Below are 70,988 nucleotides of genomic sequence, written 5' to 3' on the forward strand. Positions count from 1 at the left end.
TATTGGAGAGGGTCCAGTGGAGGCCACAAAGATGATGAGGGGTCTGGAGCATCTCTAATGAGGAGAGACTGTGGGAGCTGGGCCTGGGAAGGCTGAGAAGGGATTTCATTGACTTCTACGAATACATCCAAGGTGGGTGCGAAGAGGATGGTGCCAGATTCTTCTTAGCAACAGGATGCGGAGGAGCAATGGCCATAAACCAAAACACAAGAAGTTCTACCTCAACACGAGGAAAAACTTCTTTCCATGGAGGTGGCAGACCCTGGAACAGCTGCTCAGGCTGGGTGTGGAATCTCCCTCTCTAGAGACATTCCAACCCCTCCTGGACATGTTCCTGTGTTACCTGCTCCAGGTGACCCTTCCTGGGTAGGGGGGTTGGACTGGGTGATCTCCAGAGGTCCCTTCCACGCCCAACTATTCTGTGATTCTGTGACGCCAAGGGGCAGCGGGGGTGGCGGGCGGAGCGCCGGCTCCCTTCTTCCCTCCCTCCTTCTCCCTGACTCCCTCCCTCTCCCTGTCTCCCTCCCTCCCGCCGTCTCCTGCGACGCCCGGGACGCGGCGGCAGCGCCGGTCCGCCCGCCATGAGCGCCCCGCAGCCCGGTGAGTGGGCGGGGGCGCGGGGGCGCGGGGTCCGCGGGGCCGTGCGGTCCCGGGCCCGGGCAGCTCCGGGTGCGCCCGCAGTCGCGTCTCGGCCTGTCAGCTCTGCGGGGAATAGTGACAGGGCCGGGGCCACCAGCGGCGCATCCCTGCAGCCCGCGCCGGCCGTGGGCTGGGGGTAAGGGGGTGTGGATGCCCCGACCTGCCCCACACACCCTGGGGTCCCGGAGCGAGCGCCCGGGCCCCCGACTGTGCCGTCCAGGTAACGCCTCCCCCAGCGCAGGGGTGATGGAGCCGCGGGAGCCGCGCCGGGGGCTGCAGGTCATTCCCTCGTTGGCCGGCTCCAGACCTGCAGGTCGCGAGTTCGGAGAATCCAGACTTGCCCGAGCTGATATCAAGGACAAATAGTGAGAAATGGAGAATCTCTGCAGGTCTCCATGACAAAATTTGGCACATCCTGGTGTATTGGGCAATGCTCTGAGTAAAGAAGCAATGATAGAACTTGCTCATGTCCACACAAGAAATCAGTAGCAGAACAGGTGTCCCTTTGCTCCGAGTTCCATGTCTGGTTGTGTGGCTGGGCTTCCTTAGGGAGGGAATGGCAGACAGGTGCCAGGTAGAGAGCACAGAGACCACGATCCCCTGTGACTCTGCTAATCAATAACTGATGCCTTGGTCCTCTCTCAGATCATTTATTTGGTGATTTAATTGCACTGTGAAATATTAACTGTGAAGATTTGCTTTGCAAAACATGTAGGATGCCTGCTGTGGCTTTGCCTTCTTATCCTTCCAACCAAGGAATAGTGGTCTTAAAAATCGTTGTGACACACAGTGCTTCGGGTAAGATGCCAGCTGAGAACAAAGATACTGTTAATAATAATAATAATGGCAATGATCATAGCATCATAGAATTCTAAATAACTGTAAATATAAAATTACTGACCTGACAGTGACATGTTGTCACTGGCTGTGATGCCAGACAAACAAACGTGACACTCATCTTGAGAAGAGCTTCAGATCTACTCATGGAAACTACAGATCAGTCAGTCTAGGTTCTGTGCCAGGAAAATTGCCTGTAATTCTAATAAAACCCCAGCATTTTGAAGAGAAGAATGGACTGGATAAATGGGCAGAGAAAAAGGAGTCTCAGGAGTACCCAGAAAAGGGATGTGATGGCTGTGACACACAGGCTGTATAGAGCTGGCTAAGGCTGGTGCTTTCCCTTTGCTGTGTGTTTTCTTAAAATGGATTTTGTCAGTTCTGCACTTCTGCCTGCTGGAGAGGTTTTAGAGGTGACATTTTTGTGTGGTTCTTAAATATTGGAGTCTGGGAGAAAACTGCTCAGACAAGAACTTTTGTTCCCCTTTTGTTGATACCACATGCAGAAAGCAGAGACCAAATGGGACAAGTGTTCGTTTTGCTGGAGTGTCCCTGCCTGTTCCTGAGGCGCTGTCTGTGATGGTGTTTGTGGCCACAGAGGGTTCTGGGGCTGGTGCGAAGGCTCCTCCAGGCAGCATGGCATGGCCAAACCCTAGTGAATCCACTTGCGTTCTTTCCAGTGCTTTAATTGGCTTTGGTTCAGGCCCAACATATTTCCTTATTTCTCCAATGCCCCTTTTGAACTCTGAATTTAATTCAGCATTTTTGAGGACCAGCCTGTTTATAATTCAAATGAGAAAATACCTGTACAGAGACATCTGTGCAACAGAAGCTGCCGCATCACTGTGCTCAGGTGGGAGCTGCATTTTAACTTAGTTGTATGGTCCAGGAATTCTTAGATGCAAGGCAGTGAATGCAAAGGAATTGGACTGAGTTTCTCTTCTGCCTTGACATGCAGTTGCTGGGTGATACCACAAATCGGTACTTGTCACAATTGGTGGAATCTGGTGGTTTCAAATGCAAACTCTGGATTAAAAAAGTAACATAGAACAGTTGCTATAGTACCAGTGCTTAATCAACAGGCATAACAGGATAAGCTACATTGCTTGTTTGTTTAAAGTTTAATTTACTGTTGGCAGCTACCTGCGAGGTTGTTGTGAAACCCCACATAAAGTTCCTATAAATGCATGATCTCTTTAAAAAAAAAATTGTTCTTTCTTTCCTTGAGTATGTTTTTGTGTGTGGCAGCTCAGCCTGGCAATAGACATTTGACTGAATTATCCAACTGAAAGGGATATAATAGAGGTACAGTGGCATTTAAATCTACAGCTAAAGAAAACAAAAGATATTAGTCTCTTGTTGTGTAACTAAAGCACAACCTGCCCAGAGAGCCCAAAGGTCAGGCTGAATGTATTATGCAAGATAAACCTGAGTGTGTAAATTGTACAAATGTAAATGGACTTAGAGTATTATGAACTGCAGCCTACTGTCACTGACTTCGTTATTTGTCCTGTTTTACTGAGGGGAAAGTAAGATACAGTTGTGTTAAGAACTGTTTAAAAATATATCTGTTAATTATGGATGCTTCAGTTTCTGTGTTCAGCTCTCACATCTGACGTTCAGTTTTTGGAAAGTTTGATCTTTGGTAGCTGTGATGATTGTGGTGAGGCCCTGGCACAGGTTGCCCAGAGAAGCTGTGGCTGCCCCATCCCTGGAAGTGTCCAAGGCCAGGTTGGAAGGACCTTGGAGCAACTTGGTCTATGGAAAGTGTCCCTGCCACCAACAGGGCATCAGGCAGAGTGGCTGGGGAGCTGGGTCTGTGCAGCTGGAATCCAGCTCCAGGTACTGTGTGGAACTGCCATGCCCAAGGTCAGGGTGTATCATCCCAGGGGGCTGCTGTGGGAGCTGGGGGTGGTGGAGGCTCTCTGGGCTGGGCCTGTCAGCCTGTGAGTGGTTCCACACTGAGCTTCTTGGCCTTACGTAAAACTCACTTGTTTCTGACACGAATTTTCTGGAGACCAAAAGATGTTGCTTTCACATAATCTAATGGACATTTATCTTACCAAATAGGGCATAATTCGCCAAGGCAGGATTTTGTGCAGCAAATTATTGACTAGTTCTGTTTAACTTAAACTGTAATAATTTGTCAGCCAAGGGGATTATAAATATCTGTATTGATTTTATTGCAGATTTCTTGCAACCTACAACAGCCTTACAGACAAACACCTGGTTGGATATTTCAGCAATGCCAGGATAAGACAACACCTTCAGAGATCAGGACTGGTGATACTGAAAATTTTCCCTGAATTCAACATTTAATTCAGAATGTTTTAATCCTTTTGTTCCATATTTATTTTTGCTCATTGGAGTTTCCCTCTGCAAAATCTTTCAGTTTGCAAAAATACAGCATCATGTTGATTCACTCAGGGCTTTCACACTGAAATATCTTTGACTTGACTGGTTGTTTAAATAGCTTCAGTGTTATTTTTCAAAAGTGTTTAATGGAAAACTGAAGGATTTGCTAAAGATGAATGTGCTGAACATTTTAAAAAACGCCAGTGCGCTCCTAGGTGAGACTGCTTCACGCAGAAAGGCAGGTGCAGCCCTTAGCAGTAGGAAGGTGAGTGTTTAACTCCCTGTACCCCCTTGGGCAGTGGCCCATGAGAAGTAAGGCTGAGCCCTTGTCTATTAGAAATGTGGCTGCTGCTCCCTCCGTTTGGCTACTGGGGCCCATGGGATCAAAGTCCTGTGACCATGCCAGGGGCAGAGGTGGTAGCTAAGCAGGAGGAGAAAGTGGTCTTCCTGGGAAATTGCACTGTTTCAAAACATACTTTATTCCATCTTCTCCTTTTCAGTAACATTACATTTGTGTATGGCAGATCTCAAGAAGTGGAAGAATAACACCTGAGAAAGAATACCGGCTCAATGCCATGAGGAGGGACCACCAGAGATACGTCCAGGAGTGCCTGGCTCATGCCATATTTCATAAGGTCCTTGACATGGAGGTATGCCCTTACTGGGGGTGTGTGAGCCTTCTCAGGTGCTTCCCCGCTGACAACCAGGGGCTGTTAACTTGTACTGAACTGTTTTCCATATGTGCCCTCATGCTCCCCTGGAAGGCTCTCTTCTACTGGGAAAAGGGACAGTCTCTGCTTGACATTCTCTACAGAATTACCTACACAGGCCTCTCGTTGTCAAACCCTGCTGTCACGAGAGCAGGCACTGTCTTGGCTCCCTCACTGCTCTTTGGTAGCCCTCGGATTATGGGATGATATCACAGGACTAGTTTACTTAAAAAAATCCTAATAAAACCAAAACTGTTTGAATACATTTATATTTATCATCTGAGTACAAAATTTGGGCACATTTCTATGGCATATCAAGAGTGGAGTTGGTCCCTACAACTTTACCAACTTTAGCAGTGCTCAGTTGTTCCCTTGGCTGTGTGTATATACACAGGTGAAATGCAAATGGATTCAATCCATAGTAGTTTTATTACCAGGCTCAACGAGGGTAACAGCCAGGGAGAAGGCACAGGACAAGCAGGACAGAACCAAATGTTGTTGCATTCACTGACATCTCATAATGCCCATTAATGGGAATTCTCTTCCTCTTACATTGATAGCGTCATCATCAGCTGGAAATAAAACGGAAACTTGAATATTCTGCAAAGAAGGAGAGGGTGCGGAAAATCAAGGTAAGGCTTGAGTGCTGCTGGGTGCTGATGGCTCCTGGCAGCTTTGCCTGGCAAGTAACAGCCACAAGCCTGGCCAGAGATTCTTTGAGCCAAGTGCTCTTTCTCTGACATTTATGGAAAAGATAAGAAACAGGCAAGTAGAGGGTGATCCTGCCCCAGGTTACATCTACTTCTTCCTCTGTCTAGAAGTTCAGGAACTTCCATTCATGCATCTAATTCCTTCTGAATCTAGTTATTCTTCTGGTTCTACAGTGTTCTTCTTCATGGGGGGATTTAATAATGAGTTGTGTGATATGGTACCTCCTTGCATTTCTGCACAGTAATTAATGCTGTCTGATATCTCAGTTTGATGCTCCATTGGCCTTGGTATGAAAAAGTTAATAACTGTTCTCTATTTCCAAAGCATCTGTAGTTTTACACACCTTCTTTGTATTTCTTCTCAGTTTTCCAAGCTGAAGACCCTCAGTCTGAATCTTTCTTAGCTGAGCCATTCCAAGCTTCTCACTACCGTTGCTATTGTTTTACTTTTTCTAGTTCTACTATTTCTGTTTTGAAATAGGGAACCAGAACAGGATGAATAATTCAAGACCTGTTCTCCTCACAGTAATTCTAGACCCTCTGTGCTTTTGGCTGCTGCTGAGCACTGAGCTCATGTGTTCAGTCGTTTGCCTCTCCACAGGATTTGGGCAGAACTGGCATCTAAGTAATGAAAAGAGGTTTCAGGAGCCCTCACTTTGCTGTCATGTAGGTTGAGCTTGATTCTGTAGTTAGAGTCATGGAAATCCCACAGAAGTCAATGGTTCTCCCCATGAAGTCACTTGGATTCATATGGGAAAAGTTGTTCGGCAGAAACTTGCTCTGCCTTTTTTTTTTCTGTATTAGGAGCCAGAATGCTTTGAGGAGAGTGCCATGAGAAGCTGGCTGCTGCTTTGAGCAGCTGGGGAACATTGTCATATCTGTTAAATTGTAAATAATACATCTATAGGCAGCTCTTCAGGTAAAGAAAGGAGATTTTCCTAAAAGATACTGGTCACTATGGGAATTGAAGAGGCGTTGTTTGCTGACAAAACTCCTGTGGTAGGAAGTCACTCTGTGAAAGCAGCAACTTCAGCACCCTATGAGGGATCCTGGGCTTGGGTAATTTTGAAACATATACCAGAACTGCTTCCTTCAGCAAGACACCTGCAGATACCTGATCTGTATGTGCTGTGCTGGGCTGCAGGAGCCTGGCTGGAGCCAGTGGTGTAACTTAATTCTCACCTCATATGTTCAGTGAATTCGACCAAGTTGCTCATCTGAAAGGAAAGGAGGAAGGCAGATTCCTGAGCGAGGGAGGCTGAGATACAGAGCTGTCTGTTTCCAGTGGGACAGTTATCCCCAGTGGAGGGTTGGTGAGGAGAGAAAGGGGAGATGGGCCGCAGTCAGAGCAGGGAAGAGGCAGGTGCACTCAAATTTAAAGAGACCTTCAAAAAACCAGGAACTGGGAGATACACAGAAATAGGCAGATGAATTGAATCTGGGGGGGTGAGCAGCTGGAGACAGCTGCAGGAGAATGAATCAGAGCTGGTGACAAGTCTTTTCACTTGTCTTTTCACATTCTCCCATGATTTCCTTTCCTTCCTTAACTAGGTGTTCCATCAGGTCCAGATGAGCTGATAATCACAGCTGTCCAGTGAAAGAGATGTAATGAGGCTCAGGCATCACCATTGGAATATTTGGTGCCTCAGAGACATATATTTCTGTTCTTTTAGGAGGAACAATTCAGAAGATCAGTGGAAGATGCGATCCCCATGCATTCTCCACATCCACCACTTTGTCCAAGGAACCATGATGGGCTTCATCCTTTAGTGACTGGAGATCGAGCTGGTCGCTCACAATGGGTGAGTTTTGACAACTTCTCCATTGCCTATCATGGAAGCATGGATAGCTGGAAGTGTGCACATGGACCTGTGACATCTGTACTTAGGACAGAGCACTGACTACCTGGATCATTCTGGATTAGGGCCTCATCCTGTTTGCAGAGTCCTGTCATTAAAGAGGAATCTTCAGAAGACACTGTTGCAGCAATGGCACGTCAGAACTTAGAAAAAAACCAAACAAAACCTTTGCTCTCTGATAAATCTGCTTCAGTCTTTCCCTTTTAGCTGCCTCATGAGATGAGTTGGTATCAGTGCTTTGAGCATTGTCAGTGAATGCCAGAGCTGTAGAAGGGGTTACACATGTTGTGAAGTCCTGAAAGCAGTGGAGGTCTTTTAGAAAACAGAGTTGAAAGAGAGCTCTGAAATGAGTTCTGGAGCTCTGGCTCTTACTCTCTGTTAACAGCAAAGAAACAATGTTATACCCTGGAAATATAATGATAGTAAAGCCTAAGGTCAAAGGCCAAATATATAGTTCAGTTTTAATTAGTTCTCTACAACAATAATGATAATTGGTACAGATGGAAGAGAGACTTTCAAGTCCTGAATGACCTTCTCTCCATACAGAGGGCACCTGGTCTTGTAGTTGATTATGGTGGTGGACATTCTTCCCATCAGCATCGACCCAAGGAGCCTGCACGCTGTGAGGTGGTGAGTTACCTCAGTTAAACAGTGCTGTTAGGCTGTAACTTTTTAACTTGGTATTCTGAAGGGTATACAAGGACAAGAGGAAATAAAAAAGTCAGAAAAAAAGCTGAGTATTGAAGAAAAATAGGCATGTTTTTGTTGCGCATTCTCTCAATGTCCATGTGCTGAAGTCCATAGTGCACTGCTGCAGTTCCTGTGAGTTCATCATGTTTGCTTCAAGGCTGCACGGTGAAGAGACCGTAGCAAAACCTGTATTTATGGCCAAGAGTTGTCTTGGATGATGAAGTTTTGCATGTTCAGTTAGAGGTGCCTAAAGGGGGCTGACTCTTTGGAGAACTAGAAAATGTCCTGTCCTGGAGGTACCTGAAATCACTCGCTGCTTCCAGATATTTTCATCAGTGCTATTTTTTTCCTTTATGGTGCTGCTCTGCTCTGGAAGTTATGCACTGAGATTTTGTTGCTGTTTTCTTTTCCCTTTTGTAGAGTTCCTGGCGACCAAATACAGCTCCAGGAAATGTGCAGCAACCGTTTCGCCTCCAGCCCCTTCGCGGCCGGGCTGCAGCAGGGTCGCTACCAAAGGGTTCCCAACAGAAGTGCCATGTACTGGAATGGAATCAGCAGTTTGCCCGTGGGGTGAGGCTGTATTTCATTCTGAAAATAATAGCATTTTAGGGACAGTTTTATAATACTGCTTTAGTACTGTAGTTCCCAGAACTGTGTAGTGCAGGGACAATGCCTTTCAAATGGCATCAGCTTTTATTTGAACTCTCCTTTTTCACTTCCCCTTAATTTTCAAGATGTTGTCTTACTGGTCCAGTTCTTGAGGAAAAATGTGGTGACTAATCTTTCTTAGTATAAAATCTCTCTGCATACAAAATTTCCTCCCTCTATGTAAATTTTCTGTTATGCAGAGAGGGAAGCAAACATCTGGTTAAGACCAGTGGGTTCAGAGAATGAGAGTCAAACATGATCTCAATATGTTCACCATCACTTTCAAGTGATATTTGGAGTTGTCTTCTGTTCTAGAAAAATATAATGTAATTGGCTTTGTGATATGAGTTCCATGGAAGATTTTGGAGTGGGACTGTGACCTGCTACTGCTGTATGAATACAGACACTGAATGAATAGCTCCCTTCTGCTCTGCATTTGCTCTGTGTTGGGATGATCACAATCCTTTGTCCAAGAATTTGCTGGTATTGTTTATGTATATTCAAATTATGGGTGACTTAATGGTTTCTTCAATGCTCTCAACTGACGAAACAGCTAAATCAGGTGTCAGGTATGAGAACGTGATGCAGAGCTCAGAGCCAGAGCATGCAGCATTTACAGGACTGGCCGTGTCTTGCTCTTCAGGACCCTGGTCCTCTGTTTGCATTTCATTCTGAAAGAGGACTAAACCTCCACTCAGGTGGGGAAGCAGCATTTTGAACCTCATTTCGTGTAACAGATACCAAGTGATGTTCCTGTTGGACAACTCTGGCTGCTTTGGAATGTGTTTTCCAGCTGTGAGAGCAGCACTGCTGCGGGGCTTTGCAGCGTTCTGTCTGAGATCAGAGTTCTGCTGGGCTGCAGGCAGGGCTTGGTTTGCAGTGCTGTCTGTATCTCTGAGGGTGACATTTTCAAGCAATCCGCATGTTGTCTTGCTAATTAAAAGAAAGGGATTTAGCACAGAAATGTTTTAATGAACAAATTACAGGCCCCATGTTAAGGAACTGTTCCAGAAGGATGTGTGCTGCTAAATGTACCAAACAGTCAGACCATGGCCAGTTCCATATGCTCAGGAGCTGGTTCTGCAAAACCTATGTCACCTGGTTAAAATGTTTTTGCAGGGGGAGAGAAGTGAGTTAAGGCTTCTGAATTCAGTGGAGTACGTGACTGGTGTATCCCCATATCAGCTGCCTGTCATTAACCCTTGTGTGGTGCCAGTGCCACCACCTCGCCGGCACAGAGGGGACAGGGGTGTCCCTGCAGGGAGAAGTGGGATGCCCACAGGGAGACGGTTTCGTCCCACCACTGCATCGAATGACACAAGGCAACTTTTAACAAAGGTAAGTTATCTCTGTCTGTGTACAACTGTATTACCTTCCTCATTGGTCTATTTGCCTAATGCTGAAAGGTTTGCATAAAGAAAATATATAACTATTAAAATATATAACTGCTGTACGTGCCTCTGTAAACTAAAGCATTTGGTGTCTTTCATCAACTGGGGAGAAAACAGGTGCTGAACAAAAACTCATAGGACCTTCCACTTCAGTTAATCTGATCCCGTCTCTGGCCATAGCTGGCACCAGAGCTCCAGGGATTTTTGAAATGCCTGAAGTGTATGAACACTGCATGGGTTATACTCTGTCTCCAGCCAGGTTTGACTCCTGTAAATAAAACTGTAGGAACCCAGGATTGGGAGGGACAATATGGGTCATGAGACATGGTCCCTGCAACTTGGTGCTATTCAATTAAATGGGTTTTCACTTTGAAATATTTCCCTGCCGCCTGCATGTTACAAACATTTCCCAATTTAATCAGCCCAGCACCTGTCGTAAAAGCCTCAAGCGTGTGCTGCACAACCATGAGCTTTTTGTTCCCCTCTTGTTGGAGCTGGAAGCTGAAGGCATTTCTGTGTGTTTCCTGCTGCAGAATTCTGGAGGGTTCCCCAAATCCCCATTATGCAGCAATGCTGTTGTCACCATGGCCTACATAGGAAAGAGTTTGCCTTTGTCTCATGATGATTACAGGGATGAAATCAAAGTCTATCAGCAGCACTGTGGAGGAGAAAACCTTTGTGTCTACAGCGGCAAGCTTTTGGAAGGAGGTAAGGATAGAGTCAAAGAGCTCGTATTGATTCTGGCAACATCTTTTTTGGTTAAAGCTTTGCTGTGACACCAATGATTTCAGCTGAACTCAGTCGAGATACCTGCATTCAGGGATTTTTATACCATCTGCCTCCACACTAAATCTGGATCTACTGTTCCGTGATTGAAAGTGAAGTTAGAATTACTTTTTCAAATTATGGTAGAGGGAATTTAGAGAGCTAATTTAACAAAATACTGTAGCTTAGATTAATTTTCTATAGAGATGTATGGTTAATGGAGTGGTTGTAGCAGTAAGCTGGACTTAAATAGGATTTATCTGAGTAGCTAAAATACATCAGTGCGTGTTGCTTATTATTCCAGAAGGAAAAGTACATAGTGGGAGCCCAGTTCTCATCTCTTTTATGTGAGTGCAATTCCATCACACCAGTAAAAGGTGAATTGTGTTCTGGGAAGCTGGGCACATGAAATGGCTGGGAGGCTCTTGCCTCTCTTCTGCTGTGGCCGTGAGTGGCCAAACTGACAGTGTGCTCACCTGTCCTAGCTGTGCCCACCTTGGATCCTGGGGATGGCGAGAGCCAGGGCTGTGTGTGTGTAGGGGTAGAGTGTGGCCAACTGATGAACAGAGCTGAGAACCCCAGTGGCTGGCACAGAGGGCTGAGTGCTGTGCTGATGCCGGTGAGATACAGCAATTGCCCCAGGCTGACAGGGAACTGTAATGTTTTTCTTTGAACCTTTTCTTTCTATGATTGCAGAGACCTTCCAGTTCATCTCCAAGAGGCACCATGGCTTCCCGTTCAGCCTCACCTTTTTTCTCAACGGGATGCAAGTCCACAGGCTGAGCTGTTGCTGTGAGTACAAACATCAGAGGCGCTCCCGGCTGCGAAGCAGAAACAGATACTTCAGGTTTCTCAATGTGGAGGGAGCATCTCCTTGCTACAGGTACGGAGACGAGTACACTTTGCTCACAGATACTTGGTTTTTAGGGAGTTTCTCACTTGTTCCTGTTTCATCTCTCTGGCTCCCCACAGCTCTGTAGAACCTGCTCTGTTTCTCAGTGCCCCTTGGACTGCAGTTACCTGTCAGGGTCTCACCTCCAAGGGTGCCAACACAGCCGTTTTCCTGTGCCTGCTCAGTCTCCCTGTGTTGTGTGCATGGCATGGACAGTGTTGGTGCTGGCTCTGTCGGAGTGTTAGAGGTGGCTGAGCATGGGGTAGTGGCTGTGGGGTGTGGTTCATGTGCCATCCGTGTGTCTCTGGCCCAAGTGGCAGTGAAACAAATATCAGGCTGTGGTTTTCAGAGGCTTTTTTGTGTATAATTTATTTTTAAACAGCTCTACCTCTGAGGTGGGATTCTGCTGTGATACCCCTGACTGCAGAATAAGGCAGCACTGAATGTTGACCATGGTTCAGAAAGCAAATCTGTGCAGAAGGGTCTCGGGTTTGGGTGAAAGTCAGTGCTGTGACCAACAACTGTGGTTCTGCCAAAACGCTTTATTTGTCATAAACCTTCCTTTTCTGTGATTGTTAATTCAGGCCAGACAAGTAAACTTCTGGATATGTGGATAATTAAAAAACTTTCATGTTCTTTTAAGAAATAATTTTTAAAAGAGCAGCAAGCAGTTGGAACAAGAGACTGTCCACAAAGCTGTACCCGGTTCCTTCAGATAAGGACTGAATTCTAAGAAATATTGTACCATATTTTTTTATTCCAGTCTAACAATGAACATGATTTATGTAAATGTGTTATCTAGCATGTTCAAAGAATTGAATAGCTTCTGAATTCAGAATGGATATATTGGCTATAGAATTTAGGAAGTGCTCAAATCTCGGCTTTGTGTGATTTCTAGAAAGATTTGAAGTGAATTTTCTGAATTTAATACAGTATTCAAAAATTGGTTAATTCCTTCCTGAATCAGCCCTGCTTTCTGTCCCCCTTCCCCTCTTATTCATAGTGATTTCTGTTTTCCTGCCTCTTGTCAGTCCAACTGACCTTATCTGGTGACTTAAAACCCATCTCTATTGACCTGATTTTCCCCATAAATGACAATTAGTTTCACATCCCTTCAAGTCAGGTGCAATTGTGTTTGTTTCCTGCTCTGTGACACACATTGAATACCTACTCTGGTTCCCAACATGGTAGGTCAGGGCTTTGGCTCACGATGAGGTGATGCAGTGATTTCTGTACCATGTCTGAGCCTTACTCTGAGAGTTTTCTGCTGTCTGAGATTCAGCATTTCTGTACAGCAGAAGTGCTTCAATATCCCAAAGGTCCCTGAAGAAAACACAAGGAACAAAGCATTAAGGGGTAGGACTCTTCAGAAATGGTCATGTTTATTTTTTATGCCCACAAAATGAAAAGATTTCTGGCCTGAATGACTGTGGGATACTTCACAGTAGTTTGGAGACAGTTGAAATGTGAGGGGAATTGCAATCAAGCTTTACATTAAAAGAGTGGTTTGGGGGGAAGAAGAGATTTTAAAACATGGTTGTCCTTGAAGAAAAAATGTTTTTCCAGAGAGATTTAGGAGTAGTTAAAGTGAAAGTTCCGGTTTCAGTTTCACCCTCTACTTGCAGATTTGACCCCACGTACTATCCACAGCATGGTGTCCTGGCCCTTGTGGTGGGTGCAGGGTGGTGTAGGGTGGCTCTTGGTGTCAGTTAATGTTACATCAGAAGTAGGAACTCTGGTCTCTTGTGTGGGCCTCCTGACCACATGTCACGCCATTTTATACAAGAGGAGCCATCTCAACAACTCATTCAAAATGCTTTGTTTTCCAGCTACTTGGGTTTCTTTTAGATAGGAAAACAGAACAGAAGATGAAAATGATTCACTTTCAGTCTCCCTCATCCCCCACAGTTATGAGATCCAGCAGACAAATTCAGAAACCCCCAGTCTTATGCACAAACTCTGAGTTACCACTTTACTGGATTTTACAGCAGTATCTGGATCCAGCCCACGTGTGACTTGGAGCTTGTCCGCCTTTCTCAGAGGTTCTGTCTTCAAAGCCAATGCAGGCCGTGCAGGTTCTAATGAAGTGTCACTTGTAATAATTTTGTTTTTAATTTGTTTATATGTCAATTGTCACCTGTAAGTGCAGACAGCGTTACTCTCCTTCAAGGAAGAACTTCTTCTGTGTTAGGGGACCTCTCTGGGATTTTGGGGTGCTTGTCAGCGTAAGTCACTGTGACAGTGCAGAGACAGATGGGTACCTGGTTTCCCTGCTGATAATGAGCTGAACTTGCTGTCTGCTGCCTTCCATTGTTCACAAGAAGAAAAATGTGATATTTCCTAATCTGTGTTATTTTATAGGTGCATTATTGCGATGGGCCTGGACAAAAAGCTATCCCCTCCCAAGAGGAAGATAGAGTACCGTGTGGAGAAGCATGTGGATTCCTGGGAATGTGCTCTGCACAGTGAGCCAAGTAACAGCAGTGTTGAGCAGAAATCAGTGAAAAATTCAATGTTAGTCGTCTTACCATCTCATGAAGCAAGTGTGGAAACTGTTGAGGAAAAAGCGGAGACTGCAGAGGAGTACGGAGAAGAAGAAATGACAAACCAATCTAGTCATGAGAGTGAAGATAGTCAGGAAGACATCAGTAAAAATGGTACAGTATTCCCAAACATGAGTGGGGGATGAGAAATGGGAGAGGATGATTCTGGAGAAGGTATGGGATTATGGACCTCTCACTTTGCCTGGGTCTTGAGAAATATGGTGATGCCTGTGGCTGGGCAATAGAATTAGTGGGGCTCCTTTCAGCCATCCAACAGGATGAGATGGTTTGCAAGAGCCAAGAAAGTGAGTAAGGAAGGGTGGTGAGGCTCTGGCACAGGTTGCCCAGAGAAACTGTGGCTGTCCCATCCTTGGAAGCATCCAAGGTCAGGTTGGAGGGGGCTTGGGGCAACCCGATCTTGTGGAAGATGTTCTCTTCCATGGAGGAGGCATTGAGCTCAGCCTCTCCCTTTACTTCCTTATTGTAGTCTTCTTCAGAGGCAGTCACATTTAGAGAGAGATTTTGACTCCTACTTCTTATTCCTATTTTTCCTTTCACAGTTCTGCGGTGTGACTGCTCAGATGCCTTGTTAGTCCCTCCAGATGTGTGTTTGGGATTAATCAGGCCTTTTTCCTTCAGGAGGAGCTGCCCTTCTGAGAGTTACCTGAGTCCTCACTGCCAACACTGCAATTGGAATATCGATTGATTTTTAATACAGAAAATAAATCTCCTTATTCCCTTAGTTGTCATTGTCTGGGTACTGTTTATTTGCCTAATTGGTTCTGCATCAGGAACTCTTCATTTCTGCCCTTGGCATTCTGTCCCTTCAGTATATGAAAAGCCCTGATGTAAAGAAAGGAGGTGAGGAATGACAAGCACGAGGGACAGCTAGTGTGGCAGCAGTGACAGTCACCTGCACAGGGCAGGTGTCTTCCCTCGCTGCTGCGGGTGCAGGGAGCCTCTGATAGCAGCGGAATGACTGGATTTTAGGTGGGAATCACCGACATCTCTTGTGCTGGTACCTGGGATGTGCACAGTGCAGCTTTGGCATGGAAGGGGAGTGTTCTTTAATGCATCTTTATGTACAGATCTGAGCAAAGTTATCTGTCAAATGTCACAGCTTGTCGGGCGAGTGTCTGGCTGAAATTCAGACTTGTGGATGTAAGAGTGGTAATTCTGTGCAATCTTCATTTGTACTGGGATTTCCCCTGGGCCTGAAGGAGCATTTCAGAGCAGTGTTATAAAAGCGTGCCTCTGCAGTGCCCTTTGGCTGGGTTTAATTAGATTCATTGAGTTTGTAAGACACTTCTTAGCTATTTATCATACTTTGCACTTTTCTCCAGCTTTCTTGATCACTTGTAGTTTTTTTCGTCACAACCAGTTTTTCTCCTGTAATAAGAGACTTTTGCATTTAATTTCTGAGTTTGCCCACCTTTTAATTTTTCTAGTCCTTTCCATGGCTAATGATTTTGTTTGGTTTTGTTTTAATATATTAATCATGCTCGGTGCATCAGTCAGTAGTTTTGCTGCATTTTTGCAACTCTATGAGGAACATGATGCTTTTTTATGATAATGTGCTCTTACGATTCCTATCTGTGGTCTTAGATTCTCTCATGGCTTTAAAAAGACTGAGCAAATATAAGGGCAAAAGGAGATTAATGAAGTTAACGTCTGTCTGCTTAAAAAGAATGTTATTAGTTGTGAATTCTGTTTTCTGTGTCACAGTGCCATTCTTCTATTTTAGGGTATGATGAAGATTTTGAAGCAGATGAAGAAGTTAATGAAGAGGGACAGACTGCTGATCAAACAAATGGAATGTCAGAGTCATCCTCAGATGATAAAAACCATAATTTAGACTATGGAAAGGAGAGTGGAACCTCATCACAGAAGGCACGCCAGGCCTCTGAGAGTGAGAAAGATGAAAGTGATGGATATTCTGACAGGGACTCTGAGAATAATCAACAAGGTTAGTTTTGTTTGTAATGAGGCTTAGAGAAGCTGACCTGGTGCATGTTTTACAGTTTGTGTGTCCAGTATGTATGGTGAGTCTGCATGGAGAAACCCATGCCATTCCTACTGACAAAGTAAAAGACAGCTGTTTTATTTGTTATTAATTTTACATCTGCCACTGAACCGCAGGCAGCCCCCTGGAAGTGGGAGCGTGGGCTTTTTGCTGAGCTGTTTAGGTGCTGGAATGGAGATGGAGGCAGGCAGCGGGTTTGCAGGGCAGCCCTCCATGTCAGTGGGACTCACACCTCAAGAAGCTGTGACCCCTTTCACCTTATGAAGGGTCCCAGGAAACCTGACAGACCAGCCTGGGTTTTATAAATACTGTCTTTAGTGGCCCTGAATATGACCCTAATGTATCTGTCTGTGCCAAAGATCCAGAAACCAATAGATTGTCTGAGGGGAAAGGTCTGGAGAGGAACAACCTTGGATTTTCTCATGGTAGAGGAGTAGTATTCTGAGTGGGAGTCTTTAAACTGTGGCTGTAAGGTTTCTTGGTACAATATGTTTTTCTGAGCATGCAGTTCTGCATGGATGACAGTTCTGGCACTTCTACTTATTCAGCCTGACTGGATTTTTCTGCCTTGAGTTTCACCAATCTCTTCTTGAACCTGTGTGGACTATGGGCAGCAGCAAGGCTGTGCAGCGGTCAGCTCTGCTGGTCAGCTCAGTGTTAGCTGAAGGATTACTGCCTTTTTTCCCCTCAAACTTTCCATTTTTGAATTTAAATGATGATGTCTGTATGTTTTTCTAGAGAAGACAGTGAACTTCATCTCCAGTTTGACCTGAATAGTTTACACATGGTTTTGGAGGTCTTTCTAATATTCACTGAGTTAACAGGAGTGCACTAAAGGATTGTTGCTATGGTTGAAGTCTTTTATCAAACAGAGCTCAAGAATCTATGCTAAACCCTGTCTGAGTGACACTTAAAGGTGCATTTGGAGGTATATTTCTGTGTGACTGATAGAAGTTAATTTCCATTATCAGAAGGTTAATTTCCATTAGAGGTTAATTTTCATTATCAGAAAAAAACCCCGAAAACATTAAATGGATTTAAACATTGATACATCTGGCCAATGTTCTTCTGTTTACACTCACTGGAATTTTGTCATGATATCCTCAGATGGTGTAATTCAGAGATTGCTGTTGGTTGAAATTCTGTACTTTGTGAGTGCCCAGTGAATGCAGATGCTTAGTGATAAATACTAAACCAAAGTACTGTTTGCTGTTTCCAGAGAGGAGACCTGCAGACTCTCTCTCGTCCATCAGCACTCAGTGCAGCACTGAGGGTGACTCTCATGCTGAAACAATGACGGACGATGGCAAAGAGGAGTGTGATATCAAAAAGGCATCTGATAGCACAGCACATGCACAGTATGGAAATGGGAATGGGGAGAATAAACTGCTCAGAAGGGAGGAGAATAAGGAGACTTCTGCACTGGAAAACAAAGGAATAGATGAAGCAGGAAAGGCAAAACCAGAAGATCTAGCAGCAAGGGAAGATACTGGAATTTTTCATGAAAATATAATGGCAATGCAGCATCAAAGTCCTGAAGTTAACGGGGAACTCAGACAGGCTGGGTCAGGAGAAAGTAGCATGAATGATGATGATGAATGTCTTCCAGTGCCTCGGGAAACTGGGATGTTGAATGTGGAGGATGGCAATGAAGAGTCTCCTCAGAGTGAGGAAGGAGGGGGTGAGTACAGCCCTCTACATAGCTCTGAGTGACTGGTGCATGTCACCATGCTCTCAGTCATGGTGCAGCACAGGGAGTTGCTGGACTGTTTTCAGGATGCTGGAACACTCTGTGCTGCTGTGAGCCCAATAACCACTCAGAACGTAACCTTGTCTTGGTGTTTCTCTGCTAGTATTTCCAGTATTTCCAGGCTCTGCCCAATCATGGATTTTAAACCATTTTAAACCAGGCTGAGGGGGCTGGATGGCTTCTACTCCCCTTTTGCTCTTTAATGGTTTCTCTTTCTTACTTCCTGTTTTCTTTGTGATAGTTTTTGAAGATTGCAAACCAGATGAGGAGGAAATGGCAAAGGCAACTGGAAATGATCATCCTGTGAATTCTGACCCTGAACCTGGTGATTTCCGTGCTGGTGAGGAAGCAGAGAATGCAGCAAGTATAGAGCATGATGCCAGTGAAGGTGAGGTTGACTGCCAGTCAGGGAGAAGGATTAAATCTTATTAATCTGAAGTCTTTTTACAGAAGTGTTTGCCCTTTCCCTTTCCTTTGGCTGTTAACTCTCCTTGTGCTTTTTTCTTTCCTAACTTGTATAGAACTGGGTGATGACTAGCTGGTTTCTGTAGTTATGTATAATTAATGCTTTTTTGGCATTTAAATGGTTCTAGGCAAAGACCCCAGACCATGGTAAACTGGCTGTGAGTTGGGAAAATAGCCACAGAAAGCAGAAACATAGTGAGGTTTCCTGTGCTTCCAGGTAGTGTGGGGCAGCCTCGGGAAGCGCTTTGGTTCCCAGGGGCAGGAATCAACCCTGTGTTATTCCCCAGTGTAATTAAAGAATCCACGGGAAGCAATTACCCATTTTATACAGCTGAGTGTTCTTCCTCCCGTGTGTGCGTATTTTACATGAGCAATTTGCCACCTATTTCTGACTTTCTGAGTGTCACTGTCAAGGTTACGGGTGTTTCACACGCACACCTGAGCTCCCTGCAGGCAGGAAGGGAGGGAGGCAGAGCAGGCAGGGCAGGCAAGATTGGCAAAGATGAAAGCTGGCCTTGCATCAACATTTTTTCTTACATTCATTATGCCAGATGCTAGGACAGCAGCACTAGAGATGTAGTCAGAGCCCAGGGGTGTGATGAGAAGAAGCACAGCAAGTTTTCTTCTGGTCCCCATGTCCCTCATTGCTGGGCAGAGACGGTACCTTTAACACCAACTCTGTAAAACATGTAACATTGACACAGTGCTGAGTAAAACCAATGTTTTATTTTTCCCTAACAGCACCAGATGGAAGTTTCTCGGCAGAAGGGAGGAGAAGCCTTGATGTGCAGGAGGCAGCAGGACAAGAAGTACAAGAAGGGCAGGTGGCAGGGCAGAGACAAACCCTGGAGCAGGATGGTGCTGCCACGGGAAGAGATGCTGGCAGCAAAGAGTCTGGAGGAGAAGGGATACGGGAGAGGGATTTACTGCCCCAGGAAGAGACAGGGTCTGCGCTGGAGGAATCCACACCTGAGGAAGGCACTGTGGCAGAGGAACATCCAAAAGGGAAGGGGACAGAAGAGAGAGTGGAGTCGAGCACAGAGGTGTCACCTGGGGAGCAGGAGGTGCTGGTGGAGGGGACGGAGATCAAGGCAGCACTAGGAGAGCTGGCACCTGGGGGAGAGGGGCCAGCTGGGGAACTGCCAGGCTGGGAGGCAGACAGAGCCGTGTCTGAGGGGCAGGAGGGGGATGGAGGGGTCACTGAGGAGGAGGCCGTGGAGAAAGGCCCCGAGGGAGTGGCAGAGGAGGAGGTAGGTGAGGCAGTGCCAGAGGCAGGGGAGTCGCTGTGGGAGGGAGGGTCCACAGGGAAAGGTGCTGTGGTCGGTGCTGTGGCAGATGGAGAGGAGGCTGTGGAGGATGCCGACCTGGCAGGAAAAGGTATTGCCGGGGTTGTTTGCCCTGAAGGAGAAGGGGCTGTTGAGGAAGACAGTTCTGAAGGGCAGGAGGCAGTGGAGAAGCCTGGGGCTCTCCTGGAAGCATTAGGGGATATGGAAACAGGAGAAGCAATGCCTGGAGGGGAAGGGTTTGTAAAGCCAAATAAGTTTTCCCAGCTGAAAGCATTAGAGGAAGAGTGGATGGAGATGGGGAAGGCTGCCACAGGAGCAGCAGCATCTGAACGTGGCCAGGTATGCAGGGTAGGAGGGAACGTTCTCCAAAGAGTGGAGGACATGATGGAGGTGTCAGTGGAGCCTGGCAAGGGTACTGTGCTGGAAGTGGCACCTGGGTTAGGGCCACTGGGGGGTGCTGGGGACGATCCCATCAGTGAAGGGTCATCTCAGGTAGAGGAGACCCCGGCAGTGCAGGAGGAGGAGGGTGCAGTGGAAGCACTTTGGAGTGGAAACCCATCTGTGGGCAGCAAAGCAGAGACAGAGAGAGCCATGGAAGGAAAACCCAATGGAGGGGTGGCGGGAGGGTCTGCAGAGGCGTCCACCCAGGGGTTGGGAGGTGGAGAGGAGCCCACAGGTGGAGCAGCAGGTCCAAGAGAGCCAACAACTGGGATGGAGGGGTGGCTGAGGTATGGAAAAGAGAGAGGAAAGGGGAGGCCTTCTGGGGAGGGGGTGGTGGGTGATGCAGCAGTGCCAGCCCTGGGGTTGGACATGAGCCGGGCAGGGGAGCCCGGGCTGGTGGCCATCGCTGTGATGGGTGGCCAAGCTGGGCGAGGGGCTCTGGCCGAGGAACTGGCCAGGGAGCCGGCGCTGGCCGAGGGGGTGGCAGTGGCTGGGGATGCAGGGTGGCAGAGGGACGTGCACAGGATGGGGTGACGGAGGAGTGCTGGGGGCACAGAGCGGGACAGGGGTGGCAGTGGCAAAGGGGATGTCAGCCAAGGGAAGGTGGGCAGCCAGAGAGTCTGGGAGGGACAGGGCAGGGGTGGCTGATGGAGCTGTGGCTGGTGAGCGAGGGATGAACCAGGAGGCAGCACTGGGGTGCGAGGCAAGTGGGCCAGAGCCAGTGGGGGCCGAGGGCCAGGGGGAGGCAGAGTGGGAGTGGGTCACAATGCATATGGTGTCCTCAGGGCACGAAGAAGTCCGTAGAGCAACGTCCCCTGGGGAACAGCTGACTGCAGAAACCTCCCCAAACACCCCTGCCCATGGGGATGGGGGAATGGAGCTGATGGGAAGAGAGTCTGCAGGCGGCGAGGGGCTGTGCTTGGGCACCCAGCCACAGCTGGCAGGTCCTGGGACAGGGGCAGTGGAGGGCAAGGACGAGCAGCAGGAGGGGATGGAGCAGGCGGGAGTGAAAACAGAGGGAGAACAGCAGGGTCCTTGTGAAAACACGAGAGAGAGCGAGGTAGTGGCTGTCTTGGCAAGTGCAGAGAACTCTGCTGGGGCCGGGCAACAGAGGAAGGACAGTCCCGTCGTCGGAGGGAGCCCAGGAGCTGCTGATGTGGGTGAGAGGAGCCCCAAACCCCGTCAGGTGAGTCCTGCGTGGATTGGTCACTGCCCCCAGGCTGATCCCTGTCAGAGGCAGAAGATGCACCATTGCTTAATGCACCATTGCTTAATTATCTGCTGCTGGTAGCTGGAACAAGGGATGATAAATCCTTTTGGGTGGCGGCTGCCTGCGTTCTTTCCTGTTCCCAAAATCCTGAGTAAATCCCTTTGCTGTGGCATTAATTCTCGCAGCCCCTCCGCCCTCTCTCCCCTCTAGCCGTGCAGAGCAGCTAACCCCACCCAGCTTGCCGCAGCTCTGGTGGCACTGGGTGAGCCCTGGCAGCATCCGTGGGCTCTGGAACACCAGGTCAGCATCAGCACTTGGTTTCGCTGTTACTCTGGCCTCTGCTTGTTGGAGATGTCACAGCAATACCTCAGTAGCTCCAAGTTCAGAACGTTTTCTGTAACATTTACTCATTGTTCCGTAGGACAGTGTAAACCCAGACCCAATCATCGTATCCGCAGAACAGTCCCATGATGGGGAAGAAACTCTGCTCTGAGCTTTTTCAGCAGCTCCTCAATGCTGTGTCCTGTAACATTCACACAATTAGCTGTGGGTTTGTGCCAGCTGGGATGTCACTCCTCTGTTGACTGCGCGAGTACCACAACCACCTGTCACATTTCACCATAGCAGCTCCTCAGTGTGCAGCAGACAACTGAAACGAGCCTGTGTTTGCCAGCCCAGGAAACAGTGCTGCTTCAGAATTATGAAGACAGTAATCACCAGGATTGTTCCACAGCTGTCATGCTTGTTTTTCCCAAAACCAGAGGAATACTGGACTGGCTGAACTTTCCCTCCTCCCCCATGCATCGCTCCTGCGGGCAGGCAGGAGGATGAGGGCAGATGTGCTGTGTGTGTTTGTCTGTACAGGGTGCCCATGTCTGAGTGTATCTGTCATTTTTTGGGGTGTCTTTGCCTTTCTGAGCTGCAGCCTTTTGTCAGTCAGGCTGTGTCCTCACTGCTGTGCATGGGGCACTTGTGCATGCCATTGTTTGATTCTGGTAAGATCATCCAGGGACGTTCAGCAGAGATGCAATGGCAAGATCAGAGGTGAAGGAGGCCTCACACGAGGGTTTTAGCCTGGGGACTTCCCCACCCCAGATTAGGGGAGGGTAGCTCTCCTGCATGCAGAGTGCCCCCTGTGCTGGGGGGCATGAGGGGCTTCTGTCTCAGGGATCCACACTTGCTGTTGGCCACAGTTCAGGGCATGCTTGGCACTTTGAAATGTTGAGAGTTGTTAAATCAGAACAATTCTAACAAGTATTTGTAAATGCATAAAGCCTGGCCTTTTGCTTTTGCTTGTGTCAGTCAGAAGTGACTTCCTGGCCCATGGAGCCTGGGCTGAGGCTGCAAGAGGGTGGTCAGTGTAGAGCTGTCTCAGCCTGGCAGTGGCTGCCCTTCTCTACTGCCTGAGGCTCTTCTCAGCTCTCCTGCACCTCTATGGGCCCACCAAGACCTTTCTGAGCTGGGCACCTGGGGCTGGGTGTGCAGCAGCCTCTGGGCACTGTTTGGTGGGCACAGGAGACTCAGCCCCACACAGTAGGGACTGTAATTGCATTTCAAGTAGGAAAATGAGGCTGAAATGAGTAGGATTTTGAGTGGATTGGTTCTCTGAGTCACTTCAGATCAATATGCATGGGAGTGGAAACTCAAATGTGATCAAGTGGTTGCTGTGTTCCCTCTATTAGAGGCAGTTGCATTTGTACGTGCAGTCTGTGCACATTCCTGCTAAGGACCATCTCAGAAGGTTGTGTTTTCTGTATACATATCAGACCTGCACATTCACTTGGGTCTATTAAACACCTGTACCAGTCTGTGCAGCTCCTTCAGTTTTTGCCAGCGGTTTAACTGTAGGAATAACCCCTGCCTGTGCAGCAGGGCCAGCACTGTGGTGTCTGTCTCAGTTTGCCAAGGACTGACTGATGTTGTGCTGAGTGTTTGTGCTGCTAAAGCTGCCTTGGGCAGGTACCCACACAAAGCTCATGCCTGGGGCTGTGGCATGGCTGCACCTGAGCGTTTGGACACATGGGTGGCAATTCAAGGTGAGCAAATGCAGATGGGGGTGCAGGGATTCCTGGGAGCCCCTTTGAGCCTGCAGGAGACCCAGGGCATCTGAGAAGGCCTTGGTGAACAGGGCAGTGTGATTGTAAGGAACTGGAATGCTGACAGTTCATTATTAACATTCTTGAAATACTTATAAATGGCACTTGTGCATGTGGTTGTAACAACTGGGGGAAGGAATCCTGTGGTTACGAACATATATGTGGACTTTCAAAACATTAGTGTCCCTGTCATCTGAGCAGGCAGAAATTTGGTAATAAGCGAAACCATGGAAAAGGATAATTGTATAGGTTTGGAAGTGCTTCCCTTGGTCCTTTCTGTTCTCCTATCTGGTGCTAATTAGTAATTAACTTCTAAGTGAAAAGTAGGTGGTACTTGGGGAAAAACAAGATGTGCAGCAGAAAAAACCCTCCGATTAATTATTAAAGTGAGCATATGTGAGCAAAGCAAACTATCAAACAGTTGCCACTGGCATAACTCATTCTTGGCTCATCAGGAAGGCTTTTGGAACTCCCTGAACTGTCAGGTGTCCTCAATTGCCTGTCACTGGCTGCTGATGGTTGTGCCTCAGATGTGTCTCGCACAGCTGGAGCCTGGTGACATCCCACAGACCGAAGAGATGCATTTCACCAGTTCAAACCCACGCCAGCTGTGCAATGTGGATACAGCATGGGAAGGTTTGAAGTCCCACTCCTGGAACTGGGCACCAAGCCCTGGCATCGCTGAAAGGGATGTGGGATGGTGGCTCACAGACACTGCCTGGGATGCTGGTGGTGGGCAGCACCTGGTGGGCAGCACCGTATGGGCGGTGCATCTGTCTGTCTGAAACAAGGGCTGCAAGGTAACTTTCCTGGCTGGGAATTGCCTGAGGGGTTTTGGGGTTCAGCCGTGCAAACCAGGCATGACCAATCCCTTGGCCTGCCTGGTAGGGCTGTGCCAGCCCAGCCTCTGAGGGAGCCAGCCATGCCATGCTGGCTGTCCTGTGCCATGCTGTGCTGGCTGTCCTGTCCTGTGCTGCCTGTCCTGTGCTGTGCTGTGCTGGCTGTCCTGTGCTGTGCTGGCTGTCCTGTGCCATACTGTGCTGGCTGTCCTGTGCTGTGCTGTGCTGGCTGTCCTGTGCCATGCTGTGCTGGCTGTCCTGTGCCATGCTGTGCTGGCTGTCCTGTCCTGTGCTGTGCTGGCTGTCCTGTGCCACGCTGTGTTGGCTGTCCTGTCCTGTCCTGTGCCGTGCTGGTGGACATGTGCTGCAGGAATGCCAGGTTCACTCCTGCCTGCAGTCCAAGCCCTTGTCTGGTTGGACTCCATATTATTTTAATTATTTTAATCTAGATCATCTATTTTAATCTATTGCTGATGTGTTAATTTAAAATATCACTACAGTTGCCAGGCACTGGCAGGTCTCCAAAGCAGGGTAAGAATCCTCGGACTGTCTCATTCTTGGTAAATATTTTGATGTGCTGGGGTCCTTGGGCTTCTCTCGGAACAGCACAGACTACTTGCAGTCCCACAAACAGCTTCAGAGCATGTTCTACTCAGTAATTAACATTTTTCAGAGTTTTTGTTTGTATTACTGATCACTCCTATGAAACATGTTTTTCCCCTAAGCCTGATGTTTCTTCTATAGAGACCAATTATCTACGACATCGTTTTCTTCAAGGAACCAGTAATTTTAATTACTAGTAAAATTATTTGCAAGCAGGTGGCTTTGTAAAGGGCTTGTTAAACTATAGAAGGTTTGCTTTCTGGAATTTTTTTGTTGTTTTCATGTGACATGTTCCGAGGAGGTACTCAAGGATGACACAGTAGCTCAGGTATCTGTGAGTACACTGAGGTATTAGTGCACATGAAGTGAGGTATTAGTGCACATGAAGTCTGCTCCCTTGCTCCATTTTTAGTTCTCTAACACAGTTTAGTTTCTGATTTTCAGGCCCAGTTGCCAAGTCACTAAATGCAGAGTCACTGCATGGTTGCTTTAAGCAAGGGAAAAAGACAGAGTGCAGAGATATTTGGAAGAAAAAAAAATCCTGTTAAAAAAGAGACTTAGAGCTGGAACTGAGATTTCAGATATGACAATGGATTCTTTCTGCCCTGTTGGTGTTTCTGGCCAGTATGAAAACCAAGGACTGAGACCTAATGTCTGTTCACCCTCCTTCATCAGCTTGTGCTTCCGTGGCTTTGCCATATAGAACATCTGGGCAATTAGGGTCAGGTAGGGAATATTTATCAGCATCCTAGATGCACCTTCTCCCTTCTGCTCTGCACCTCTTCCCTCACAGAATGCCAACTGCTAACACTGCTTGTACTTTTAGAGAGAATACAGCAGATTTCCTCCAGCTGCAGACAAATCTGGATGTTGTTTTGTTGTGGTTTACTGGGAGGGACCTTTAAAGCTCCTCTTGTTCCAACCCCCTCCATGGAAATATCCCAACTTACGGGGGCTGGGAAGATTGCAGACAGGGTCCAGCAGGTCCCCTTGTGAGTCCCATCCCAGGCTTTGCTGTGTGTTTATCCTGACACTTCATTATCCCAGCAGCTGCTGGTGTAAATGGAACTGCACCTGGGACATGAGCCCAGCGGAGCAGAGGTAACCACTGGCTGGTACCAGGGGCCAGTGGTGGGAGAGCTGTAACAGAGCTGCACTTAGAGCTTGGTTTTCCTTTCCCCCCATTCAAGTTTTCAGCAAGCGAAACACAACCAATGAAAACCCACCTCTTCCCCAGTTTTATTGCTTCAGAACTGTGGAAATAATGGGAGGCATGGCAGCAGAGCATTAGCAGAGCCCACCATGCAGTCACAGCTCGTGTCTGTCGCACTGCTCGAGGCCTCATTGCAGACCTGCTTTGGGGATCGTGGTTGTAGGAACACAACATCCTCAATAACACCCACAGAGCTCTGCCCAGCAATGGTGAGTTCTGACTCCCACTCTGCCTTGGCATACATACAGGACTACAGATACAGTTTGCTAATTTTAAAAAAGACTCCAGAAAATAACAGCACAATTAACTCTGTAATTGCTTGTAGAGGAATAGTTTAATTTCTCCTGCCCTACCTCTATTCTCTTTTTTAATTCCCTGTGCTCAGTCACTGCTGCTGGGCCTTTTTGTGGCACTGGCTGCCCATTGCAATGGCACCTGACACAGGTTTGCTTCAAGTCAAAAATGCCACTTTGTACTGTGTTAATGTTATCAAGTTTGTGACACAATTTTACACAATTTCCTTCTCATTTAAAGTTTGTTTTGGAGTTCCTATGTTGCTTTTTGTAAGCAAACAACTGAAGGAAAGCTTACACTTCTCGGGGAAAAACAATCCCTCAAACCAAACCAAGTGGACAACAAAACATGGATGTCTGGAGGAGTTGATGGAAGATGGACACCCAGATATGTCCATGTTCTCAGCATGCAGGAGAGCACCCAAGGGTCAGAGCCCTGACAAACTGTGGCTGGGGCTGCTGTGCTGGGGAGTTGGGCCAACCTATGGAGCAGGGAATGGGACACAGGATGTGTCTGGGGCTGTGGAGAAATCCAAACCAGGTCTGGTTCAGAAGCCGGGACCAGGAACAACCAAGCTTCCATGGTGGGTGGAGGGAGGTGAGGGTGACAGGCTGCTCCTTATCTAGATGGGGATGGGGATGGCGATTCCTGGGCACCTCCCAGCCAGGGTGGGCTGACAGCCCCCTGCCTCAGGACCATCCAAGCTGAGAGCAATCTGCCTCAAAGCTCTGGAATATAACTGATGTTTCTTTACTTTCATCTCATCGTGTTATCAGTGCCCAAGAGGAAAGTGCAGCATTCCTTGTGGGCATTCCTGTGTTATAGAACAGCATCACACCACCAAAACCCAGCCCTCGGGCAGGTCAGCAGAGGGGGATGCTAAAGCAGAACGCAGGATGGGGATATTTGCCATCAACACTAAAGCTGTTCAGGGATCTTGGTGTGACACTTGGGGTTTGGTGGTGCAGCGAGAGCTGCGGGTCGATGGCCAGGCTGGCAGCAGGCGAACGGTCCCTCCCTCAGCTGCTCTCCTCGAAGCTGCCGCTGCTGCCGCAGGAGTGGAACCTCATGGTGCTTAAGGGGTCTGACACGTACCCTGCAAGGTGCAGAGAGAGGGTCAACTGTAGCTCTGCACAGCAGTGGTGCTCCCGTCCCCCCTCCCTGCAGTGCCGATGGCAGCAGAACAACTTGTGGCAGAGAACCCCTCAGCATTAACTCACCGTTTTTGTCAACTGGGGGGTACTGGAAGTTCCTTCTCATGTCATCCAGAGACAGGCCCTGAGAAGGGGGTTGCCCAGTGCTGCAAATTAAACAAGAGATGTCAGTTTAGGTGAGACTGATGAAGGCTACAGGAGCTTTTCTCCAGAGTGGGAGGAAAGGACAGTACTACAAGACATCAGTGTGGGGGTGGACCACAGCAGTTCAAGTAAACAAAAAGCAAGAAGAAGTCATGAAGCAAGAGCAGGACCCACAGGCACACTGCCACTCAGTTACCATTCTCAGAGTAACTGCCCTCAAATACCCCATTTGGGGCTTCACAAATATATCTGCATTGTCATCTTGGAAGCAATTCCAGGCATCAATCCAGGATCATTGCCATGTATTTTATGTGTCACTGCTAAAAGGGTCCTGCAAATAAGTTTCTCTGGTGAGGAAGATGGTGGAATTATCTTCCAGTCATGAACCAAAACCCACTGTCCTGCTGGCAGGTAGTTTATCCCTGATCTCTGTAATGGGCACAGGTGACAGCACAGGTCTGGCAGAGCTCTCTCCTGGTCCTGCCACACCACCTTGCAGGAGCACGGCCTCCTTCCCTTAGTCACCTCAGCCTAAGCCTTTCAGAGGCTCTCTCCCTCCCCGGGTGGCTCATACACACCCCTGTGACCAGACAGCATAGGCTCGAGCGTTCAGGGCGTATTCCAACTCGAACCGACTGCGCAGCGCGGCGACGTGGCTGCGGCCGGGACCTCCCCGGGCCACAAGGCAGTCCGAGGAGGAGGAGGGAGACAGGGACCCGCTGCTGTTGCTGGAGGCTGGAGACATTAACTGGATTTAAAAAAAAAAGGTACTGTTATTGCATATTTACAAGTCCTTCCTCATGTCTCTCATAAGTTGTCCCGCACTTTTCCTTGGACTTTTCCAGCAGCTCCAAAGCCACTGCTGTCCTCAGCTGCTGGCACTGTCCCTGTCCCCACTTGTACTCCTATCTGCTTGTACACACACAGAACCAGGTCCTTACCATGCTGGGAACCAGGTCCTTACCTCAATATTGCACAGACACTCCTCTAACTTTGTGACAACTTCTGAGAACTCTGGTCTCCCCTGGGAACACAATAAAAAAAGCAGAGCTGGGTTAAAAATGGAAAGGGGCAGATCTGCTGTGAATAGACTGACACACAAGGATAGGATTTCTCTGAATTTCATGGCATTGCTGTCAGTCTGTTTGGGAATCTGATGAGAACTGCAAGTTCAGTGCTGAGTTATGAAACGAAGAGGTGTGTGTAGAACAACTTCAACTGCAATTAATCTCTTTTTCTGTAACAATTACATTTGAGCTAATAATGACTAGATCATAAGATTACAAAAATGCTATTAATAAATTCTTGGCTCTGCTCTTTAGGTTGGCTTCCACTTTGCCCATGAACAGGACTTTGGACACAGTAACAGCAGTGACGAGCAGCAGATAAGCTGCCTTTGTGGCTGTCCTCCTCCTCCCCTTGTCCCTGTACCTGCACCCCCCCACAGCTGCTTCCCACTGCCTGCCCAACCCATTCCTGGACAAGTGTGTCCATCTTTGTGTGCTTCAAGTGGCACAGAGGTTTGTGGAGGCCACACTCGGGACAGGATCAGGCAAGTGAGGGGAATGACAAGTAGCCCTCCATTATTGCCTATCCGTATTCTGTCCCAGCTCACAGCTCAGCCTTCCCGGGAAGTTCAGGTGTGACTGAAGCAGTACCTGAGCACTGTTTAACAATGGAGGGCTGGGAATACTTTAATGAGGTAACTGCTAAATAAGCTACTCATTCCCATCACCACCCTGTCCTCAATAGAACCACCTGCAAGAGGTAGGCTCTACTTAAGGGCTTTGGGCCAAAGCCCTGCAGCCCTCCTAGCAGCCCTCCAGTTCAGGACTGACAGCAGCCCTGCTATCCATGAAGGAAAGTTTAATAAAGAACAGAAGCAAAACACCTTGCAAGATAATTTTAACAACTTTTTGCTCACATCTTGTGCAAAGTACTGACCATCCATGGGGTGACTGTGCTATCAATTTCTTTATAATTCTGTCATGAAACTCTAAAACACTGGCAAGATAAAGTGATGTTGGAGTGTCACTGATGGGTAACAAAGTGCACTGGGACTCTGAAAAGATGGTTTTGGGGCTAAGTGGGCTGTGGAAATGCTGACAAGACACAGGGACTGCATCCATCTCTGTGTTTGCTTAGGTCAACACTTTAATATGACATCTTATTAATAAATTTAAACTTAATGTGTATTACATGCTGTCATTAGCAGTTATATACAGAAGTCTGAGAGCAGCAAGGAGTTTTCTACTCACACTATAACTCAAGTCATAATCAAAACTACATGATTAATTAGGTTTCATTGAATGGCTAAATGTCAGTTTACTTTCCTCCTCAATTCACCAACTCTCCTGTATTTCCTGACACACCCCGTTATCTGTCTGGGGGCTTTCTGCAGTGACCCTTCCCATGGAAACCGGTATTCTGGGGAGGGTCAGCCAGAGCAGACATGCCTGTTTTCCCACTGCCAGGGGCACTCACCTCGGGACAGGCGTTCCAGCCCCTCATCAGCAGGGCAGAGATGGGCTTGGGGATGGAGTAGCCGATGGGTGGGCGGATGTGGTGATAGGCCATGTCTGCTGCTGCTGCCGCTGCAAGGGACAGCCCACAGAGACCCGTTAGTGCCCGCACTCACACAGATCCTGGGAACACACCTGCTCACTGCTGAGACACCGGGCAGGCACAGGAACACTGAGCCATCCAACCTGCGGATAAAGGCACGGAGGTTAAAGGAGGCTTTTCCAGTCAGACTGAGAGCAGAGTGAGCTGCCCATCCCCATGGCCTTGGGCCCACCTCCAGCCACAGGACAGATGGCAGTGGGGGTCTCATTGGCAGAAGGGTCTGAGCCCTCCCTCCTTACCTGTGCTGGCTCTGACCACGTCCTACAGCACTCTTGACCTCTAATACTTCCTTTCAGACATCTGGGGGTCAGAATATCAGGAGTGCCAAGTGCAGCCCTGGAAAGGCCACCCCCCCATAGTTTTTGGGTGTTCTCTTGAGACACATGAGGACAAGTACCAAGGAATGGCTTTGAAATCCCAACACCCATGTGAGAGAGACAAAAAAGCCTGCAGTCAGAATGACTTGTTCCTAATTCTAGACCTGGATAAGGAATTGTAGGTTATGCAGATCTGCAGGGAGTAATATACATGATTTTAATGGGATATTTCTGTGCTTTTCACCAAATGCTGTATCTCAGCACTTAATAACATACTTCAGTAAACTACTGGTTAAAATTACACAGTGTAGCTACTTCTCCAGTCCAGAAAAATTTAAAATACTAATTCATTGAGCATCTTACCTGGTTTCAGGTGAGCAAATGGAATTTCTCCTGTTAACAGCTCCCAGAGGCACAGAGCGTAGCTGAAGACATCAGCTTTGATGGTGTACCTCGTGCACTGGGTGAACACCTCGGGGGCCATCCAGCGCAGGTTCTGCGCACCAGGGAACAGCAGTCACACATTAGCAGTGTTTGCCTCCTCACACATGCACCTATTCCTGCCTTCGTATGTTTGTTTTCCTTTGTTTTCTTATTTCCTGCCTCCGTCACTCCATAAAATAACTGGTAATTTGCCAGGAAAAATTTTCACCTGGCTTGCAAAAGCTAATCAATGTTTGTTACTGCACATGATATGTAACTGCATTAGCTTGGTGCTGTCTCAGCCCTGTACAGCCAGGCTGAGCAGACTTTAAACATGAGAGTAGGGTGAGAATAAAAGAAGAAGCCCAGCCTCCAGGCCTGCAGATCACATCATCAGGTCTGATATATATATATATATGAATATATGCCATATGATAGGAATTATATGATTCAGCTGGGAGAAGTAAAAGCTGATCACAGCTGTACTGGGCTGGGCCTACTCTCTAGGGGTCTTGCCACTGCCTGCAGACCCCTAATTCTGAGGCTGCTTCACAAGGAACTGGCCTCTCCCTGGGGTGATTTTCAGATTCCTTGTGCCTTGGTTCCTTTACTCTGCATCCTTTACAGGACAGGACAGTCCTCCTTAGGTCAGCCTTTCTCAGGACAGCCCTTCTCAGGACAGCCCTTCTCAAGACAGATCTTCTCAGTGGGATGTCACCAAGGCCTGGCAGGACCTGGGTCTAAACAGCAACCTTTACTCCTCACACAGTGAGTGCCATTACAGGGAGTTAAAGTGCTGATTAAAAGCCCTGGTGTAGTTATTACCCATCCTTTGGCATCACCCGTCCCACCTCACATTAGTAGTTAGGATGATGTGAATATTCCTGGCCATGGAGTGACACACGGGATGCATCTGGACTCAAAGACAACAACAACTGTCTTGTAAATCTGACTGTGAGCAACAGGCTATTATGGAGAAAAGAACTGTGAAATAAGGGAATCAGTGTCGAGGAACTGATTTTCTGCTAGGAAAAAGAATCACCCGCCAACAAATGTGTGTGTGAGTCAGGAAGAGTGGATTAAAATTCACTCTTTAGAAAGGAATTTGGGCAATAGAGCTCCCAAGACAACCTTATAAAACATTGTTTTCTATTGAAGATGTTATATATTTCCTCATCTCTGCTAGTAAAGACACTTCAAGGAAAAAAAATAAGCCAAAACAGAGAAACATTGAAGAGATGAAATACTACAGCAGTCCACCTTTTACAATAAACATATTTCTAATGTCAATTTCTCCTAAACAGGGTTTGCCTGTATATTTGATATTATGTGGAACAAAACAAGAAACAAACCCCAGGTTGTTTTGTCATGTTGTCTTCATCCAGGGATTGCAGAAATCGAGATTCTGAAACAGAACAAGAAAAATAATTACTGTCAGGACAATACTGACACGCACCTTGTTATACAAAAGCCCTGTATTCAGTGCAATCCTACAGGATTGTCTCAGCCAGCACGTTTAGTTTTAGAGAATTTGGGGTTAATTTATAAATGTTTCACAAAAACTCCTTACCTCCAAAATCAGCAACTACAGCATGACCATCCTCATACAGGAGAATATTGTGACTGGGGAAAAAAAAATAGGTAATTGTTTGATAGTGTCTTAAAAATGGTGAAAATGTTACAGTTTTTGGGTCATAGATACACTCTCGAGGAGTTCAAATTACCTGCACAGGTAGTCAAATGTCTATAGCTACATCTTCTATTTATTGTTAGAAAGTGCACGTTAACTCTGAAAGGCAAACCCAAAGCTTCAGCTTTTAATCAATACCAGAGCAAAACAGCTTCTGTAATTAGTTACAGACCAAGTCTAATAGTTTTATTAAATAAGTGCACTTAATCTCAGTGATGAAGATGATATTTGAATATAAGCACAGTGATGGCCTTCAAATAAAACTACATGGACTGATTCTTTTCTCTTCTAAGGCTTAGGTAGGTGTAAATTCATGGTGGTAATCCCAAATTTATGACGGTGTATAGAAGGGAAGGAGCAGATCCAAAGAGTCCATAAAGAATGGACCATGCACACAAAATATCTTCTGCCTATTGCAAAACATCATTTAGCAGGGAAAGTGTATATAGAATCTATTGCAAATTGATTTACTGATTCAAGGACGTTACAGCAACTTATTTAATTTTCAGCAAAGAACACACATGAGGAAGTAGAAAAAAGCCTATTTCATAAAACCATAGAATAATAGAATCATTAAGATTGGAGAAGACCTCCAAGATCACAGAGCCAAACTTTCGACCAAATAATCCAACATTTGACCAAGGCTTTTAGAAATCAGCAACACAAACACAGGTTTTCAGACAAAGTGGGAACATGAGGAAAGACTCACAAGATGCCTTAGCTAGGTCACAAGCTTCCAGTACCTCTTGGGATGAAGGTTTCCCTACCCCAGTCACTACACCTTCAGGGCCTAGGGCATTGGTCACAGTACCAAGCCTGACAGTTCAAGAAGCGTTTGGATGATACTCTAAGGCACATGGTGAGACTCTTGGGGATGGTCCTGTGCAGGGCCAGGAGCTGGACTTGATGATCCTTGTGGGTCCCTTCCAACTCAGCATATTCTGTGATTCTGCTTTGGAAGGGCTGAGCAAATCACAACATAAAAGTGCAGGAATGTGGACACAATGCTGCTGACAGGATATTTATCAAATGTTGACTGATTCAAGTAAATTCAGAAGCGTGAAAAGTGTATGTAAAAACAAATGAAAAATCTGGCCAGGGCTTACATGGGGAGAAAAAAATGAAAGTGATATTGATGGTCTCAACAAGCACAACTTGCTCATATTAGAGCTGCAGACAGACACAAGAACAGTCAAGTGAGGAACACAAATTTCACCAGATAACAGTTTTAGGACAGAAAAAAATTAAGCTCTCCCAAGCAGGACTTCACAAATCACTGTCTTTAAGATTTCTAGTTTCACCTAAAACCAACACGTGGGATGATAAATTTAATCATAAAAATGTAATTGTGACTCTTTTGATTTATATTCAATCTAATTTTAGCTCCCATACATACTCTCCATCAACATAGTGAAGTGATTTGAGTATGACATGGGGAATTGTTTTTGAGATCCCCACCAGATGCCAAATGAAAATATGAATCAAACACAAAGCTGAACTAGAGAGACTCTTGAAGGCTGCACCCTGGGCTGAGTGTAGGTACACAAGACATAGAAAGCTAAAGACTTTGCTGTGGTCTTCAATCAAATTTGGCCCCTGTCAGTAGGGACAAAAAATATCCCAAGTCTCAATGTGAATAAACTGCATTGAGCCCTAGTTTCAACTTCAGTCTTCTCCAGGATTGTGTAGACCTTGAATAAATACGACTTGACAAGTCAAGGCATAATCAAGACCTGGACTGAAAGTTTTTATTGAGAAGCTGAGAAATCAATTGACAGGCCCTTTCTCCTCATGGCATGCAACAGCCTTTCATAGACTCACAGAATCATTAAGGTTGGAAAAGATGGCCAGGACCATCGAGTCCAACCTGTGACCCACCACCACCTCATCAACTAGACTAGAGCACTGAGTGCCACATCCAGTCATTCCTTGAACACTTCCAGGGATGGGGACTCCACCACCTCCTTGGGCAGCCCATTCCAGTACTTGACAGTTATTTCCATGAAGAAATTCTCCCTGATGTCCAACTTGAACCTCCCCTGGCCTAGAATATGATAAACAATGCTGAAAGGCTCATTCTGGTGTTGAGCACATGGATGGACATATCTGAGGGCAGGACACAGGCTCTGGAGGGTTTTGTCAGTCTGTTACTTCCAGTGAATGCTATAGTTACTGATTTTTCTTTTCTATAGTAAAAAATACAGCACACAGAATCAGGGCTTGGAAGGTACAGCTCAAAAATGCTGTTATTGCCTCAATGGCACTTGCAAATTTGAAAATCTTGGATGAGAAAGGAACTCTTAAGCCTCTGTTTTGAGAAATACAGAAGACAAAACTGAACTGAGCTGAGCAGGCAGAAGGTTAATAATGAGTTCAGCAGAATCAGAAATTAATTGTCTTCTGTTAAGATCACACAGAGATTGCAATGGTGAGAGCAAGCATCATTCTCTTCACGAAACCATGGAAGGAAGAAAATGAGAGAAGAATGAGTAATGTGCAATCATCCTGCCTTTGTGAAAGGATGTGGTTCTTGGGTCTGCCAGCCATGGAGGCTTCTCCCTCCCATGGCAAGTGACAGGCACAGCATGTCCTTTTCCCAGAGATCAGGGCCATGAAAAGATCCTTCTGCCTTTAACATGCTGTGGGTTTAATGAAAAGCAACAGCTATTTTAAGATTTCACAAGGGATGTTTGAACAAAGAGGAGTCGCAGACTATCCCCATTACCACCAGGCTGCCATCCTCTCTTTCATCTCTCTCACCAAGCAGCTCTCAGAACTGTTCATGGATAGTTAGAGCCATCAAATGCAGGTCAGTTGCTCAAAGGCTTGCTCCAGCCATGTTCAGCTGTTATGGCTTAAATTAAATTGATACTAAAATGGTCTCTTTTTTATTAAAGTGCTATAATCATTGTGGCTGTCATCCCTCACCATGGTGTAAGTAGTAATAAGCTGATACGTGTCACCATTGCGGATAGCTGTCAGAAGTGAAAAGCAAAATAAAACTCCCAATTATTCTCCAAATGGAAGGATAACCCCTTTTCCAGGGTACAGTACATAAAAGATTAATTTCTTTCTCTATTCTGTCAAGCCATATTGCCGATTTATTTAATGCATTATGTGTGGTGCATTAGATTTCAGAACTCACAAAGGGGGTTACAAGCTATGTGAAAATTTAAGGTAAAAAATATGAGACTCCTGTGAAGCCAGTGGCAAAACTTAACACAATTTCACTCTTGGTCTTTCTCTTAAATTGTTGCAAAGATTTTCATCTGGTAATTGTGCCTGTGGGCTGGCTGGGACTCATGCTGCAAACACAACTCCTGCTTTTGCACTGAAGTTGAGCTGCTCTCATCAGCACACATCAATGACAGCAGTGTCCCTACAGCAAATTATCTTCTGACCCTCACAAATATGATCTGTAAAAATTCTGTGGGGCAATTACATGCTTTCCAGCTTTCTAGGAAGATACTGGTTTGGGTTTTCGTTTGTGGAAAATGTTATTTAAAATCCTCCTTCTAAGAGCCACCACAGCCTGGAGCTGAGCTGTGAGGCCCAAACCATGGAGCTGAGCTAAGTCTTGGCTGCCCTAGTCTGAGCCTTGGCTGCCCCAGAGCAGTCCCACAGGCTGCAGTGGTCAGGCACAGGGCTCTCGGCTTGCATCACAGCCAAGGCAAGAGCTGCAGCCTTGAAAACAAGGCTCTCCCTCGGAGACCATGGGTTGTGGCCCAAAAGGAACCTGTGCAGTGATGCAGGGATGTGAAGGAGACTCAGAGGGAAAGTGGGGGATGCCACCCCAGTGTGCCTGTTGCTCTCAAGGGCTGACAGAGCTTTTGCCACAGCAAAAGGATCATTTTCATCTCCAATCTTGCAGTCAATGCAGTTTAGGTATTTCACCCCCTGTTGCTGAAACATGCACATCACGAGACTGTTCTCATAACTAGAACAGCAAGAATGGGCTTCTTCCTGTAGACACCGAGGACTCAGTGCTCCTATTCAGATACCACCAAAGAGAGGGATGAGTGCCTGGTCCTGTGTGAGACCTCAGCTCTCGGAGGAGAGCAGTCAGAGCTGCTTTTAGCTGTAACAAACCAGCCAAGCAAATCAAGAAACACATGAACTTATAACTACAGGGAAATACTTGGAGTAAAAGAGACAAAACAAAGGAAGAAGATGAAGTGACAAGGGAAAGTGACAAAGTACTCTTTGACAGCAGATGCTGGGCTAAAATACATGGAGAATTCAGAAATGGAAATTCAGAAAAACCCAAACAAACAGATGCAAGAAAATGCTCTTTTTCAGCGACTGCCGCCTTCGAGGACAATGACAGTTTGGCAATTGCAACTTGTAGGGGTTTGTGTAACACTTCTGAGATTACTTCAGCTCAGAGCTAATGAGACGTGACGTGGTTACAGGAGTCTGTAGAGGTCCCTGTGTCTTTGAGCCTTCATGTTCTCTGAATATTTAGGTTAAAGACAGAAACTGACCTGTTCAAATCCCGATGTATGATGGGCTGTGTGAGATTGTGGAGGTACTCCATGCCTTTGGCCACATCTACAGCAATGATTAATTTAGACTGCAGATCAAGAGTTCTGTATTTTGGGGGAAAAAAAAAATTACTCAAAGTTAATAAACAGTCAAAAATTGTCTGTAAATTATTCTTATGTGTAAATCATGCAACCTTCAAAATTGTTTTACATACAAAATAATGTTATATAATCTATGTAATGTAAATCTATATATTGTAAAATAATGACAATAACAATTTTGTGATTACCAGTTTCCCTTGTACACCAAATTAACTGAACCAAAGATCAGCATTTTCTAGTGTGTTCCTTTTTCTGTTTCTTATACTGAAATGCATATTTACATCAGCATAGATTCCCTACTCTTCCAAATTCTGTGCAGAAAGTCTGAGTGGAGGACAAGGGGAATACCTCTTCTGTTCATGGAGCAGGGAAAAGAGCGATCCCCCGGAGATGTACTGGGTGACGATGGCAAACTGGCTGGGGTCATCCAGGCACGCTCCCACAAACTGGATGACACACGGATGGTTCAGTCGGCAGAGAATGGAAACCTCCCGGCAGAACATGTCCACGTCAGACTTGGAGCAGTAGGTGTTGGCTCGATAGCTTAGGATTGACACGAGAGAAAACACAAAGGCAAAAAAATTATAAAATACCATAAAATATGGGCTTTCTTAATACTTCAAACTAGGCCATTGTCCAAACAGGATGGAAAAGCCTGACAAACGTACCGTTTGATTGCAACGATTTTATTTCTGCATCGTCCCTTGTAGACTTTTCCAAAAGACCCTAAAATGATTTAAAATAAACGAGCACAGAGATGTTTGTTATGAACATCACACATTTCACGAGGATGCACTTTCCATTCTGGTACCTGAGCCAATAATCTCATGAAACTCTATCTCGGAGAGCTGAAGGTGGAAGTGCGATGGCAAACCAGCGCGGAGGAGGAGAACGTCAGCCTTCTCTGCAAAAAAACACTCATCCTGTTTGCAAAACATGGGTCAGGGGAGGACAGAACATAAAAGCACTGAACTTCAGAACCCTTGCACTGAGAAAGTTGACTTTCCCCTGTTAATTGAGTGCTAATCCTGTCCCCTTTCTTCCATTACCAAAGCAAACCCCAGTGACAGACAAATCCTTGCAATGCCACAGTTGCCTTGGCATTCCTGGCTTTAGCACCACATCAGCCATGAGCACTTGCCCTCATCCCCAAACTCTGCCTGTGCCATGGCATGGTTGCACAAAATTCCTTACATGGAGAATCAGTTTCTTTTTTTCTGTGCATCCAGTGCTGATTGCTGTTGCTGGAGATGCTATTCCAGAGCCAGATCCTAGTGACATGTGGAATCTAAATTTTGCAACTAAATTTAGTTGTCAAATCTCTCTGTCGTGTTGACTTTTTTGGTTTATTGCTATAAAGTTTATCATAATATTTCTAAATGGAACAATTGGATGGTGCTGTGTACAGGATGCAAGGATTTGAATATATCCAGTGAACATTTAAAGAGGAAAATTGAAAGCACCACAAAATAAAAAAGGAGGAAATATTTCAAAATACAAGTATTTCTCTGAATATTTTATCTGTGTTTGTTTCAGAGCAACACAAGATATTTTTGAACAGAATTTTTCTTGTAAAGATAATCCAGGCATTTTATAGTGGGATTCAACATGGTATTTATTTTCATTCATGGCTAAGTGGGTATTTCATTAATGCTAATTCACAAAACAGTCTTTTCTCAAAGAAATAAAAATAAATACATTCTTCAAAGTAAATGAAAATAACATAAATACAAGAATTGTCATTATGCTGAGTAGTAAAGCTAAGTATGCTGTTTCATAAAATTATCCCAGGGAAATGGAACGATGAACAATGAAAATTTCAGGAATAATGAATCTTGTGCAAGATATTCAGGCTGACAAACATGGTGGGTAAAATGACCACAAAAGTTCAAGTTTTCCCTCGCCATTGCAAATACCTTTTGTCATGCTTTTAATCTTCCCCAGAGGGGACGGCACTGACACGTAGGAACCATCTGAAATAAAGAACAGAGTGAAATCTATGGAGTTCAATGACAGCATAAGTGTCTGTGCTGATAAATTAATGAGGCAATGATGGCTGAAAGAATGACTAATAAAGGATGAGAATTCAAATAAATACACAAACACATCTGATATGAGCTGGTTTGGGCTGGGATACAGCTAATTTTCTCCACAGTGAGGGGTACAGCAGATCGGGGTGTTGTATTGCTTTGTTGTTGTCCTTTTAATAATCAGCATTACAAAATCTCCCTGGGTGTGCTTATTGCTTGCCAAAATAATTTCCAGTGCACACATAACCTTAGTCTAATAAAGAGTTACGTACACTTGAGCTATACTACATCTAAACCTGGAACAGGCCAAACGATGCAGGGAGCAGGTTGATGCTGCTGCTGGTTGTAGGTTTCTCCTGTTTACATACCTGGAGCACTACATGACCCAGACAAACCCCAGGGTACAGCATCCTCATTTTCTCCGAGGCAGTGCTCCAACACACAGCCAAAGGTTTTGTTTAATTCCTCTTCCTGGCTTTGTCATTTAGCTACCAATGCAAATGAGTCTTTTTGTAGTAAAAAGGGTAATTAATTATTTCCAAGGGGGAAACAGATATCAAAAGATATTAAAAAATATGAGGGGGGCTGAGTACAGAAGGAAAAAATATCAACCACCAAAGAAACATCAGAACTAAATAGCACAAAGAGAACAGCTACGCAAGGCATTCAGGATGATGAAAGGTGTGAGCAGTGGTTGACAGGGACTGATCTTCAGCTCACAGCTTTGGGCTCCTCTTTCCAGGAGTAACATGAGCTGACAACTCCAATTCAAGATAACGGAAGACTTCTGACATAAATTAAGGGTACCTGGAAAATGGCAAGTCCCATAACACTGATTTTATTTGTGCCAGGCAGAACTGACCCAAAGCTCCCTGACATGGGTGGATCATTTCCAGAGACTTCAGCACCCTCTGGATCAGGCCTTTGGTTAGAGAATAAAGTGATTGCTCAGCCCATACCTCCTCCAGGCTGGGAGTATTCATTGCAGGGGGATTCATCCTGAGGTCTCTTGTAATGCTTCAGGAGGGTCACAATGGCATCATGACCTAGGAAAGAAGGAGGAAATATAAGGACTTGCAGGTATCTCAGTAGTCTTTTTTGGTTTTGTTGTTTCTGTTTTGTTTTGGTTTGTTTTTTTGTTCTTAATTGATTGATTTATACAAAATCAAGGGATTTTTTTTTTAAATGTACAACATGCCTATAAAATATGCAAACAAAGACATGGTGGTGCTAATCTGAAACCTACTGTGATTCTTAACTGCAGAAATATGGGAAATTCCTGCCAGTAAAAACAAGCATGTTATCTTCATGAGTCCACCTACTCCTAAAATGTGAGATATGGCAAAGGAAAAACCTGCTGCAGAAATCCTGCAATGGAAGTTGACAACAGTCTCCAGCAGACCTGACAGGGAAACCAGTGCCTGAAAAATTTGTTTTGGAATCCTAACCCGGACAAATTTTGTCACTTATTGCTGCAGACAACTGTTTTAGCACCACAGAAACACACTTCTCCTGAAGTTTGTGCTGGATTAAGCTGACATTTAACAGAGATCTGAGAAGAATCAAAGGGCTGAGGTTTATAGTGCTTTGTGCCAGGACCTGGAGAGCAGGTGGTGAGAACTCCGTCTGCAGGCACTGAAGAGTTATTCTGCAGGGTTATCTCCTTCCCATGCTGCCCTCTCCTTGCTGCACGGCTCCTATGGATTTTGTAGCAGAAATTAGAAAGTTGAAATACCTTTCTCATAAGCCCACATCAAACAGGTCTGCTCATCCTTTTCTCCACTGGACCTGCTGGGATCACATGCTACCAGATTCATATCAGCTCCGTTATCCAGCAGGAACTGCACAAGGCGAATGTGGCCATGGTAGCAAGCGCAGTGCAATCCTGGAACACCAGAGAAGTGTGGGGAGCACAAGTCTCACAACATGGCAATATCACTGCAGCAATAACTGTAAAGTACAGATTGATTTCCTCGATAAAGGAATATATTGTCAAAAAATACCCGAGGCAAGAGGTGGAAATTAAACATTAAGGCTACAAGAACCAATCTATTGCCTCTGCATGATGTGTCAGCATTTCCTCTGCCACCTGCAAACCACATTTAATGACTCTGCACGTGGGAAAAGCAAGTAGAAATAAAGGCAGCTCTTTGTAGTAGGGACAGGGGTGTGTGCAGCTCTTCAGACACTATACCCTAGAAGCCTAGCTCCTTGCAGAATAATTCCTAACACTACTTAGAAGCCTCGCTATAGGATGAACAGTTCAGGCCAGGTTTTGTTACTCATATACATGCTAACAAGCCTGACACATCCTCACTGCAGTCTTATCACTTTTATGCCTGCCTGCAAAAATATTTCAAAAACTTGTGCTTTGTCTGAAAGGTACTTGGATGCTGGTCATCCAATTACCTTGGGATTACCCTGGAAATCCTGATGGTGTATGGCTTCCTGATATTTTAGTGCTGGTATATGCCCTCATACACAATCAGGATGGTGATGTTACCTGTGTGCCCATCTCTTCCCTGGTGATTGATGCTTACAACATTCTGGTCAAGAAGAAACTTGACAAGTTCTATGTTCTTTCCATAGGTGCAAGCGCTGCAGAAGTAAAGGGAGTGGTGAATGCTATAGTCTATAAAAGAAGTGCCTTGGGTAGCAAAAAATTTACAAAGAATAACAGGGAGATAAAAATGCAGTAATAAAGGATCTTTAGAAATGTGCAAATGCACGATTAATCCACCAAAGCATGTTCCTTTTTATTGTTTCAGAAACATTCTAATTATTGCTGAATAAATTAATTTTGCACAGCTGTGCAAACAGTCTGTGTTGCAAAGTGTCTCTTAAATAGCCCTTTACAAAGTTCCAGCATCCTGACCAAACTGTGCTCTGCCACCTGGTTTCTCATTCCGAGTACTTGCCTCCAGCAGGCATACAGGTGGAACAGGGGCTGGGCTCAGCTCCCAGACTGGACAAGGAGAGGAATCATTGTCCATCCAGGTGTTGGTGAACCTGGTGCCTTTCCTACCTTCCTCGCTCTCACTTGCTCTCTCCTCACTCTGGTTCTGTCTCTCACTTCATGCCCTCTCCTGTATCTCACGACAGAAACTCACCCTCCCTGTTGAGCTCTCTGCTTGCTCTGTCCCTCACCTGGCAGCTGCTGAGACGTTGGTAATTTTGGACGCTGTGTTGCAGGTGTGTGTTAGTGGAGCTCTATTGATAATGGCATTTGAACACCTCACCTGTGAAAAGCTGTTTCACTGAATATATTTTCTTTAGTGAGACTTTCTGTTCCTGAGAGCTGAATTATTTCTTTGACAACTTCAAACTTCCCATTGTAACAGGCACTGAAGAGGAAGCCAGTACAGAGCTGTTAGCAATGCCAGCCTTCCCACTAGCCCCAAACCCACTCAACAGCTGCTCTGGGGCACTCACAGGTGTAGGGGTGTGTCTCCGTAGATATTCACCACGTGAGGCTGCACTTCGAAGCTGCTCTGCAGTAAGAACTTCACAATTTCATGGTGCCCAAATCGAGAGCAGAAGTGCAGAGGAACATGATCTTCATTGTCTTGAGCATTCACTGCCAGTTGACCCAGAAAGAGACCACAGAAAGGATTTTATACTTAACACACAATATTTAGTAAAGCTTTATGTGTTGTGCTTATACATATATCTGCTGCTAAAATATTTATGGACCTACTTGTTTAAAACTGAAATTTCTGTGGTCTTTCATACTGCTCTGTGCCATCTGCAGTGCAGTGTCAAGGCGACCTTCTGGACTTGAAACATAATTGCTTTCTTCCAGCAGCAGACTTATTGAATGCTTTGAGGAAGTTTTCCACGAATGAATCACAAGTTATAAATGACCCTTACAAAGAGCAATTGTGAAGCAAAAGGAAGATAACAACATCAACATGACTGGGAACCTCCAGGTAGCACAGAACCACTGGCATAGCAAATATTAGCAAGCTATTCTCAGTGTGGTTGCATGGAGCGGCCCCAGAGGATCCTTGATCTGCGGGTGGGAATTGTGTGAGACTTCCAGCTATCTTTGGCTACATCCATGCCAGGGAGCCTTCTGCCTGTTTATGGGGTGGGCAATTGCATTCCAGCACCAGAAATGGGTATCGAGGTACCTTATATGGCTCTTCCTTCATCTATCCTGTAGGGAGTGAAGAAGAGATTGGACAAGGCTCTAGGCAGAGTTCTCCATTGTTACAGACACCTACAGATACTGTTTTCATTATCTGAAAAAGGTCTTTACTCAGCTTGAAAGACAGCATGTATTTCTGTGATTCTCAGTGTATTCTTCCTGTGTTTAAAGACAGAACAACCATAACTAGTTGATTTTGTAACTGATAGAAATGACAAACCCAGTCTACTTTGTGTGACTTTTAGTTCAGCCTTTGCACCAAAGGCATCAGGTCTTTTAGGCAGTTTACAAGAAATGAAGAGACTACTGTCCATTAGAGATGTTCTAACCTGCACTCCCAGGCTTTTACACTGACAAACTTATAACTCTGACAAACATCCCTCAGGAACATCTTTCCTACAGCTAAGCCTCCTCAGCACAGAGATGAAACCAACCACATTCTGAGAGTTTGTCTTCTCTTTGATTTTCTGTGAGCATTAAGAGCAATGAAAATTAAAATAAATCACCGTTTTAAAACCTTTCTGAAATAATGATGAATGCTCACAGTTCAGTCCTTTGAAATGCTGGATTCTGTTTCAGGCCAAAAAAAAGAAAAAGTAATGCCTGTAACTGTAATTAATCTTGTGGCCCACAAACATCATTAACTGCTCCTGCTAAACTTCCTAGCAGTCTTGTATATAAGAAGTAAAGAAAAGCAAACTCTTTTTCTTCTCTATTCTAAAATAATTCTTCACTTTATAGATTCATGTGACATGCTGGCCTTTATTTTTTATTATGATGTGGTACCAGGCATTCTGGTACCATTTTGCCAGATACATTCCGAAGTGCAATAAATAAGAGGGGAATAAATATCAAAATTTTATAATGATAAATGTCAGCATTTTACAGTATGTCCCCACAGAATGTCCTGAAGGACATCAAGGGCTTCAGTCCACAACACAACAAGGTGCAAGGTGGAGCAAGAATATATATCTCCTTTATATATCCAGTTGGAACTGATGTCAAATGCCTGCAAACCATTTCCTTTGGCTCTAGAAGGATCTGTAACTACACAGTGGGATGACTGGTTTTGTTTCAATTGATAGTTTTTTGATTTCTAAATGAAGCACACCAGGTACACTGGAATAGTTTAAAAGAAGAAGTTTACATTCAAACCAAAAAATAATTGGTCAAAAACACCTTTGAAGAGTATTATGGAGAAAAAGTACATCATATTGATTCAGGAATTACTAAAGAAGAGTATAGGAGAGTTCTTAAAATTGAGATTTTTTTAATTAAATTGAGGATAGTATAACTGTCATGGCAGTCAGGGACTGAAAACTGAGGTTGCCTTACAAGTAAATAGTAAAACTGAGCAAATGCCAAGTTCTTGCCTGTGAAAAAAAAAGGAATTCTGTAGAAATTATTCTTAGCACTGAGACATGACATTGGTAGAAAGTAACAGGTGAAACCATGACCATAAGTGAAAGGATGAAAAAAGGACAGTGCAAGAAATGTGCTTGAAAGAGCTTATGGGATTTCTGAAAATACAGAGTTTCTTAGTCCTTCCCCAGAGTGTTTATGCTAAAACAAATGATGGGATTGGCATGTGGAGAACTGGCAGCACTTGTAACATTGGCTTATATGTGGGCCATGTGTAAAACATGGACATTTGCCATGACACACATAGGCAGCACTTTTCTTTTATATTTTTTTCTCCTAATTTGTGGTTGTTCTGAAGAAGAACTTTGGCCATTGTTAGGCTGCAAATGTTCTTTATTTCAGCAGCATTCTGACCTTTTCAGCCTGATTTGGTGGTCACTGCTTGTCTTCAGTCACAGTGGTTTTGGAGCTGACTAACGAGTCAGGTTATGTTAAAAGAGATAGTTCAAGTTTGTGACCCCAATTACTGGTCTGCACTGAACACTGTCAAATTTATTCAGGTTCTTTCCCCAGTTCCTTTCATTCCTGAGCATTGAAGACTTGTTCCTCTGCTGCTGCATTTATAGCAAGTTTCAAAGTGTGCTGCTTTGAGAGCAAAAGACTTCCCGCTTCCAGTCTCCCTTTTCTTTTTCCTGTGCTGAAGATTCTGATTTTAAAGAAAAGGACCTGAAATAGTGCCCCAGATTCTTTCCTTTTGGAATAAACTCTCTAACGGAGAGTAAACCTCCCACTGCCTTGTTATGGTGGGTGAATGTCTCTTCTTTCCCCTCTTTTTTATAATTATATCAGCTCAGTGCACACACATTGAGGCAGCAACACCCTGAGCTCGTACTGACAACAGCTCGTACAGACCTGACTGTGCTGCTTCCCTCCATGTTTTTTACTGCGTGAGGAGGACGTGTGACTGCAGGCAGGATGCACAGAGAACATCATAAATTGATGTACTATAGAGCAGTACTTTTCTGAGTAATATACTGTTCCTTTCAAAAAAAATTTCTGTCTCTTGCTCTGAGGATAAGAAATTAGTTTCCAAATATTTTTAATATTGCTCAGTATTTCACAGAATCATAGAATGGCCTGGGTTGGAAAAGACCATAAAGACCATCCAGTTCCAACCCCATGCCATGGGCAAGGACACGTTCCACTCAACGAGGCTGCTCAGAGCTTCATCCACCCTGGCCTTGAACACTTCCAGGGATGGGGCAGCCACAGCTTCTCTGGGCAACCTGTGCCAAGGCCTCACCATCCTCACCATCCTCACATACCACAGGATATTTTTTCCTAATATCCAATCTAAACCTACTCTCTGTTAGGTTGAAGCCATTCTTCCTTGTTCTATCACTCCAGGCCCTTGTAAATAGTCTCTCTCCATCCTTCTTGCAGGCTCCCTTCAGGTACAGATTAGAATCTCCACAGTAATAATCATAATATGCATAAAATGCGACCTCTAAGTTTTAACATTTATATGGCTTTGTAGAATATGTCACCACTGTGTGTGACACAGATGTCACAGGAATAGAAGAGCAAGACTGGAGTGTGGCACATTTTGTGCCTTCAATGCTACTGAAACAGCAAAAGCAGAGGGCACCAGCTGCACACTGACATCAGTCACAAGTGAAAATATTTCAGATTGCAACACATGCAAAATATACAGCAATGAGATGTAATGTCACAGACTGACATCGCTGTGAGGCCACCTGGACAAAGAACATGCAGACTCCTGACCCTCACAGAACACCCAAGGTGGGCTGAAAGACTTTTGTATCTGTCCAGCCCATCACGTCTCCACATAGGCACTCTCTCTGACAGCAAATACCCCACAGTGAAGAGTATGAAATTTGTGCAGCATAATAAAGCATGTGCTAAAAAGATCTCATTTTCTGTGGAACTTCAACTTCCATATGAATTATTTTACATTACTTGCTTCATAATTTTGACTTAAACCCCTCCATCTGTATCTCATTCACTAGTTCCCTGTGCACTGAAGTCACTTTGACTGCAGATCCCCACTCCATGGCCACATGTTCCCTGCTTGATGATTGCCTCAGGAGTGAGTCATCTCTGTATATTAATCTTAATTTTTTTTTCTGCTCCTCTTTTTCACCTCTAACTTATTACTGGAAACAGAGTACATGTGAGATGACAAACAAACAAAATTAAATGAGAAAAACTCTCCAACTGCTGGTTTTTTTTTCAGTTGCCCAAAGATGATACACACACACACACACACATACACAGAGCAAGTGTTAGGAAATGAAGACTCTGTCTATAAAACACAATGTTAGAGCTGATTTTTAAATATCTTTTCTTACCATCAGCTTTACTTCCCTCTTCCATCAAGAGCTTTGTGATGTTGAGAAAGCCTTTGGCAGCAGCCAGATGGAGAGGTCTGTCCCCAACTTCACCACTTGCATTCACATCAGCTCCGAACTTCAGTAAGAGGTGGGTTACCTAAATATTTGATAAAGGTTACTTAAAATATCACATGAAAATAAAACTTTGAGAAAATTAGACACAGTATTGCGTTGGGTAATACTGCATGTGGGTATCTCTATAAAGTTAAAACAAGGAGAGGAGATTCAATAGAAGATTAATTTTTAAGTTACACATTTATAAAAATATTAAAATTCTCAAAAGCAAGCGCTCATTCATTCTCTAAAATGTCCTCTATGGTGAATGGACACCAAACACATTTGTTTGAATGACTTGTCAGCATAATAAAGGAAATGCCCTCAAAGTCCCCAAAAGCCAGAGCTGTGGCTCCTGCCTGATTGGTCTCTTATCCCAGAGTCCCTTGAGCTTTCAGGATCATCTCACAGGACTGTGACTGTTCTGCAGTGGCTTGTGGCACACAAGCAAACTAATCTCAGCCCACACAGGAGGAGTTTCTTCTGGATCATGAGATACACAGATATGAAAGCAGCACCTTGGGAACAAGCCCATGGCTCACTCACACCCCTGTCTCACCCAGCACAGAGCAGAGTGTTCCAAACATCAATGCATCTGCACCCTCTGCTTTCAAAAGCTTTTCCTAGACAACTCCTCAATGCACTCAAAGTAACACCTCACTGGAATGGAAAAGATGCTCTGCCTAGAGGTCATCCATTGAAACTTTAGAACACCCCAGAACACAAGGTTTTTAGCCAAAGCAAGACACAGGGAATGACTTGCATAAGCCAAACAGACCCATTACCACAGTTCATATGAAAAAGCTGTTCAGGGTTGTGGATTAGCCATGTGTCAATTGTACTGCCCAAATATACAGAAGAAAGAGAGCTGAGGGTGTCAATGCCGGCTTTGGTCAGAACTCTAGACTGTGTTTCAGTAAGTCTGTCATCTGTGTGAATGGAGCAAGCTCAGCTGCACTGATCATGTGCACAGCACCTCAGGGAAAATCATGCTCTCTAAATGACTATTTTTTTCCACTAATTTAACAGTTTGTGAGTTCCAAGGAAAATTGATAGAATTGCCATTTAATTATTTCAGGGAAGTGATATTCACTTCCTTGGAGAGGTTCAGAAAGCACAGTCAAGATTCCTTAGGCAATCTCTGATACACGGGGTGAATGAACAGCAGATGAAAAGTGCCACCGGGCACAAGCCTGCCCATCAAAGCTTGCTAGAGAATGCTTTGTTTCGAGGTCTCAGGGGCAAAACACCAGTTTTTGCTGGGGTCCAGTACACAAGATGGATGTGCAGAAATTTCTTGTTGATATTCAGACTTGCAGGGCAACCAGAAATGTTTAGTTATGCAGAGTGTAACTTCAGTGTATGAAGCCTTTGCATGGAATGACCCTCTGGAATGTAAAGCAGAAACATCTAGCACTAAACCTATGGATGCCTCGGTGATCCCCTGCTCAAGTGTCCGAATCCCGCCTTAGTTACCTGCTCGTGGCCATAATAAGCAGCAATGTGCAGGGGGGTGAAGAACACAGCATCCTGCACATTCACATAGGCCCCGTGCTGCAGGAGAATATCCACAGCCTGCAAGGAGACCAATAGAAAATTCCAATTAAACGAATATATACATATACACACACACACACACACACACACACACACACACGTGTGGTCAGCTGGTAAAACAGGACTTTGAAACCTCATGTCACCAGTTTAAAAAAAGTCAAAAAGCTCCAAACAAGCATACATAAAGGTGCAGGGCTGCATACTGCATGTAAAAGTGATTAACTTACAGTACTTCAACTGAACACTGAATGTCACTGATGCTTTACAAATAAACCTGAAAATCGGTGTGCCAGTAAAAATACTGATTTATGAAGTAAGAGACACAGAAATGACTGTCTGGATTTTCAATGTTTAATTTTCTTTTAACCATTATGAACAAAGAGCTGTAAACACATCAGAGTTTTTAGACGTGAAAATGTCCCACAAAATGAAACATCCTTTTAAATTTAGGTGTGTGAAAGTAAATCCTCAAACATAATTCCCTAAGCGTGTAAAGATTACTTTGTATTTTAGAAGAAAATAGCTCTTTGGCTTCAATAAATAACCCTAAGTGTTTTCTTTCAAATTTCTCCCTTTCTGGTCCTTCAGGAGGCCCATGTTTTCCTAGACATCTATGAACTCTCAAGTATTGCCTTGCTGCACAGCTGCCAAAATAGAAGCCCGAGTGAAACCACTTTGGGCTCTTCACTGAAGCCTGAATGAAACCACTTTGGGCTCTTCACTGGAGCCTGAGGACTGCTCATTTTAATGAAGCATGAGGGAGTCTTTGGGCACACGAAGGGCTTGTGCCAGGGATTATTTCAAAAGTTCTACATATCGTTTTGAAGAATGCTAAGTTTTGAGTCTAATGATTATGAAAAATGCTGGACCACGAGTCACCCACAGTACAGCGAGGAATTGGGATCCACCTCTGCCCTGATAGGAAGGACTGACAAGGATGGGGAAGTGGCTAACTCCTGTGTCACACTGTGTGTAGCTGTACCTGTCCACAGAGACCCCCCTGAAGATGCCCAGAAATGCCAGCTGTGGTGATGCACAGGTCTGTCACCTGCTCTCTAGATTGAGACCCCCAAACCATGTCACACATGCAGCAACAGGGCTAGTAATTTCAATCCACATCACTCCCAAGTGCTCAGAGAACACAAACTGTTTCCAAGCAACATCAGTGTACAGGGATTGTTCCTTTGCACAATTTAAATCAAAATAATTTTTTCCATGTGACTGTCTGAATACATTTGCTGCATAAGGTCTGTCCCCCAACATATTTAAATATGTCCATTTCCCATTAGTTTTAATCATCTCTCCACGGCATCAGCTGTAACCCTCCCTGGAGACAGCACTGCAGGGCCAGGTCTGATTATTCCCAAGGATGGAGGTTCTGCATCCTCCTAGGAATGCTCTCCGTGTTGCACCACTCTCATTGTGATCCCCTTGCCCCTTTTATATACAGTCAGAATTTCCCTTGCTAAATCTCATGTGCATTGACATCCTCTTGCCGTGGATCTTAAAGAGGAGTGTAACTGCGTAATGAAAATCTTACGAAAGATCCACGGAGATCTTTGGAGAAGCTGCTGGCCCTTCTCTCAGCTGAAGGACAGCTCAGCAACAGGCACTCACTGGATGGGTGTGAATGTGTTCAGGTAGTAAATAAAGAACACCCTCAGTTATTTGGTTAACACAAGTAACTTCCCCTACTGGGCTTCCCATGGGCAGTCAATTTTCAATATCCTGGTAGCTTGGTGGGCCAGAGGTGGGAACATAGACCCAGTTAGCCTAGAATTTAATGGTTTAGTGGCTTTCAAGTGATTAATTTCAGACATTTTTCAGAAAATTAACATCATAAAACTGAAGTTGTAGCTGTTGGCTCTGAAAAGAGACGTTTGGACCTGTAGCTTTTACATGAATATGGTTGAAACTTCTTTGGATGAGTTTGATTTTAATTTAGCCATGAACTGTGAGGCTCTAACACACACAGGGATGTGATCACAACTCCAGTTCTCCTTATTCGCTTTGGAAGCTGGAATTCAAAATTTAGATTCCTCTACGAGCTTCAAGGTGGATCTTTAAGATGAAAAAACTGCGTTGAGTGATGTGAATCCACCTCTGATGATGAACATAAAACCAGATGAATTTTGACACATTTTCCAGGCTGTAGCAATGGCAGCCGTGCTTGCTGCTTTGTGATCTCCTGAGAAATGGAATTTTGTGTGCTGCATTAAGCAAACTCCACTCAAGTGTAAATGATGAGAGGGGTACAGAGGCAGGCTTGATAGTCTCTCAGACAAGATATCTTTCTAGGAAAGAAAAAAGGAGTCTTAGAAAGCACTGAAAGCTGTCATAGGCATCACAGGTAGGGGGGGATGATGGGGGATGTGCAAGGATAGAAATACTTCAGAAACTAAGGGGAAAATTTCTGATGCAAAAAAAGCTTTGAATTCTTGCAGAAGGACCAAAAAAAAAAAAGATTTTTCTCCTCAGGAGACAGACTGGGAGTGAAGGTGCAGCTCATAAACCAGGGGACATTCCCAAGCTGCATAGAAAGAAGCTGGATGGGCTGGTCATGAAGGCAGCTGGCAGTGTCCTGGTTGGATTCACTGCGGCACAGGCTGAAGAACCAGGGGAACAAGCACTCCCCTTTCCCTCGCACAATTAATCTTCAATTCAAAATGATACTTTGACTTTTACTTCATAATTTTTCTTAAAGTTCTCTTATGAAAGGTTTATTCAGATGCTTTTTGAACGTTCAAGTCAATGACGTTCACTTCAAAGACAGTTAATTAAGCCACTCTGAAGGTTAGAAGGAGTCAACATATTAAAACATGAGACAGACATAAGGACTTTGTGTTTTGGACAAGGGTAAGGGATAAGAACTCCTCTAAGAAAACAAGAACAGTGATGACTGACTTTTTAGAAGACAATTTCAGCAATTAAGGCCTTTGCACAGTGCTAGCCTCTGTACAGCCATACACTGAAATATCTACAGAAACCCTGAGAAGGGATTCACTCCCTTTTCCCCAACAGGTCCTTGGCACACACACACTCACAGCCCAGGTCCTCAGGTGTGCAGATACAGAAATGGAGTGGCACTGGTTCATCCTGCCTGTGACCCTTCGTTCAGCCCCCACATCTGCAGGTCTTGCAGTCTCAGAATGACAACTGTGATTTACAACATGCAATAGGCAGTGGCCTTGGCTTTCCAAGGTGCTAACATTGGACAACACATAAATGTGGATGAGGCACATGCATTATTTATTTAGCAGTGACCTCACTGGGCTTGAAACATTTAATATTTTCAAAATAACAGACTTAATGAGAGATTTATGGAACTTATTTGCCAACGTTTCTAATATGGTCACCCATTTCTTTTCTAATTTTTCATTAATTTTTAATTCTTCCCATTGAGAACTGCAATTTTCATTAACAGGTAAAATCAGCAGACAACATATTTTTGGTGAAGTAAAATACAGCCCTAAGTCAAAGAACATGAAATATTTAATACACCACACTGGCTCAAATGAGATACAACATCCCATTGACACCAATGCCTCGTCCCAGAGAACTGATCCCTTCAGTGGTTTCAAGTCTGGTGATGAAGCAGAAGCTATAGACTGACTCTTCAAGGAAATGGGGAAAAAAGAAGTTTTTTACTCAGTTTTCTTTATTTTCGTCCTAAATATAAGTCAGTTGTCTCCTGTAGTAAAAATCTATGTTGCATGGATTGAGGCATATACCTCTGCTATTTATTTAATGGTATAAATAATGATTTACCTTGTTTAAATTAAGAAGACAACCAAAAATTGATTCCCTTTTTCTTAAATTTATTCTAGTTATTAGGGGGGGTTGAAATAATTATTCCATATTTCCATGAATATTAATGAAATTGTGAACAAAACAAGCTACTTAATCTAGCAGAGGAGCTTCTAAACTGAGTGGAAATTTCACAGCTATATAAAGAAGGAAAGCAAGAGCTTGCACTTGGACCATAAATCCTCAGTCCTCAGAGCAGCAGATGAACCAAATGAGTTATACAGAGTCCCACTTCATTTATGGAGATGCTTCTGATACAGGTCTGATCATTCCCAAGGAAGAAGTAAGGGACATTTCAAAACCACTCATACTTTATTTCTTATGAATTTAATGAGCTTATCCTTGTAAGGTTCTGAGCACCCTTATTTCTCCATAACCTCAGCAGAAACTCAGGACATGGGATCAATAGCAGACCTGCCTTTGGCATTTGCAGGAAAAAGCCCAAACATTTTAAAAATTACTTGAAACCGTGGATCAGAGAAGAGCACGTTGTACTGCCCACAGAGGAGACAGTAAATACCCGTGAACAAGACCATCCCAGAGTTAACAGCTCCACCATCATTCCACACAGAACTATTAGAATCAAAGAATCATTAAGGTTGGAAAAGACCTCCAAGATCATCAAGTCCAGCCTCTGATGTGGTGGCTATGGAGGTTCCTTACCTGTGTTTTAGTAAGGGGACACAGAAGGAAGGATGTGCGTTAGGCCAACAAGAGCTGTGTGTGCACTGGAAGGGAATGGTGGGATGTCCATGGGCTTGGGGGTGTGATGCTACAGCACAACCCCACTGTTCCACTCTCTCCCCAGCCTCACTGGTGGGCCAACATACCATCAGCCTCCCCCCTGTGTCTGGGGAGCTGACCTTCCCAACATGAGTGGTAACCCTGCCCTGCCAGCACATTCCCTCATCACCAGCTGGAACTGATGCTACAGATTGATTTGTTCGATCCAAAAGTTACTGGCTTTTTAATGGAGTTCCTCACCATGACCACTCATAAATTGTCCTGGCCTTCCTTCAGCTTGACCTTCCTCAGACACACAGACTCCTGGCTAACCAGGACCATCACTGACGGTGACTCTGCTCACCCCTGTGAGCTGGGAAGCGCAAAAAGACCTACTGGATTTAAATAATTTTGGAACTGCTTTGAAGGCTGCAAGGTTAAGCCAAATTTACCAGTATCCTCAGTTCCAGTACTTAAAAATAAATTCTCAGTATTTATTTTTAAAAATGAATAAATTATACTGAGGGAGCTGTCGCTAGAGTGACAGAAATGAGATGGTGTGTGAAATGCCTGAACTGAGGTGGTAAATGATAAGAGAACTGATACATGACTGACAGCATGTCTAGAAAGGGAAGGGCCTGATTACAGGCACCTGGGGAACCTCATCCTCTCTTCCTTTCTCTGCTCCTCATAGTGAGAAGTCTCCAACCCATAGAAGACTTATCAATATGGATGTCTAAGATTCATGCCATACTCACCCTGGCAACAGCTTTCTCTGCACTAATCCAAAGCATAAAATAGATCTAAAACAAGAACCTCACCCCTTTCTGAAGTGGCAATCACAGAGCTGTGAAGCAGAGCCTGTGACACCTGGAAGAGAGAGTAAAACTCTTTTACTCTGATTCCTTCACACTCAGAAAGACAGTATTTGGAAGACTCTCTCCATATCCAGGTTCAGAAACCCTGACATGTATGAGTGAGTGTTTCATCACGTATCTCTTGGTTAACACTTCTGATATTTAGAAAACAGCACTATCTATTCCCAAGACTTTAAAGACATTTATCAAAAGGCAAGAGATGTACAAACAGATCTGTGTTCTTTGTACGTGTTTGTTCAATGCAAAAATATACACACAGATGTGGTTTTCCCAAAATGCAGAAAAAGTTAAATAAAATCCATCTGTACTTAAACAGCTCTGAGTTTTGTTTTGAAAGGCATCAGTGTAAAACAGAATGACCTGCTAATATTAGCACTCACCTGTATAAGTCCTGTACAGCAAAGAGAGACGTACCTTGTGGTGGCCGGCGATGGTGGCAACGTGCAGGGCCGTGAGCGCTCCGTACCCGACCTGCTGGATGTCAGCCCCGCCGTGCAGCAGTGCTGTGAGCAGCTCCACGTTGTCCTAAACGCCACAGATTTAACCCACATCATTTCTGGGGCACAGCTCTCACAGCTGAATTGAGCAGGACCAACCTCGGCTTCCCTGGCTGTGACACTGCTGGCCGTGATGGCCAGGGGGCCAGGGGCTTGGGGAGCATGGAGAGGGGGAGAAGGTTTGTCCCACCACCAGACGTCTCTCCTGCTATACTAAAACCTGTATCTTAAAAATGCCTTGATCCTGATTTTATGGTGGCACTGGACAACTCCTCTATCCCGAGTTGCATTGCATGATTGAATCAGTAATTCCAAAGCAGTTTCCCACCCCATGGATGACATTGCAAAAGCACATGCTAATTCCTGTGCACGGGCTCTTTATAGGGCATTTTCCTATGCACCATAAATGTGAAATTTATATTTTCACCAGAAGTAAACAACTACTGAGCTCAGACAGTTCAGACAAATCAGCTGCTCAGTTCTGATTTCCTGTCATCAATTTCACTCAAAATAATTAACCTTATAAGCTGCCAAGTGCAGAGCTGTAAATCCATTTCTTGTCAGCCTGGATGGGCGCAGCCCTTTCAGCATCAGAGTTCTGATATGCGACTTGTTGCCTTTAGAGAGAAAAGTGGAAAACAAAGCCAGTTACAGGAAAGAAAGTGCAGATGAGGTAAGAAGCTCCTGTGTGAGTTTGAAAGCAGAGAATCGAGTAGTGTGACTTTTGACCTGAGGCAAGTCATAAAATATATCCTGTGAATCCTTGAAATGAGGTTGATGGAAACATTTCCCTGTTGTCCAGGACAGCTGTGGGTCTGGCCATGTAGTGGCTGCTTGTTCACACTTTAACAAGGATTTGGTAAGGGTAGTTGAACTTCTAGAGAAACAGTTCCTCCTCTAATGTCTAGACCATGCTTCAAAAAGCTCCATGGACCAGGAGGTGCTTCCAGAATCTCTAGTTCCTCAGACACTGAGCTCCTTTGCCCTCTCAGAATCAGAGCACTGCTGTCCCTACACACCATCCTTACAGGGACAGTCATTTTGGGTCAACATGGCAAGTAGCTTTGCTCTGACCTCTTGGATGCACAGTGATCATTTCAATAAATGCATCTGCCTTCTGAATCCTTGAAACAGTAACCAAAGACAATGTTGGATCTAGTAGCTCCTCACCCTCCTCCAAGTGCTCATACAACTAATTAATAGTGTGTGTTTTCCTAAACTTCCTCTCAGCAACCCCACCAACTGATGTGATCCTTGGACAGGATCTTGTACTCTGAAATGATGAGTAAAGACCCACTCAGTTTTCAGCAGTGCAAAATCAAGTTTATCCTCATGGTAAAATCTAACTAAGACTCAGTAAATCACTTATACATGTCGTTAGTCAGTACTTTGCAGCGCTGAAACCTCAGGGTTAAATTCTCTTTGCCTCTCTCAGACAATTTCTGCTAAAAATGGTATAACAGGAGTAAAGTATGTGCATGAACTAATGACTCGCTGTGGATAACAGAGCAGCTGTGTGGATCCAAGAGGAAAATCCCACCATTAGTGTGTTTTTATGAACATCCCAGAAGAAATCTTGCCCTCTTTTCTTATGTACTCTGATCTTCTATCTGCCAAAGCCCTATAAGCTGATATTTGTCACTAAAGCATTTGAGTTATTCTTCTTTTAATCTTTGTGAAATAAAATACAGGTATTTTCATTACACTAGAAAAACTGGTGGTGTAAGTATGGCATAGTGTTGCTACAACAAGGTCACTGTCCTGGAGTTTGTGCCATGCACAGAACCCAGAAAGGGGAGCCATGCTCTGTGATGGGTGTGGATTAACAAATGCATTTAGAAGCAGTTTTGACTGAGGTGAACACCTGTAGTAAAACATGCTGCATCATCAACCAGAACTTTCCTTAGACTGAAGAATCAGCTGTAACAGGGCTCAGTGTAACTCAATTCAACCCCCTGGCAATGCAGCTCAGAGTGATGCTGAGAGATTCTCCTCCAGCTGAGAAATTCTCATAAAATACAGTCCTCCTGACAGCTATCAGCCATAAAAAAATCAGTAATCATCCAAATAAACTATTTAACCATCCTGTTTCAGATACCTACCCCCACATCCACAGCACAGATGGAGCAGCGAGAGCCCGTTCTCAGTGCGGTAATTTAAATTGACTTTGCAGAAGGCTTCATCAGAGCTGAAAAAGGGATTTTACAGATGATTACTGCTCTCATCCTTCACCACAGCTTCTTGCATTTAAGAAACATTTAAAAGATAAATCTCAAAATAATTTTTTTGAGACACAAGCCTGAATTTATGCCCAGTTCACAGTTGTTTCAGTTTGTTTTCTTAATGATATTCAATTTTAATCATTAGAGTTCCTACAAACCGGTAACATTTTCATGTTTTTGTGGGAAAATATGGCAATGAAAGTTTTATATATTCAAAGCTGCAATTAAAAGGCCTGTATTGAAAATAAGAACTAGCTCGAATGACTGTGATGAGGGCCCAGCTTTATCCAGGTCTCCTCCTAAATCCTTCCTTTAGACTGCATTGCTTCATTGTGTTTTAAGGAAAAGAAATTCTGATAGTTTATTATTAGGGTGGCCTTAGTGAACCGTTGCATGAACAGCTGTGAGACACAGGCACAGAGTAGGGACACCTTTTACCCAACAAGTGCCAGTGCCATGCTACTGATGTGTTGACTCTCCACTATTTGAACTGTTTTATTTCTGTGGCACTGGACAATTCCCTCTGACCTGTACATGTGTCCCCTGAGTACAAATGGGAAGCTGACAACTTGTTCTTTGGCCAGGGTTTGTCACTTCTGTAAGGTTTGCCTTCAGAGCAGGGACTTTACCAGCAACTTGTTTCATTTCTATCAGGGAAATGACCTTCCTTGACTCATTGCCCAACTACCATCCAGTTTCTCAGTCCTGAATTTTTTAAATATAAGGATTAATGAGAAGTTTTCCAAAATCAACCACTGCTGCTGTAGAAGAGTTTTTCCTATAGACAAGAGGCCATATTTGGATTTTAGATATTCAGAAGACCGGAGTGACCTCATTCCCCATGGGTGAGGGCAGCTTTTGGAAATTAAATCACTGACTGATTCCTCAAACCTGACTTAAAAAGAAAAGCCTTTCCACTACAATGTCATCAGGATCATTAATTCTCACTCCTTTGGTGAGAGGAGCAGGGCTCTGTAGCTAAGGAGAAGAGTTTGGCTGACATTGAGACTTACCTGGGCCCGACTGAGCTGAGCTACCAGAGCTCTCCTAACCTTGAAAGGAGTTTTTAATTTATTCTTATGCCTAATTCAGTATTTAGCATTTCCACCATATACTCCCTTGTCTTGCTTATCTAAAATAAAGAGTACTCTGATTCCAGTTTGTTAAAATGATCACTTTTACTACTAAACAGGGGTAAAACGAGGTAACTATTTAACTAGAGCATAGCCAAAGTGGTCAGCACACTGCAGAGAAAGCCCAGTGGTTCAAACTGTGATAGCTGTGGCAGCTGAAACTGAGCACAAGGAATAATTTATATTGCTAGGTTGGTTTTTTGAGCTTATGATTTATTTCTGATTAGAATCCCCTGTTTTCTCAGCTGGTTTTGATGTCTGAAATGATTTGTCTGATCATTTTCTCAACTTATTCCCAGTCTGTGAGCTGGATGTTTGTTGCACTGGAGCTCTGCAGATAATGAACACACCAGTGTGTTACTTGGTTGGGTGAACCTGGTTGTGAGCACGTCTATCCTGAGAAAACCATTCCAATTCTGAATTTGAATCCACTGGTTTTGTACTTGTTTACAGAGTGAAACTTCAGCAATATTCCTGGCTGCAGAAACACATTAGCAAAACTGAAAAGTGCACAGCAAAGTCAGACATCCCACTAAAGCTAACTAATTTCAAAAGCATATAGGTGTTTATTGTAAAACACTGGCATTAACAGTCAGTAGCCACTAATTTTGGTACTCTGCTGTGGGGCTCTGCCCAGCATTGTGATGATGTATTCCCAAAAATAGAAATAAGGAGCATGCATTCCATACATGAGAAACTCCGTCCATAAAAAAACACCTGAAACCGAAAATACTGTTTGATAGCAAATACTTATTTGAAAGAAATTAATAAACAGGTTCACAGAATATTTTACCTAAAAACATGCTTCAACTCTGCCAACTCCTTTTCTTTGATTTGCAGGTCGTCCTCCAACCTCTCTGTGACTGTGACATAGGATTCACTGACTTTCTTCTTCCATTCATCTACAACAAAAACTCCGGATTGACAAAACACTTCAAAACACACAAAACCCAGAAACTCATATCATAACGTTCCAGTAACCAAACCACTTGATTTTTAAGCATCCAGTTGCACAGTTTCATATATATTTCTATTAAATTTGAAATATTACAGCTATTAAACTGTTCCTGCTGAGCCAATGCAGACACATACACACGGATTTCAGAGACAGCTCATATGTATGAATCCTTACAAGAAATATTTTAATATTAAATAATATTTAGGAGAAAACTTAAAGCTCAGGTTGCATTTGTTAGCTTTTATTTCCTAAATAGACACACAGCAGAAAATGATTGGAAATGTAAAGGTTTTCTTAATGAAGCATGAGTTAAATCAACATAATAATCTAAGTTAATATGATCTTATATAATTTCTCAAAGAAATTTAGTTTAGTAGCTTTTTTCCTTCTTTCATAGTCTGTATCTGAGTTAAGTCAAGAACAATACCTGAGCCTTGAACTCAAGAGTAAAGCAGCAATGAGTTATCTCCTGAAATACTATTTGCTCCTTGCCGAGGGATGGGTGGCACATTGCCTGTAAAAAAGTGACATTAGTTACCCGTGCAAGTCTGGGTTGGTCTAGATTTATAATTTCCCATTTGTCCAATATATCTTCTTTGTTTCAGCAAAGTTCTTGCAGTAATATGATTCCTTGTTCAGGAGTAGTGACAGTCCTGCTGAAAAATACTTGTGATAGTCTCTGGCTAAAAATAAACCCTGTGCCAAGAGGAATGTCATGCAACAATGGCACAGAGCGATACAGCCCATGCTGTCCACTGGGCTAAAATAATAGAAACACCTACTCAGCTTGCTTAAAAATCTCTTGTCTATTCCCACACAAACACCTGCCTTCATTTGTTGAATGGATGAAATTAACAGTTAAAACTGGTGGGAAGTGGTAATTTGGTAGCTTGTAACTCATTTTGTGGAGAAAAGGGAATTTAGGCAGCTAATCCCAGGTGTGCTGTGAGGATATCCAAGGAGTGCTGGGGGTCCCCAGCTCAGAGAGGCCAGGGATGATCTCAGCTCACAATGTATCCTGACACAAGGGGTGGCACTGGAGTATCTGGGTATGGTCTTTAGGAATGCAATATATAAGAAAAGTGAGATGTAAATATACACACCTATATTTATATATTTTAATATATATTTATATATATACATTTAAAGTGTTTTGATTGACTTTGGCAGCTGTTCTGTGTGTGAGTTTTCAGTTTTCTCTGAACGATTTCAGGTATGCAGGTATGTTAATAGAACACACATCTATAAAACCTCCTGTGCGCTGCATCCCACTGTAACAACCTCAACAGCTCCTGGCACTACCAGCTCATCCCTTTACTCACACAAATTTGCACATGAATCCAAAGACCTATTTCAGAAGAGTCTGAACTGCTGTGACAATGTGCTCTGTGACATTTGACCAAATATTTACAGAAAGGCACCAGCCTGGCAACTGATCCCCACATACAGTTGCCAAACAACTGGGAGAGCTGGGGATATGTTCCCAGGCTCTCAGGGTGTCCCCTTTCCCACGGTGTCCCCTCTGCCATGGGACCCCCCCTTCCCTGGGACCCCTCTCCTGAAGGACTTTCCTCTCATCCAGACCAAGCCAGCTGTGACAGGAACAGGACAAACCCCAGAGCCCCAGAAATGCCCTGTTCATTCTGCACAGAAAATGCAGTTTAACACAACAATTTTATAAAGTGTGAAATTTCCATGAAGAGACAGATGAAATGATTTTTTTTTACAAGAAGTAAATACCTTGCATAGCACTTGTATTCTTATACCATTTCATTTATGAAAATATACCAAAAAACAATCATCAGTTTCCATATCATATTTTTACTCACTCTTTGCAGACCTTTGTGTGGGTGAAGATTCATTCGTGGGGACGCTTGGGGAAGGACCCTGGGAAGGGCTGATCCCGTAAGTTGGCCCTGCCAACACAGCAGCTTTGCTCACACTGGCAGCAGGTGAATTCCTGGAGCATTCAGATCCTCGGCTGTGTGAAGCAGCTGCAGAATAATTGAAACTGGGGGTGTGGGGGGAATAAAAAAGAATAGTAATTGCAGAGCCTGTTTGCAAACAGAGAAGATTGAGAAACTGTGCTGTTTGCGAGGGCAGTTTGAATAAACATCTCCACAAGAAGCACTAAAACATCATGAGCAATGTTTGTAAGCAAGTAAATTCTTCAGATGTGATGTTTACAGAATACTGAGCTGTACAAATTTCTTTGATTAATTTTTATAAGTTTTATTGCAGTTTCATGTTTGGAATGTGTAGCTGTCATGGCCAATCTTACAGCAGAAATGTGTACATAATTCTTTTCCTGTTTCTGGTTTTAAATGTCCTTCCCAGGGAGGCTTTACAGAACAAGTCTTTTGAAATGATCTTTATTTCAAATCAGTTAGAACATATCCACAATTAGAACATTTCCATACCTATCCTTTACTTGGAGAGGCTCTACATTGCTCCCATAAATTTCAATGCCATACTGGTGACATTCAGATACATCACAGGAAATGAAAAGGGCACTAAAAGAAAATACATATTTATAATTCATATTTCCATTATGAAGGAACACTGTAGCCCTTGTAAGGGAGCAGGTGTTTGCAGTGGCTCCTCCATGGCAGCAGATGAACAGAGTGTACAGCATAACAGCTCTGCTATTTTTGCTCTCACAACACCACAGAGGCCTTTGCACGGGGACTCATGTTCCACATGTGCAGAGAGCAGAAAATGAAGCTCTTGCATTCGAGACATAGGAACGAGAAGAGGCTGGAAGCACTGAACTCCAGCACAAACACCCTGACAAGGCATGAACATTGTCTGCAGATCCAGCTGATCCTCGGAGCTTACTTCCTTTCGTCAGCTCCCCAAATCCTTCTGGCACAGATTCCTTTCAGCTGTTCATTTTTATTTCAGCTGCCTTCCCTTATGCTCTTTTTTAAGTGCCCAGTTTCTCAGATTTCAGTTTCCTGCCCCAAAGGTCACTGAAATAACCCTTCAGATTTCAGACAGCAGGGCCAAACCTTTGCTCACCACGGCGCGTGCTCAAAGCATTCAGGGAAATTACTGCAACATTGTTCATTATGAGCCTATTATTGCGCTACACAGAAAATCTAATTAAATAAAGCAAGCTGACATGAATAAAATCATTAACAACTCATCTTGCTTTGTTTGAGACTGTAGAAGGCTGAGTTGAATTTTGGGATAGATGGAGCCAGGCAATGATCTAGGGGATATAACAACACTGCATCCATCTGGGAAACTCAATGAGGCTTAATCAAAATCAAGCTCCAGGTTTCAGTAGATGAATCCTGTCCTCAGAAGGTCCTGCCTACCTAGCACTGTCAGCGCTGCATCCTTCATTACTCAGACTGGAGGAAAATCATGGGCCAGGATGCCGTGATGGTCTTGTTTCCAAAACCCAGTAGTGGAAAACAGCAACCAAAAATTACTGTGATCTTGCTGTCAAGGTTTACTGGGTGGCCTTGCACAAGTCTCTCAATTTCCTTGGGACATGTTTATCCCAGTTGGTCGCATGAGAAAATTGTTGTCATCTACATTAACAGCAGACTGTGGAATACAAACATTACCTGGAGTTGTAAATACAATATGGATAAAATACATATATGGATTTAGTACGTCAGACACAGATTATTATTGTCAGGAAGGGTCTGGTCTGCAAGCTTTTTGATTTTAATAAGAGTTCGATCACACTATAGCACAGTCCTTGCTGTAAGTACTGCAATTTGTTACATGTAAAAACGTACGCACTTCATAGAGAGCTACAAAGAATCGCAGGATCACAGAATCATTTGGGCTGGAAAAGCCCTCTGAGACCATCGAGTCCAACCATTCCCCCAGCACTACCAAGGTCATCACTAACCCATGTCCCCAAGTGTCACATCCAAATGGCTTTTAAATCCCTCCAGGAATGGGGACATACAGGAAAGAGTTCCATTAAGCAGGGGATTCATTCAGGCTCTTGGATTTTGGTATGAGGCTGATACAGGAAACTCAACAGAACCAGCTGCTCTCTGTAGCATTTCCTCCAAATAGTTCCATAAATTTTCTAATCTCCAACTCCACAATGATCATTTTATTGGGAATAAGAAAGACCACCAAGGATGACAGATGCATTAGAAATGTAATGGGCAAATATACGCTACCTGTGGCTCAGTAGAAATTACTGGAAGCTGATATATGTAAAAGTGTTTTACTGTCAAGTGTGGAGTCCAAGAATGTGTGTGAACATGCACAGACAGAGCCCTGTGTGAGACAAAAACACATGGAAAAATAATTAATATAGCTCTGTATAAATAAAATATAATTTGTAATGATTTTCATATTTTACATTACACTTAATTGCAGTTTAAAAATGAAAAATGGTACAAATCCAGATATTTCAATACCTGTGGAGTAAATCCATTAAGCCTGCTGACATTATCCAGGTCTAATATTGATCAAAATGCACCTTCTAAATTTCAGGCAAAAATATTCAGTGTAAGAGGAAAGCATGAGGTGGCATAAAGACTTAAAGCAGTGCAACATTTCTTACCTGGTAAATTTTTAAAACCTTTGCCTTGAGATCTGAATGTTTCATTTCCCAGCAGGTGATTCCCGATACCCTGCTCTGAGCTGTTCTTGGGGCTGGACATCACTTGCTTCACAGCTTTGCACAAAAAGCTCAGCTCACCAGGAGAGGAGACCTGAAACAATCCGAGTGGTGCCTCTCCCCTGTGCCCTCAGTGGGCTGGCAGAGCCTGGGACACCCACTGGCCCCAGGGCCAGCTGTGCTAGTCCACAGCTACCACCAGGATAAGATTCCTGTGCTTTTTTTTATCTTGGAATGCACACTGCTCCCTAAACCACAGCAGCTGCTGCTGGCCCAACCTAACTCAACCTTTTCCAAAAGCTGTTCAGTCACTGTGATTTTCCTCATTCGCTTTTCCCAATGCTTATGTGCCAGAAGCAAATCCATTTCCTATTTATATCCAGATTGCTTTCGCTAATGAAATCAATGCACGGTGCTTAGGGAATTCAGAACAAATGCAGCTGTAACAGTTAAAGTGGATAATAGCGTTAAAAGGATGCATTTTGCTGTTACTAAAAACCCAGAGAGCTCTCCTGGCAGCACAGCACAACCCTCAGGGAAGCCTGTGCAGAGCAAAGTTGTTCTCCAACTCAAGGTGCAATGTCTGTGTCAAACATTTGTTTCTCCTAAAATGTTTTGTGTAACAACAGATGAATAGATCATGCAAACAGATGACATGCAAACCACAATTCCATGCTCTATGACTATTTTTACTTTGTGACTTTATGCATTTATCTTAGATCCGAGTGTTCCCAAGCCTACTGCTGTTTCCATTGTTTCCATATTTCATAATGACTTTTAGAACCTCTGTTTGCTCAAAAGTTCTCCTTATTTCTTTGAAGTCAACCCCAGCAGTTCCCAACCTCTACATCTAGCTCCTTTGCCCATCTAGCTTCTTGCCCAGAAGAAATCCTCAGGAAAAATACTGTGTCTCTTGGGAGGTTTCTTTATCAACGTGGAAGAAACCTGGTGCAGGTTAAAGCAGGGTGGGTAATGCTCAGGAGATGTTGTCACTGCTGCCTTGTAGATGGCGTAAAAAAGGTGCCATTTGGGAATTCAGTCAGCAGGGACATAAACACTGACATCATGAAACATTAAATAAAATATGATAACCCACAGATAAATGCAAGAGAAAAAGATGCATCGTGTTTGCAGTCAAATCACACTTATACCGCACAGCATATTTTTAAAAATAGCAGATTTATCTGTTTGGAGCTGGATCTTGGGCACCTAAACTAGAAACAAAAGGACTTTATTACTATCTTTATTAGCAGAGAGTGGAGAAGGGGAAGAGGGAACAGACACTGTGTGTTTCTCTGAGTACACAATGCTCACAAATGTGAACCTGTCCCATGTCTGCTCCACTGCCCTGCAGGAGGGTCAACCCTCACTCCAAGGCCTCTCACAGTTCAGTCTGGAGAAATATAAAACCCAGGTTTTCATGTGGCACACATCAGTCAATCTGTGGTAACAAAAAGCTGGCAGCTGTCCAACCCCACTGCCAGCATCCAAACAACTACCAGTAAAAAAAATAAATCAGTATGTCTTGATGACAGGTGCTGACCCAGTAATATGAGTCAGTAGAGAGAGAATGGTCTCTCATGCCAATCTTTTTCCTCTGATGAAAAACAGGAAAAGATAAAAAAAATTTCAAAATAAAAGAGAAAAAAATATTAATACTTAAGACGAGATGTCTTGAACTAAAAGCATTTTTAATAATTTTTACCTCTTCCTAATTGAAATTGTATTGCAAAAAGGCAGCACGAAAAGAGAGAAACATAAGTTATTGTATTATTCCATTTTGCTGGAGCTAATATTCTACCCTTTAAAAGCTTTTAAAGCAGCTTTCAGTCAAATTTCTAATTAATTTGTTCTGTATCATATTCCTACTGACAAAAACTACAAGACATAGTAACATGTACTCCACAAAAGTCACCAATTAGTGCTTTCAGATCTGAAATATTTCACTACTTTCATCAAAAGAACACTTTATCTGCGTTTGCTGCATTATTAATGTTATGCTACAACACCACTGTTAATGTAATTTCTTTATTATTACTTCAATGAGATCAGAGAAAAGATCTGTGTACTTTTTCCTCAGGATTCTTATAAGCTGTGAAGTAATCAATCACCCACAAATGAAAACAGATTTGTTCAAGTACAGTTCATTCTACAATCAGACTTCTCTTTTTGCCTTTGTAGACAGACTTCATCATAAATTTGCTTCCTAAACTTCAGCATGCCTTCTACATCTTTGTAGGCGAGCATTTCTTCAATAGACAAGAGCTGAAAGCCACTCAGTTTGAAAGGTGACATGTGCTGCACAGAATTCAACATCTTCAGTGACATCCTAACAGATTCACTTAGAGTAGAACAAACAGGAAAAATCCTCACAGTCCACAGCCCCAAACGCGTGTTCCCACTGGAGAAGAGCTGGTCCGAAGCCTCTACGCTCCAGAGGTCCAGGCATTTTGCTAAGCTGGCTCCAAAAAACTGGAGCGAGCGTATATCCGACAGCAATTTCACAGTCTTCTTCAAGTCGTCTCCTACACCAAACACCATGGTGACATACTCAACTTGATCATTAATTTTCACAGTTACTGAACTCAGGAAGCAGCGTGAGGGTATGTCTACACTGAAACTTATGTAGGACCCACTAACAATGCTGCTCTTCCCTACCGAGACCTCAGGCCCAATCCTGGAGTATTCAATGACAGACCCAGGCCCTATCACACATCTGGGCTCAAGGATGCTCTGGATGACGCTTGACTGATCTGAGGTCTTGGCTGTGTCAGGAAAGATGCTAAAAGCCACAGGCAGCAAGTCAAGCTCAAATCTCAGTTTGCTCTCAGCAGTAAAATGAAATAAATACTCCTGAGTAGTTCCAATGTGGTAGAACTGGGAGTTGTTGAGGACTATGACATTGAGGGCAGTTCCTTGCAGGAGGGAGTATAACTGCTGCCGCACTTCCACCAACCCCAAGTCCTCCTTGGTGACATTACTCATGTTTTTGGTATAATCTGGAGTGGCTCCGGGTCCCAGGGCCTGGAGAAAGTCACCATATGCATCTATTTCATAGCAAAGTGTGCTTTGCTTATAGAACATCAGTAGCTGCTTTGCAGTGAGGTGATCCATGTAGAATATGCTGTCTGTGTACACACACTCCGAGGCCATTCCTGAGTCACCGTGGTTCCCAGAGGAGCAATGCCCCCTCACGCACACTGCACCGCTCTGACGCATCATCTCCATGTCAGGCTTGTGCAGGAAACGATGGCAAGATGCATATTCCACTCCTCCTTTTCCTGAAAAACTGGACGGATCTAAGACAAACACCCCGTGAGTGGTCCCGACTGCCAAATCTGAGGGGTGAGCCAACGCGGTAAACCCAGGTTTATCCAACGCGATGGTTTCTGTCACTTCAGTGCTGTACAGCTCTATGTCATCCGAACACGTGACGAGGATTCCTGGTTTCATGTGACGGGGGAAGTCGATGTACATGGCCAGCTTCAGCTCCAGCATCTGGTAAACGGGATTGCCGAACGGCAGGGCCGTGAAGATCTTCCCCAGGGCACTTGCACTTGGCAAACGCTGGCTGTAACCACCTGGAAGAGAAAGAGAATTTTAGCTACACAGAGACACTGTATGCAAGTAAGCAAAAAACTAAACCTATACAGCTATTTCACAGGTACACATAGGCATTAAAAAACCCTCTGCTTGGTCACATACCAAGTATTCCTTAAAGAATGACAGATGTGAAGAAATCAATCATTCTTCTTCAAACATTTCCCAAAGCAGATTTGACCTTATGTCCAAAACCCAGCCTGCCTTAAATAGCTCATATTAAAATTGTTGTTGATTTTGTTATCTTTAGTTTGTTTCAGAGCTGCCTGTTGCTGAAGTGTTGAAAGCAAATGACACTCATTTTTTGGTTGGAAAAGAGGAGGACCCCAACACTTCTGATGGGAATTTTAGTCCAGATGAGTCAAACAAGCAGAGTTTTGGTCAGGAAACTTATCACCTGGTTTCTTTCTCCTCTAAGAACTGATGTTCTCCCACTTCTGGAAGTGTCCTGACTAACTGGATAAGAAGGCAAGTACTCAGCCTGCCCAAAGGTACAAGGAGCCTGAGGTCCCCCCCACCCTGAGAGGGCCACATTCCTTAAACGGGTATTTCAAGGCAGGAACTTAAATCACACTCTGAAATACACCTCCTTCTCACTGTTTGATTGAACAACTTGAGTGCTGAGAAAAAATGCTGAAGTGACAGTAACATCTCCTAAGCACCAACCTAACTTCAAATGATCACACGCATTGGGGTGACTTTTCTGAGGGAACTATATTTCGGAACTCTGACTCCTCTGTCATCATATCGTTTTAAGGAAGGGGAAAAAAAGGGTACAGTTTTAGAGTGAGAAATGTAAAACTGAATTTACCAGAATGGATTAGCAGCACAGTGAAGGAAGCCCACTGATCACCATACAGATCTTCCAAGTACTGAAGAACATGAAGAGTTGATCCACCATTTCCTAAAGAAAAAGTATTTTAGTATCTGTAAGAAGAGCTTCAATAACACCTGCTCTGACAGGTGAGGTGTACTGGTGTCCAGCTGAAAAAACCTTCCACACCAGCACCGATGGGACAGTCTTTCTACCCTATTGTGGTTGTTAAGATCACACACAGAAGCTGATGGACAGTTCCTCCAGAAGCCTGTGCTCTCCCAGGGCAGAGCATCCTGAGCAGACAGCTCTTGGGAAAACTGTTTTTCCTCTCCCAGTCACCTCTGCACAGGCCAAACATTTGAAACATTTAATCAATTGAACAGGACATAACCCGGCCATAAAAACCAGCTCCTGTAGGAAACAGGTCACACAAAAGCTCATTAGTGGCTTCAAGGCAGTGTTCAGAAGTACTTCTGACATTTACAGTAAGGAAGTAAGGAAGGTGTGCGATACGAGGAAATGTTTTGGGATATTTTTTATGCTCTTACAAGTTAAAGCTGCCAGATTTCTGAGAATTAATCTCTGCCTATTACTCTACACTGCAAATAATATTGATATTAGTTACTTTGTACATCAAAGGGAACAGGAACGAAGAATTACAGGATGGCATTACGGGCAGTCAGGCTAGTTTCTTCTAGAGTTTTGCTGCCCACTGGGTAATATATTAAAATATAATCAAACCGTTTAAGCAATCAGATTAAGTATGAATTTCTAAAACACCCGAGCCAGTGCTATTCTGTATTCATCGGACACATTTTGAGGAGCTGTACAGTATCACCAACACGCCCATTCACAAGCACCACGATGGAGCCCCAGGTTGGCTCCTGCCACGGCCCCTCCTGCCCGTTACGGCCGCACCGAACCCTGCCCGAGCCCCGAGCCCTGCCCGGACCCCCGAGCCCTGCCCGAGCCCCCTGAGCCTCTTCCCGACCCGATTTCCCTTCCCCTGCCCGGCCCCCCCCGCGAGGCGGAAGCGCGGGAGATGAGGAGCGGCGCGGCCGGCGCTCGGAGCCCTCTTCCGCCCGCGGCCCCGGCCCCGGCACCGCACGCCACCGATCCTGGGCCCGGCGGGTCGGGGCACCACGTGGTATCGACGCCCCTGGGCAAGCTCCCCCGCGCAGCTTCTCCGCCAGCTGTTCCGGGAACGCGCCCGGCCTGCGCCGCGTCCGCCGCCGTCAGCACACCACCACGTCCCAGAGACTCGCCGGGCCGGGCGGGCCGCGCCTGCGGTGAGCGGCCCCGCTCAGACAGCGCCTGGGCACGGCCTGCGCCCCGGCCCCGAGCGCTCGGGCAGCCCCGCGGCCTGGACCCGCCGCCCCCCGCCCGCCATCCCACCTCGCATGCGCCGCGAACCGCGCCAGCCCCGGCCGTGTCACTCCCGCCGCGCCGCGCCTGCTGCCCGCCCACGCCGGCACTGCCGGGGCCGGGGAACCAGCGCTGCCGCCCGCCGCAACTCGACCCGGCATTGCGCCGGGCGGGGCGGGTGGGCGGTGCGGAAGCCTCCGGCCCGGCCCGCGCCGGGCGGGGAAGAGGCGGCTCTGCCGCGCTCCGGGCGGGGGTTGCGGCGCTGCGGCCCCGGGGGCGCTCCGAGCGCTCTCGAGGAGCAGGAGGAGGTGGATGCCTGGGTTGTTAATCTAGGTAGGAGCAGAATCCTAATCGCGCACGAACCCGTCCGCTTAACTCTGCCCTGCCCGCTTAACTCTGCCCTGCCCGCAGCCGCTGGTTGGTGCCTCCTCGGCCCCACCTGGAGCACCCGGGGCGCGCTGGTGAGCGCGGAGCAGGGCTACGATTTGGTAAACGGACCTCACCCGCACTCATCGCAGGCATCACCGTGTGTTTTATCTGCTAGCAGCTTGTAGGAGTCACGCAGCTGAGGGTTTTTCCGGCTGCGGTTCCTTGCCCTGGATATTGTGGTTTTTTATCTGCGGATTCCATCTGAATTCAGAGTTTGCTGGGATTACAGATACCAAATACAAAGAGATGGGAATGAAAGGAGGGTTCGCCTTTATAAGATCTCATTATACACAAATCTTAAAATAAAAAGTAAAAGCACTATAGAAGCTAGTGGAGGAAAGAAAAAGAGTTTATGAAGTTAGAAAAAAAGTTACAACAAATCCGTAGTTTTTCATGTTTGTAAACTGCTGACAGAGAAGATTAAGAAAAAAAAAGTTGAAAGCTTCACTGTGCTTTCTCGGTGTGAGACTTTGCTGTGATGCAGGTGATAATAGCCCTAATCAGAGCAATGCACACCACAAAGATCTGTTTTATCCTTACTTGCACTCTTGACTCACTCCAATAAGGACCATGATCTGTTCTGTTGAAACTACACCTGTGCTCTTTTGCACTGAGTTTTCATTACTGACAGCATCTGAGATATGTTAAATAAGCTTTGAAGAGTTTAAGTAGGGATTTCTTAAATTTTCTAAAATTTCAGACTAGATGTTTCAGTAATGTTAAACGTTTGCACATGGCGGTTCACCTAGTTACAGCTGCAACAAAAGATTTAACTCCCTTCATTACTATTCTGCGCACTGCCTACTTCTGTTATCCTGTGCAATAGTCACAGAGGCAGTGGTTACAGCAGAATTCCTTTACCTGAACGTGAAGATGTTATGTCAGAGACGAGGATAAAGGAATTAACAGTCAAAGCACAGCTCTAATCTGTGATAGGAAAAACTCCCTGTGCCATACTGTTAAACTGGAACATGACACCAAGGGGGAGCACCACTCGGCTGAAACCAGGGAATGCACCAGGCAGAACAATCCTTTCTAAGAAAAAAGAACTCTGTAAACAGAGGAACGAACCCTTCTGAGAATTCTGGGAAAGTCTGATAAAAACAGAGACTACATGTAGGAGATTGTCACAGAGGTACAGACTGATTGAGGTTGGAGGGGACTGCTGGAGGTCACCTGGACCAGTCCCCTGCT

At 44.7% G+C, this 70,988-nt stretch overlaps 4 protein-coding genes across 4 annotated transcripts; 2 read left to right on the forward strand and 2 right to left on the reverse strand.

Annotated features, from left to right (window-relative positions):
* Window positions 1–511: 511 nt before the first annotated feature.
* On the forward strand, window positions 512–20,328 carry ERICH3 (glutamate rich 3; the record flags this gene model as incomplete). The annotated part of the gene is made up of 15 exons (XM_029959734.1): window positions 512–600; window positions 3,666–3,759; window positions 4,356–4,481; window positions 5,102–5,173; window positions 6,925–7,053; window positions 7,657–7,740; window positions 8,221–8,370; window positions 9,568–9,786; window positions 10,373–10,547; window positions 11,301–11,487; window positions 13,858–14,153; window positions 15,784–16,005; window positions 17,282–17,743; window positions 18,054–18,200; window positions 19,019–20,328. Coding segments are annotated over 15 exons (3,762 nt in total), but the record flags the coding sequence as incomplete, so codon positions are not given.
* A 261-nt stretch (window positions 20,329–20,589) lies between these two features.
* LOC108639607 lies at window positions 20,590–23,034 on the forward strand. Its single transcript, XM_029959780.1, has 2 exons — window positions 20,590–21,190; window positions 21,636–23,034. Exons 1-2 carry the CDS (start codon window positions 20,591–20,593, stop codon window positions 21,705–21,707), a joined length of 672 nt encoding a protein of 223 aa, XP_029815640.1. The 5' UTR covers window position 20,590; the 3' UTR covers window positions 21,708–23,034.
* Window positions 23,035–27,052: 4,018 nt separating this feature from the next.
* On the reverse strand, window positions 27,053–59,561 carry LOC103755931 (serine/threonine-protein kinase TNNI3K). Its single transcript, XM_008921928.2, has 25 exons — window positions 59,522–59,561; window positions 58,819–58,927; window positions 56,773–56,858; window positions 55,190–55,287; window positions 54,588–54,698; window positions 48,685–48,783; window positions 47,113–47,251; window positions 42,661–42,805; window positions 42,468–42,572; window positions 41,732–41,826; window positions 40,964–41,113; window positions 40,188–40,274; window positions 39,115–39,171; window positions 38,010–38,102; window positions 37,867–37,924; window positions 37,547–37,741; window positions 37,097–37,201; window positions 32,493–32,545; window positions 32,275–32,327; window positions 30,863–30,995; window positions 30,042–30,151; window positions 28,522–28,581; window positions 28,136–28,305; window positions 27,480–27,559; window positions 27,053–27,355 (listed from the first exon to the last, which is right to left on the reverse strand). The coding sequence occupies exons 1-25, from the start codon at window positions 59,559–59,561 to the stop codon at window positions 27,279–27,281; spliced, it is 2,508 nt and encodes an 835-aa protein (XP_008920176.1). The 3' UTR covers window positions 27,053–27,278.
* Window positions 59,562–65,597: 6,036 nt separating this feature from the next.
* On the reverse strand, window positions 65,598–69,526 carry FPGT (fucose-1-phosphate guanylyltransferase). Its single transcript, XM_018071999.1, is given in 5 exon segments — window positions 65,598–67,164; window positions 67,995–68,087; window positions 69,114–69,178; window positions 69,180–69,236; window positions 69,396–69,526. Coding segments are annotated over 5 exon segments (1,794 nt in total). The 3' UTR covers window positions 65,598–65,716.
* Between the last annotated feature and the right edge of the window lie 1,462 nt (window positions 69,527–70,988).

The sequence above is a fragment of the Manacus vitellinus genome, unplaced genomic scaffold (assembly GCF_001715985.3).
Source record: "Manacus vitellinus isolate BGI_N305 unplaced genomic scaffold, ASM171598v3 scaffold_21_pilon, whole genome shotgun sequence".
Taxonomy (NCBI): Eukaryota; Metazoa; Chordata; class Aves; order Passeriformes; family Pipridae; genus Manacus; species Manacus vitellinus.

Bases quoted from the DNA above. Each gene is read 5' to 3' on its own strand.
- LOC103755931 (XM_008921928.2), bottom strand. From the start codon at position 59,561: ATGGGAAATTATAAATCTAGACCAACCCAGACTTGCACGG. The intron at 38,103-39,114 runs GTATTTGCAATG...GTTTTTTTGCAG, and splicing joins GATTAAAAGCATGACAAAAG to AGAAGGCTGACGTTCTCCTC. The intron at 32,328-32,492 runs GTAAGGAGTTTT...GTTCTGTTTCAG, and splicing joins TGTAGTTGCTGATTTTGGAG to AATCTCGATTTCTGCAATCC.
- LOC108639607 (XM_029959780.1), top strand. From the start codon at position 20,591: ATGTCAGCCAAGGGAAGGTGGGCAGCCAGAGAGTCTGGGAGGGACAGG. The intron at 21,191-21,635 runs GTGAGTCCTGCG...ATTGTTCCGTAG, and splicing joins GGAGCCCCAAACCCCGTCAG to GACAGTGTAAACCCAGACCC.